A 71,573-nucleotide genomic window follows, 5' to 3' on the forward strand; every position below is an offset into this window, starting at 1 on the left:
CCACTAGGATGTGCCCAGATCATTGGGATTATTTATTTGAAAAGACACAAATATTAAGAAGTTTATTCCATACATTGAACAGGACATCACTTATTAAAAAATCTTGCCTTAACCACAGGGTACAGTGGGGACATATAGAAGTAGTAAAAATCTAGTCTACTGCCAAAGGATGCTTTGAACTCATTCCCAAAGCTACCTCAGGAGACTGTGCAAAAGAGCCACTTTGTCTGTCTTTCTACTGCTTCCACATCTCAAACCTGTTATTGAAAGAAAGAGAGTAAAGGGAAGAAAAGAAAAGCCCACACTATCTGACATTTTCACCACCACCACCCCACTTCCCGTGCCACCCACAGTTAAGGAAATGTTGGTCCAGCTACAAATTAAAATGAATAATCTGATCACACTTAGGGAACTGGGGTAAATAAAGGTTGTGTGCCCTGTAATTATACCAACTGAACCATCTCAGGAGGTATTTAAAATATTTGGGGGTTGCAGGTGGAGAAAGGTTTCTTGGCGGTAGTTGTTCATTGAAATCTCTTACAGGATTTTTTTGTTGTTGAAACCTAGTCTGTGATGCAAAACCTGCTGTGCTAAATTATGAACCAAAGGCTTTGGGGTGGGAACAATCAATCAAAATACCTGGAGTAGTGTGTAATGTGCATGCTCTTGTCAGCGTGAACAGGCTGCCCCTGAACACAGTCCCCCAGCAGGTTAAATAAATATGATACTATAGACAAACCGACAGGATCATAGGGCTGCATCAATCAGCTGCTGATAAAATACAATCTTCCTTTAATACACGCTGAGAAAGTTATTTAACACTTACAAAACCTATATCCACTTCTTGTCTTTTTTTTTTTTTTTAATCTTTTTTTAAAGTGCAACTCTTTTAAGGGCAAAAGGAAAAAGATGCACTATCCTGGAGGAAGGAAGAAGATTTAAGAAGAGAAACAGTGAGGCACGGCTATTTAACTTGGTGGGGTGGGGGTGAGAGGGAACGGGGGTGGTACAAGGAACAGCGGTTGAGGGTGGAGAACTGTTCAGAGGCTCGGTGAGAATGCAAAACCCCACCTGAAGCTTTTCGATGGATCTGGAAAACGCGGATGCCTTGTTGAAACTATTCCCGCAGTGAAACCCCTGGTGCAAAACCAACCCACGCTATGTCAATTCCGTTCTTATTTCAGTTCATTTCAGCTCTGCAGTTTGTTGCATCTGGAGCGCATGAGAAACTATCCTGGATTAACTGGGGCGGGGGGCGGGGGAATAACTGGAGAGGAAATCATTTAAAAGTGGGGAACGGGAGATAAAAGTGATCCCATAGGGCTGATGGTAAGGGGGGAGGTGATAGAAGACTCCACAGCGATGACACCTGGGGGTCAGTCGAAGGAAAATAGGAAGACAGTTGCCCGGAGTTCTTCGCAGCCAGGGGATCTCGCCTGTGTGCTTGGTGACTTGAGAACAAGCTCCCCGCCCTGATCAAGTCCTCCCCTCTCTCCAGTTGCAAACAGGCAAAAAAGACCGGGTCAGTGGTGGGGGGCGGGGGCGGTGAAGGTGCCAGGACCCAGGCTTGGCTGTCATTTAAGTCGATTTTGACTTGAACCTTCTTGGGGCGTCTCGCCCTGCCCCCGTTTAGCCCCGGGGCGTCCCCTTATCCCGCGTGGACCCTCCACCCCCGGCGCCTGTGTCGGGCCAGGCGGGTAGTGTCGGGGTGCCTGGGGGGTAAGGATGAGGGGTCGCCAGAGAGAGGGAAAGGCCCGGGCCGAAGCTGACAAGCTATCTCTTAACAAGATTAATGTCCCATCTACAACTAAGCTCTCCGAAGTGCTGTCGGTACACCCTAAATACGGAGAGTGAGGAAAGGCGTCGCCTGCCACTCAAAGTGCCGACCTCTCTCAGCCTGTTGAAATCACTCGCCGGGGCAGCCCGAGGTGTTGACGGCCACGTTTGTCAGCGCGTCGCGCCTCCCGGGACCCTTCTCGGTGGCGACGGCCGCTCGGAAATGATCCAACCTGGGCGCCGGCGGCCGCCGCGATCGCGCAGCTGCTCCGGCGTCCACGCGCTCCCTCTCCTCCGGTTTGCCCAAGACCCACGCCCGAACCCGGGGGCAGTACTGGCGACCCAGCTCCTGGAGTCCGAGCGCCCTTAGATCAGTACTGACCGCCCCCTGAGCCCCCCGCCCCACCACGTCGCTGGATAGCCCTGGCGGCCTTTGCCACTCGAGCGCACGTGGGGACACGTCGAGACTCCGGGAACGCACGGGACCTGAACGCGCGGCCTGGACTGGCTTCCTCAAGTCCCTTCCCAGACGCCCTACCGAGCCGCGGTTCCCTTGCTGAGCCGGGTCCTCTGGGCGGGAGGTGGGGAGAGAATGGGGATGAGGACGGAAGGTACGGATCCGGCCAACCTTGACCCTGATTTCCATCCCCCCAAATTTGCGTGGGGTTCCCTCCATCTCCGGGCGGGGGCCCGTCCTGAACTGGATGCACCCGGGGCTGCCCCTGCTGGAGGAGGCGCTGGAATCCTGTAATCTTTTGGGGGTGGGGGGGACGTGGCGCTTTCCAGAGCTCTTTACCTGAAACTGACACCCGCAAGCACTCTCCCGGGGCCTGTTGGGCAGACGGAGTGGTAGGGCCGGGCGGGGGTCTGTTGGCGAGACACGGGGACATTTGTCAAGGGTGACCCAGCACCTCGGCTTCTGAGGCCGCGCCGGCGCGGGAAGCCCCGCGCTAATGTCATAAAAGGAGCGCGACAAGACGAAAGGCCCCTCTCGCCCCGGGGCCGCCACATGCTCGCTGGGTTTTACTGCCAGGGCTGGTCGAGGCTGTGGCTTCATTTCATATTCCATTAATATTTACAGCAGCTATTGAATTTCCCATTACAAAGTTCACCATACACACTGCTAATATGAAATTTTAATAGTAGTGTGCCCATTATGAAAAGGCCCACCATTAAGAAGGGAGGTGGGAGGGTCCTAAGGAGAAGTTACTCTAGGAAGTTACCGCCCGCAGAAGCCTGGAAACGCCCCCCCGAGTCGTTAAATGTATTCATTTGCAGCTATTCCCAGAAAGACGTGAACGGGCGGGCATTTTATCAATATCGAAGTCAACAGTGAGGGAGGGAATGGAGTGGGTAAAAAGCTCGCTGGTTAAATCGAATCTGTAAAGGTGTGTGTGTGTGTGTGTGTGTGTGTGTGTGTGTGTTGGTGCTCTGCCCTCGCTCGCAGTTGCCTCTTTCCTTCTTGGGGAGCAGGAGAGGGAGGAATCAGCAGGAGTCTCCGGGTGATGGCTTTGGGTTCTGGCTGCAGCCAGTCCTAGGAGAAGGGAGGGTGCAGGGTTGGCCCGGGTGTCTGGGGGGCTCTCTGCTACCAGCTTGCCGTCCCCACCAGCCCAAAGCCCCAGACGTTCCCAAAGCTGCAGCTGTGGGGGTGCGGTGGCCCCAGGGAACTAAAAGTCCCCGCAAAGAGCTGTGAGAGTCGCCTGTCTGAAACTTCTCAGGACTGCCACCCTTAAGGTCAGTGGTTTTACCACTGGCTTGGGAACCGAGGTTCCTTTTCCTCATGTTTGTGTGTGACCAGGCTGGGGAGGATAAATGCTAATTTGGACTGAAGAGAGGAATAGAGAAAAGCAGATGGAGAGGGAGAATTTGGCCTGGGCCGTTGCGTGTGCTGTTGCACAAACCGGACCCCGGGTCCAGCCGCCTGCAGTGGTCCAGAGAAGCGCCAACCCGAGGCCCGCGGCGGCCGCACTGCCTCCCGGGCCGGTTCCGTCCCCGCCTCTGCAGGGCCGCGCGGTGGAGCGGCGGGGGCAGGTGGGCGACCGCAGCCGCTCCTTCCAGCACCTGCGCGCCTCGCGACCTTGACCCCGCGGGCCAGCATCTTCTCCCGCATCCGGGCCCAGTCCCGCCTCTTGGGGCGCCTGGGGCGGGGGTGTGGCGTGCGATGTATGCCCACCCTGCCTTGGCCGATTAACCGCAGGTGCCCCAGTGACACCCGCTGCAATTCCCCTTTTATACAACTGCAAAGACAGTCAACTTCCTGGAAGACCCAACTGGTCTCCAAACTTCTGGCCTTTTGCACATAACACTTGTCCTAGGGTGGATGGTAAAAATGGAAGGGATAGCATGCCTACTTTATTAGTTGTCAGGAGGGCGTGCGATGCAGTTTCTCCAGTCTGCACCGGGCTTTCACACCCCCGGCCCACCCCCTCACATACACACACCATCCTCTGCCCACACCCCTGGGGTGTAAATTAAGACACTACTTTGAGAGCCAGGGTGGTGCTTAATAAGCTTCATTTCTGCAAAGAGAAGACAATTTCTGAATCTTTAGGTTACTTTTCAGCTAAAGGAAAATGATAGTGTCAGGAGGTAAAGATGGGTGACATTTCTGCAGGAAGATCTGATGTTGGTTTTCCTCCCTGGTTTTAAAAATCATGGCTATTATGATTATTCCCCCCCATTTTGTCTCTCTCTGTGTTTTTTTTACAGCCCCTAAATGTGTCATGCTTTGTCACATCCTCTGTGTGTGTTTTTAGAGAACATTTGAATAAAAGGCTCGATGCCAGGTATTGGTGACACAGGGGGTGGAATTTTCAGCCGCTCCACAAAGCGTTGGCCGCCTCTATTTGCATAAGGTCAGAGTAGTGCTTCTGATAGAACTTTAGCAGCATCCCTGTCTCTTAGCAACACCCTTGCACTCTTGGTCCCTGCATTAAATTGACTGGTCCCTTCCTTTTCTTCCTTTCATTGGGAGGCTTACAATAAAATGTCACCCTTCCAACCTGTGCCTGTCACCCAGTAGGTCATCTGTATCTTCCCCTCCCCCTCCCCTTCCCCTCCCCCCTGCTCCCCTCCTCCTCCCCTTTTCTCTCCAGCTCCAATTAGAGGATGAGGTGATTCGTTTGGTGGATTCTCAAAACTGTTTCATTTTATTGTGTTAATTAATATTAATACCATCTCTCCCTTTGTTATTAATAAAAAGCCCTCATAAACAGAGGCGAGATAAGGAGCAAATTGCCAGCACCTGCCGAACAATGGGCCTGGAGAGGGGTAATAAGGCGAGTTGGAGATAGAGAGAGCAAGGTTTGGGTCAGTCTCCCCATCCATTTAGTTGATGCGGGGTTGAGCACACCCTGCAAGCGCTTGAAGCGCTAGGAATATGCCAGGCAGCCCTCTTGGCTCTGGGATGGGACACAGTGACAGGATCCAGATGCTGATAGGTGGTGTTAATGGAGGGTCACGTTTGGACAATAGTATCCATCACTTGCCTCCTGGCTCTTCTGTCACGTAGAGTCATTTCTGACTACTCCATCACTCAGATTTGGGATAGATTCAATTATTGCCTTCACCCTGGCAACAGGATACACAAATCTATGCCCAAAGCACTAAGCAATCATTATTATTATTATTATTTTGACTCCAACTCTTCTCTTGTTCATTTTAAAAGAAGAAGACACCCCTAAGTGTTCAAAAATTCCTTCCTGTTTTAGCCTAACAACAGCTGGCGAGTTACTCAAGCCCCCCAGAATAATGGTTGCCTAATTAGTACGGAGAAACTTTTGTTTGAACGCCTGAACGATTATTCCTGATTTTTATAATATCAGTTGCCTAAATTAAATAGTCTCTGGATGTTTTCTAAAGTTTTGAAAGAGTTCAATTTAGGGTCTTTGAGCTACTTTAAAAGCATATAGAACAATGTTGCTTCCCTTTTGAGAAGTGTTTGCAACAGAGCAAAAACAGGAGTTGTATCCAAAAAAGGAGGGGGAGGAGGAAGAGGATTCAGAGAAGAGCTGGTTATATGATTACTGTTCATAAAGTGAAGACTTCATTTAAATCAGGTTAAAGGTAACAAAAATTAAAGTCCTGGGAAGCTCGCCAGAAGGAACTGAGAATCAGAGGGCTATCAGGAGGGGCGATCCTGGATTCTTTAAATGTTGTCTCTTTCAGGTTCAGAGAAATTGTCTTTTTTCTTGGACTAGGAGTGGTTTGTTTCCTGTAACATAGTACTCATCCCTTAAAGTGACATAAATAGGAAGGTAAAGCATTCTGCTTTTCCCTGATATTTGCACAAGATCCCAGCTTTGTTTTCTCCTCTCTTCCCCCCGCCTGGCACGCCCTGTAATTCTGGCAGTATATTGCTAGATAAACTTTCAGGTAATGGGGTCTGAGAAAGGTAATCAGGGTTAAAAGTCAACTGGCTCCTCTTTAATAATTCACATGTCATATTTCTTCCACTATGTCAGGTTTACTAAAGAAGATGGACAGGAGCTGAGGGGCGGCACTTGAGTTTATTATTCCAGCCTCAGAAGTGAGGAAAACTGTAAAAAGAGATGCCCCTGCACATCTCACAAAGGGGCTGAAGCCGTGCCAGCCTCCCTCTGAGTTCCTCATCTCACCTTGCTCCCCTCGCTTTCCAGATCTTCTCCAAGCTGCTAGAGTGATTTGTGAAGACAGGTACAAAAAAATATCCCTAGGTAACCTCTTCTTACAAATTTGTCCTCTGTCCCCCATCGCCAGTAACTTCATTCTTATTCACTCCCAAGGGGCGATTCCTTTCTTTTTTTCTCCCGGCCCCTGGCCACAATACAGAACACCTCTGCAGGGCAGTTTCACTTACAGGTAACGGCTCTGGCTTTAACTTACTTACCAATGACCTTTCTTATTTTTATAATTTTTTTTCTGGGGTGTTGCTGGAGACATCTTAATGTTCCTTCTACTTGAATCTCTCTATCCTCTTTCTTTTCAGCAGGGTGTACGGGGAAGTTTGAGATGTGCAGTTTTTCTTTATAGTCTCAACAATTCGCTGTTTTCAGAAAGGGGGTAGGGGACAGAGCATACAGAAAAGATGAGAATGTGTAAAAATCCATGAAGTTTTAAGCATATCTGAGTTTGATTCTGAAAGATGAATTGGTATATAACCCCATTCCAGAAAGCAAGACAGAAGAAAAAAAGAAACAAGGAGTGATCCTTATCTGTTAAAACTTTGCCAAATGCAAGAATGGGTATTGAGCTCAGTTTGCATTTTTCCTCTCCCTCCAGCATTTTTGTAAGGATTCCCAAATTACATGGACCAAGCCAAAGGGGTGATTTCGTTTACAATTTCTCTTTCCCAATCTTTTTAAAACCAAAACACTAGAGGAAGGTTTTCCACTGTGAGGGCTAAAATTTTTTGATATGTTAATATTTTACCAAAAGAGTCCTACAATTCCGTAAAACGTGTAGCTGATGAGTTGCCAATGGACAGTTATTTGAAGAACAAGAATTCTATTTGTTTTTTTAGTTCTGAAGAAGTTTAAAACAAAAATAACACAAATGAATAGATCTCCGGGGAAATATGGTTTTATCTTCAAGGTACTATTATGGCTCATGATGACAGAAAAGTGACTAGCATCTCTCATTCTATTCATCTTGTGACTTCATGTCACACAAATTTTCTCTTTTCCAGGGGCCTTTCCCACTCATTTTCAACTTTGTAAAGAGCCTTCTGCAGCAGTTCCTCTGCACATGATGAGCACCCAGGACTTTTTCTGCAGGCTCAGCTGTTTTCATATGAACTTTCTCCAACTTCTGTCACAAATTTGAGGTAGAGGTCTGTCTGTGCATCCGAAACAAGTTGTTGGGGAGTGGGGAGGCTTTACTGAGAGTTCCAGGGGAGAGTCAAGAAGCAAAGTCTCTAAAAATCAGGCACACTGACATGAGGAAGAAAAATAGTTCTGCAAGAAACTTCCAGTAAAAGATTGGATCGAGGTGAGAAAAACGAAGTTGGGTTTGCACAGGTCTGTGGCACGGGGTGGGTGCTGTGGGGGGAGGAGGCATGTATGTTTAAGACCATCACCCCAAGAAACTGCCTCTCTACAATTTTAAGAGGTTGTTACATTTATCTGATTGGACCATCAGGCAAGCACTTGAGCTACTTTTCATTCACTTGAGGGGACCCAGCCTTCCATCAGGGGATGGGAAATGGTGAGGGATACCAGCTACATATTTGGTATGTATTTGTGGTTTATCTGCTCCCTCACCTCCTCAATAACAGAGGTTCAGAGGGTCCTCCATTTCTTATTTCCTTAGTTTTTTTTTTTTTTTTTTTTTAAGCAGGAGGGGGAAAGGGGAAGAAAAAGATCTGTAAGTTTGTTCATTTTAAATATCTGCCATAGTGTGCTACGTATTTCTGCCAGAAAGTTTGTTTCTGGCTTTGAGTTCAAATCCTGAAAATTACCGCACTTTGTAGGGAGGCTTGCTTCTGAAACTACTAACCACGTCTTCTTTAGATTTGAGTGCTAGAGATGGAATTTAGATAAACTTCTCTCCCTTCTGGGAATACGTTGCCCCCTCCTCCCCACTCTTGCCCTCCTGCAATTCTCTAGATAACTGCCCCTCCTGGAGATCAGCCGCCACCCTCAGACCGACCCACATCTGGCAAGCGCCGCTTCCATTCGGGGCGCTAGTTTTCTGTTCTGATGGAGGTCCTCCATTCCACCACGAGTTCAGAGCTGGACAAGGCTCTGCAGGTCTGAGCACTCACGAAGACAGAATTATTTTCCAAGGGCGATGACTGATGAAAAGCATCTGAAAGGCGGCCGGGGAGAAGGGGGTTGTGTTCCCCATTCTGCAGAATCAGCTCGGGTCAGCGGGACCCTGAGCAGCTGTTAGGACTGCGGGGCTGACTTAACCAGAAACCCCAAAAGGCGCATCTCCCACCTGGCAGAAAAAATTAGAACACTCCGTTTGAGGTCCTTTATTTCTGTTTTAACTAGATGGGAAGAGGTAAACTCCGAGAAAAACCGAAAGTGGAAGTGTATGGAGCACCACACAGGTTCTCAGAGGAACATCCCTGTTCTCCCAGAGGTTCAGAGAAACAGAACCCGAGGAGGAGGGGGAAAGTGTAGATATCCCTGCATGGATTCGGAAAACGCAAAGTAGCCAAGTTGGGCGGAGGGGCTGGCGGGAACCTTCTGGGAAGGTCGGTCGCAGCAGTGGCAGGACTCCGCGAGGAGGCGGAGGGGAGGTCGCAGGGGTCTCGGGCGGCGCGGGAGGCGGGGACCCCGACCTCCCCTTCCCCGCGCCGCTCCTCCCGCCCGGCCGGCCCCTCAGATTCCATCTCCAGCGCTGCTAACACCTATCATTTGAAGCCATCTCCGCTCTGTCTCCCAAACATCTCGAGCATCTTTGATTCCGCTCGCCGCTCCTTCTTATTGAGTTCTGCGTGTCTCTCGGCAACTTGTCATAACCTGTAATAAAATGCCCTTTCTGGCGGGAGTTAAAGTCCAGAGGGCAGCCGTTCTATTTCCAACTGAGAGCCGAGAGAAGGAACCGCGGCCGCCTCCCTTTTGTCTGCCTCCGGGTTTAACTCCTGCGAGACCGGCCCCGGGACATGGGGCCCCGCGTGGATGCGCTCCGAGGACCCGGGTCCGGGGGTACCCGCCTTCCCAGCTCCCGGGCTCGGCCCCCCGCGCCTCTGCCAGAAAGTTCTGGGTCTGGGGGCTGCGCGCTCATGCTGCGAAGGCGTGTTCCTCAAAATGAGAAGAGCCCTGTTGCACTTTGGGGTTCATTTTTTCATGGGAAGGGGGATTTGCCGGGAGGAACAGAACAGGATGGGAACAGATAGAATGGTACCCAGGTCACTTCCGTCAGCCTCCCATGAGCTTTTCGCGAGCCTGGTTATGTAACTGGTTGAAATCATGTCTTTAATTAGTCAGTCTCATAACTGTTTTCAGAAGCCTGAAATCAAAATGGAAAGATTTATTCGAGATTCCCTCTCCAGCCGGTGAACGTGAGGAGTTCACACGCATTGCCATTTCATCTCAGCAGAAATTAGGAGCTCCCCTAGGACCCAGTTTTGCACCACCCACCACCAGCCGCCGCCACCTGCAAAGGGCAAGGAGTTGGCGTGTCCTGTGTCCCGCAGGCCACCAGGTCCGTGGAGTTCCAAGCGAGGATGAGCGCCCCTGAAGGAGACCTTTGGCTTCCCATCCTTTTCAAATCTCTGGAACACCCCTCTTTGCCACCATTGTGTGTTTAGAAAGAGCTGCCGGTTTCTTACCTGCCTACCCCCGGAAAAGTCACCTTGGAATACCCTCATGTGCTGAGCCAGGGTGTCTTCAGCCATTTTTCAGTTCGTCCTAGGAGAATCAATGGCTGTGATGGCACCCAGGAGGAAAGCCAGTGTGGGGAGGGGGCAGGTACCTGGGAAAGGGGACCAAACCAGAAACCGACCAGCTGTCTTCCTGGTGCTTTATTTTGTCCTGAAAGTGTTAGTCACTCTGTCGCGTCCAACTCTTTGTGACCCCATGGACCGTAGGCTCCTCTGTCTGTGGGATTCTCCAGGCAAGAATACTGGAGAGGATTGTTCCAGGAGATCTTCCCAACCCAGGGATTGAACCTGGGTCTCCTGCATTGCAGGCAGATTCTTCACCAGCTGAGCCACCAGGGAAGCCATTTTGTCCCGAGTTTGTTTAACAAGGAAGTAAGGAGTTTCCTCATAAAGATGGTGTCTTCATGGACATGGTCTCCCCTGTGACCTCTGGGCCCTATGTCCAACCCCAAAACTCTTCTTCAAAGACCCACACTGGAGAGGTGCTGTGAGATTATTCTCATCCAGTTGTAAAGCAGAAACAGCCTATACTTGACTTACTCCAGGTGTGGTACCCTACCTCCTCAGAGCATCCCCAAGAGACTGATACCCTGATTCTGTCGTATGACCGAGGTTCCGGACTTCCTGTGTCCATCTCTCTCCAATTCACACCCTCTCTGCTAATTTTTTTCTGTACTGAGAAGCTAGTAAAACCTTAGAAACAATATCTTAAAACCCAAACCACATTCTGTTCCCTAAAAGAAACCTGCGGAAATTGACCAGCTGAACTCTGCAAGTGATCTCCCCTTTTTTTCTCCGAGGGGTGGAGGTAATGGTGGAGAGTGTGTGTCATAAACTGTGATAAGAGAGGGAAAGTAGAAAGATTTGATTTGAGAGTCTATGTTATTTGATATTCCTCCACACAGAACATTCTGTTCAGTTAAGAAAAAAAAAATGCATTCCTGTCTTCTGCATCAGAACTTCTGGTGGGACACAGTGGGGAGAAGTTTAACACATGTAGGAAAATTTATGCAGTGGCAGCCCTTTATTCCCCAAAGAATAAAAATTAAGAAAAAATTAGCAAAAATATAGACAAATGCAATTGTTTAGCAGTCATTTTAGGAATACTCCAGTGCACTGCTTACTGCAGTCTCCCATTTCTCTTTGTTTATTTCTCGAGGTTGATCTCTGGGTCTCTCGTATAACCTTTGACACAAACATGTTCAAGTGGTAGTTTGCCCTCAGCCAGGCAGGAGCTGCTGCCTTTATGAAGGTGATGATTAGTGTCCCTTTTCATCTCTGGACAGGGCCAGACTCCTTTTCCTTGTGTGTCCTACTTTTAGAGAGACTATGAGGCTGTAGATCCTGGAAACAGTATGGGTTTAAAACCCTGTTCTGAAATCCTCGACATATTTGAAGATCCTGACAATTATAGTCCCATTCTCCCCAGTTAGCTCGTGGACTCTATTCAGAAGGAAGCTATTTGAGGGCATGTAAAAGCCAGTAAATTTCCCGATGCACAAAAGAAAATGGTGCTTTCTGCCTACTGCCTCTTTCCACTCGAAAGTGAATAATGCCCCAGTTACTACCAGGCCTGACTTGATTTATCTTGGTTAATAGGATTAACGTGTCAGGCCCTCTCAAGAATTTCCAAATGCAGATCTGGAGTGTCACTGACTCGCTGGTGTCTTTTTTCCTCTCTGATGGGCATAATGACGCACCTACAAGCAGAGGGCCTTTGTCCAGTGGGAGCAGACAGATTATCTGTCTCCAGTGAAATAAGGCGTGTTGTGGCCACCTTTGCCGAGACTCAAAGCCAGAACCCAGTCACTATAAAATAATTGTGTCACTACCTCACCAGTGCGCTGTTCGTGTTTCATTTATCTTTTGACTGTAATTGAATGGTTGAAAAGCAAAAATGTAGACAAATTCCAGCTGTATTGAGATCTATTTCTTCCTCCAGTACCTCGGCCCATCATTAGATACTTTCCCTCTCTGCACAGGAGGTCAGAGTGTATAAATATAAATTGCATTTTGCATTACTTCTAGATGAGTGAAGCTGTCAAAGCAATAATATGAGCTTTCAGTCCCACATTCTACCACTTCTTTCCCATTTTTTGGCCAGGAGGTCATGTGCAAATTGAACGTGACAACCCAGAAGACATGTCCAACAGACTCGTATTGTTACCCGGCTCAGCCGCCTGGCTCATAACAACATTAAACCCACATTAGTCTCCAGCCTCCGCCAGGGAGGAGCTCGTAAACTCGGGACCCAGGCTTCTCCAAAAGTTCACTTCAGTAGTGACATTTCATCAGAAAGTCGTAGGCAGCACTAACCTAAAATATTCTGCATCCAGGAGTCATGAAGGTGTTGTCCTTAGAGACACCAAGCCAGTGTCTTAACAGGACAAAGGACAAAGAACAAGATAAAGGGCTGAGAGCCCTCCAACACACAAATACACACACACACACACAGAGGAAAATGCCCACGCTTGTATTTGAAATTATGCAAAATTTCCAGAGTCCAATAGCCATGCAGTTAAAAATCACTTTTGTTGTTGTTTGAACAATGAAGATGCCGTCATTCAGGCAGTTACCTTAAAATATGGATTGGCCTTGTACCCCTATTTGCAGGTTCTGCTTAGCAGTGTTTTAAAAAGCCTGTTGCTCAAGAGAAATTAAGGTTTTAGCAGCTTAGTATCACAGTGATTATAAGAGAACCCTCTTGAAACTATATTGCAGTGAAGGAATCAGGAACTTTCATCAATCTGAAGGAAGCTGAATGGCTCAGAGGATTGGTAATTGGCTATCGACGTGACCCGTTCATGTCTTGCCCAGATTGCAGTTAGCAGAGAGCTGTTGTTCCCTGACAGGGTGTTTGATGGTTTCTAGGAAATGAGTGGCTGTTTTCATTCCTGTTCCAAATGGACAGGTGTCTACATCAGAATTGGCAACCTGGTTGGCACGCTCAAAGAGTGGCCAAAGAGCGAATTGTTTATGGAGAATAAACTTCCCTCCCGCCTGTGATGCCTGCACATGCATGGGTGGGGAGGGGGCAAAATGGAGATGCTGGAGGCGGAAAGGTTGATTCAAGTCTGTGAGCGTAAGCTGGCTGAAGCCCTTTGGTTCCTAGTGGCGCCATATGCAACTGCATCTCTTCAGCTTTATCTTGTGCTTTACCACGTTGTGCTGTAAATGCACAAATAAAAATCCATGAAAGATGCTTAGGACGCTCTTATCAGTCTCAACAAGTAAAATGAGCCAAGAATTGTGTTTTTTCACACTTTGTTAAGTAAGCATTACTTTCGTATATCTTTCTTTTCTTGACAAAATGGATCTTTTTTTTGTTCACCCCCTCCTCTGTAGGTCAGATAACTTGCATGTGTTTGGTACTGAATGTGAGGTAATAGAACCTGGTTCAAAGAAGGAAGTATTGCTCTTGTCCTAAGTGGATAATATTATATTTTATTGTATTATACCTAAGTGAAGACTCTCAAACCTATAAAAGTATTTATCTCTCCTTTCACTTCCACACATAATGCCTATTGTTCATGAAAATAATTTCTACTTCCTGAGTGTTATTATAAAATAGTGTATGAGTCATATTCTTGAAGAAAAAAATCATTATAATACTTCAAACTCTGATGTTTTTTATTGTTTAACCTTTAATTTCACAAATATGAAAGTTAAAGTTTGGTATAAGATTTTTAAAAAAGAAAACAAAAGCTAAAAGACCTCAGACTATGAGACTAAAGCCACTGTTGTTGATACTGGAGATTTACATTTAATTTGGGGTAATTTTTATCAGTAAGAATGTTCAATTGTTCCAAACTTTAAAATTTAGGTTTCCAGTTGCAAGATTCTTTAATCCTTTTCCTTGTTCTAACTTTTCCCTTCTCTTCTTAATGAACTATTTCTGCAAATCTGACATTAATTTTTAGTTCATTTTGACCCATTGCTTTGGGCTCAGAAATTGTACCAACTGGACTTGAGCTCAAGTCTACCTCTTCTGATGAAGAAAGTGGATGAAATAAAACTCAGGGAAGTTGCCTCACTGATCCAAAATGAGTCTCAAAATCTGAAGGAGATTGTAGAATTGGAACGTATTGTTTCCTTATGGTTATATTAATCCACTTCTAGAAATAGAATCAAACCTTTCTTGAGCTTGCATGTAAGGATGGACCCAGGTGCCATTTAAAGATTCATCTTGAAAGAACCCAAAGGAACTCTGAAGCCAGCAGCCTCTAGCAGCTGCAGAAAGAGTCAGGCAGTTCTCAGAAAACTGCCTGGGAAGGAGTCATCAATGCTGGTTTTCTGGGAATATCACGTTGAATCAATGTGCGTGTGTGTGCTCAACCGCTCAGTCGCTCAGTCGTGTCTGACTCAGTGACGCATGGACTGCAGCCCGCCAGGCTCCTCTGGCCATGGGATTTTCCAGGCAAGAATACTGCAGTGGGTTGTCATTTCCTCCTTCAGGGGATCTTCCCAACACAGGGATCAAACCCGCGTCTGCTGTGTCTCCTGCATTGGCAGGCAGATTCTTTACCACTGAGCCACCTGGGAAGCCCATTGAGTCAATAATTCAATTCTATTAGGGTTTTGGGGGACCCATATATTGAAATAAAATTTCATGTTGAAAATAATATTCCATAGCTTGCAAGATTCCCTTACACCTCAGAGTTCATTGGTATAATCTTCTAGAAAGATGGGGAGTGGTAAGAACTGGAAATTTCCAATCGTAAATCATTTACATGTAATACAACTAAATAAAATCCTTGTCCTAGCTGATTCTATATATAAAACCAAACATTCCTTAAATGATTATATAGAAAACCAGTTTGTTCAGATAGCCCCTATACTTGAATCCTTATATGAGATTTGGTGTGTGTGTGTGTGTGTTTTTCTACTGTATCAACTGCCCAGTGATATTTAAAACTCTGATGTCTTTAGTTCAGCAAGGAGCCAAATGGAGTTGGGTTGATTCCATTCCCTCCAACATAACTGCCTCCTTCTGGAAAGCAAATGAGAAAATTTGATGAATAATGAAAATTAAAATGTAGGCAGAGGGAAGTGAGTTCTCTACCCAGAGTCACCACTGAACACCCACACAAGCAAGAGTTTGGCATTTGCCTGTCATCTGCTTTTCTGACCATAGGGAGCAGCTCAAGTGACAGGCACACAGATGGACGCCTTGTATGATTAATGGCATCAACCAGGCCTGGTGGTGAGGATGCTGGAGATGGCGACAGACATGAGCTTGTCCCCTTTTTGGTTTAATGGTCCTTCCAAGGTTTGAAGTTGAGAGGGATTAGGAAAAATTCCAGCCCCATTCTTTTTTACTAGAAAAATCTGAAGGCACCCCTCCTTTCTCCAGCATCACTTGCCAAGACCAGACCTTTAGTAGGAAGCTATACCAGCCTTCAGAATGGCCCACCAAAATTACATTCTCCTTCCACTTCCTTCCTTCCTTTGCTCCTTCCTCTCTCTCTTTCTTTGTTCTTTTCTCCTCCCATCCCACTTTGTTGTTTTTTTGTTTTGTTTTGTTTTGTTTTGCCTCTTTCTCCCAAGCATTGTCTTATTTCAGCAAGCTCAGGATACAAACTAGCCCACCAGAATGGGCTCTCCAAAATCTCTGATGAACGTGCAGATTTGAGCAGGGCCCGAGTGGGCAGCGTGAAGCCCTATCATCACTCCCAACCTAACGTCTTCTGACTCTACCCCAGCCACCAAGCAGGTGGTAAACTGAGCATGGCTCCTCTGTTGCATCAAGAATACAGGAGACCAAGACTCCACCATTCAAAATAGGCCATAGCCTCAGGATCATACCTAAAGTTGAGAATTCTTTCCTTAGTCACTCAAATGTGTCCAGTTCTTTGTGACCCCATGGACTGTAGCCTGCTAGGCTCCTCTGTCCATGGGATTCTAGAGACCCAGTAGTGGAGTGGATAATGTCCCTTCTCCACGGATCTTCCCAACCCAGGAATCAAACCCAAGTCTCCAGCATTACAAGTAGGTTCTTTACTGTCTGAGCCACCAGGGAAGCCCCTATTCTTTCCTTTACTGGCTTTTAAATTTTAATTTACCTTGAATAGACATGTAAAAGGTAGGAAAGGGCAACAACACTTCCACCTATCTCCCAGTCCCTCCCATCCAAGTTCACCAAAATCCTTTCTTTAAATTAATACATTTTTGGAGGAATTTTAGATTTATAGAAAATTTGAGTGAACTATATAAAGAGTTTCTGTATATCCCTTCATATCGCTTCCCAACCTTGCCCTGCTATTACCATCTTGCTTTGGTATGGTACATATGTTACAATTGATGCTCCAATACTGATACATTATTATTAGTTGAAGATCATAGTTTACATTAGGCTTCACTCAGTGTTGTATGTTCTGTGAGTTTTGGCCAATGTATAAAGACATGTATCCACCATTAGGCATCATAGGAAATAGTTTCACTGCCCTAAATATCCCCTGTGTTTGGACCTTGATGTTCAGTGCAGCACTGTTTACCATAGCTAGGACATGGAAGCAGCCTAAATGTCCCTCCACAGATGAATGGATAAAGATGCCATGATACATATACACAATGGAATATTACTCAGCCATAAAAAGGAACACATTTGAGTCAGTTCTAGTGAGGTGGGTGAACCTAGAGCCTATTATACAGAGTGAAGTAAGAAAGACAAATATAGCATATTAATACATATATATGGAATCTATGGAGAAGGCAATGGCACCCCACTCCAGTACTCTTGCCTGGAAAATCCCATGGACGGAGGAGCCTGGTAGGCTGCAGTCCATGGGATCACTGAGGGTCGGACACGACTGAACGACTTCACTTTCACTTTTCCCTTTCATGCAGTGGAGAAGGAAATGGCAACCCGCTCCAGTGTTCTTGCCTGGAGAATCCCAGGGATGGGGGAGCCCGGTGGGCTGCCGTCTATGGGGTCGCACAGAGTCGGACATGACTGAAGTGACTCAGCAGCAACAGCAGCAGCAGCATGGAATCCAGAAAGATGGTGCTGATGAACCTATTTGCAGGGCTGCATTGGAGACGCAGACACCGAGAACAGACTTATGGACATGGGAGGAGGGAAGGAAGGAGAGGGTGGAAGGAATGGAGAGATTACCATGGAAACATATACATTACCACGTGTAAAATAGATGTCTAGTGAGAATTTGCTGTATGACTCAGGGAACTCAAACCTAGGCTCTGCAACAACCTAGAGGGATGGGAAGGGTGGGAAGTGAGAGGGAGGTCAAGAGGGAGGGGACATATGTCTACCTAAGACTGACTTATGTTGATGTATGGCAGAAATATTGTAATGCAATATTGAAAAGCAATGATCCTTCAGTTAAAAATGAGTAATTTAAAAGTGAGAAAAAAAAAAAAACAAAACTGTGTTCTACCTATTCATCCTTCTCTCTCCATGAAGCCTCTAGCAACATCTGGGGGTTTTACTGCTCTATAGTTTTGCCTTTTCCAGAATGTCATATAGTTGGAATTATGTACAGTACATGTAAGTTTCCTCCATGTCTGTCTACGAGCTCATTTCTTTTTATTGTCGCCTGACATTCCACTGTCTGGTCGTGCCATGGTGTGTTTATCCAGTCACTTACTGAAGAACAACTTGAAAAGGACTAAGTCTTGCCAATTATGAATAAAGCTGCTATATACGCTCATATGCAAAGTTTGGTGTGGACATAAGTCTTCAACTCATGTGAATAAATATCATTGCTAGATAATATGGGAAGAGTGTGTTTAGTTTTATAAGAAATGGCCAAACTGTCTTTCAACCCAATGCATCTCTTGTAGTTTTAAATGACATATTAGTTAGGTCCTATTACATAATAGGTCCTTAAGCAAACATGGGGACCTAGGCACTGCCAACAGCTCCTGGTGGACCCCAAGGCAAGAGTTGGGACCATTTGGAGGAACAAAGAGTCTCTCTTAAGACCATGAACTTGATCGAGCTACAGGGCTTCATGTCTTGCCTTTGTGACTTACTTGCTCTGTGACTTCAGGTAAGTTACTTAACCTTTCCATGCTTCTGTTACCTCAACTGAAATTAACTTGGTAATAGTGTTCTTGCCTGGAGAATCCCAGGGATGGGGGAGCCTGGTGGGCTGCCGTCTACGGGGTCAGACAGAGTCAGACACGACTGAAGCAACTTAGCAGCAGCAGCAGCAGCAGTACCCAAATGCTAGGGTTCAGAGAATTACCTGAGCTATCTCATGCATGTCTTAGTATCACTTAGTAAAAGTGCTCAAGAAATGTTCGTTATTCCTATATCTTATTAGGAAAACCAGTGTCTCTTCCATCACTACCACCATCACCCAATGTATAGCCAGTATATTCTTTAGTGACGATTTGTGTAACACTTCAGCCAGGCCCACCAAAGACAGAACAGTTGATATATTGTGAAATATGGTGAGCGAAAAAAAAAAAATGTGCAGCAGCTAAAATACAAGGAAATCAAAACTAGAAAGGAAATGTCTTTAAGTGCAGAGGTTTTGGTCCACAGAATAAATCCACTCGTTCTTCCTTAGCCCTTGACTCCCAACACTGTCTTGTTGGCTCAGAACCCTCTCGGGTAAGTTCTTGATTATGAAATGCCCTCTCTCTGGTGGCCTGCCAAAGCCTGCTCCGCAGACTCCCAGGCTAACCTGGCACTGCTGCTGGTGAGAAGCCTTGTAACCCCGAGGGCCTGACTAATGCGTGTGTATTTTCCTTTCTCAGACAATTCTGCAGGCAGGCAGGAGGAGAGCCGTTCAGCAATCCACGTGGTAATTTCTTTTTTCTATTTCTTTGGGCAGTTCTTCCAGGATGACATAATGATATGTGCTAACAATGAAAAATAAAGGCACCGTAGCTGTATCTCTTTATACTTGGGTTTACTTTGGAAATCAACAAACAAAAAAGAAATTCTCTCCTGTGCTTTCTTGATGAATAATCCATGGCTCCCACAATGCCCTCCCACCAGTGGGAATGGAAACATCTGAGGGCTTCTACAAGCTGATTTGCCTTCATGATATCAGATAACTAGTTTTCCTGTTTTAACTGCATGAGCAGGGTTTAGGTGTCACGAGGTCAGAGCGCATGGAATTTTTTTTTAAACTTAGGGTAAACAGTGAAACCCAATAACTTATTCAGGGCATATGGCTCAAGAACAAGCAGTCACTAATATGAGTCATATCGCATTAATAAAGCATGACACTAAGGGCATATTTGGATCAAAATATTTCAGAGTAACTGTAAAACTGAAATATGACAACAGAGCTCAGACTCCTACTTAGGAATTACAAAGAGGTAGGTTTGAAAAGTTGAACCGTAGGACATGTGGGTCTGCTGGAGTCTTCCACAGGGATGCTGACAGCCAAGCATTAAGTCTGTTTAGCCCATCAGTCCTGTGGGAAGAACAGGAAGAGGGCAGAAGATCAGAACGAGCAGTCTTTCTCAATCGGCCCTCCCACACCCACTCAAGTGTCTTGCAGCGCCTGGTAGAGCTTAATAGAGTCATGAGGAAAAGGAAGAACAAAGGAAAGAAGGAAAGAATTGGCCACAAGGAAAGGTCTCCCACTCTGAATTTGCTTTGGCTGTTCTGAGGTGCAGGGAAATCTTTCTAGATTTTCTAGAACCTTCTGTGCTTTAAGGTCTGGCCTGGTGAGTTTGGGAAATGATTAACAGCATGGTATCAAGAATCAGACCATAGAAAGCAACTTGAAGTTCTGACTCCACCCCGCACTAGTCCCATGACACTGAGCAGTTCCTCTCTAAGCCTGGGCTTTCTTGGTTGTGAAACAGAAATAATAATAGCAACGTACCTCCTCCAGCTGCTGTAAGGATCACAGAAAATCACAGTGGGTGGCCAGGTCTCTGATGCATAGTGAGTGCTCAATCTAGGTCGTTACCACACTATTGTTGTCATCATTGCTATTTTGAGTCAACTACCCCAGTTATGGACACCTTTCTATCTGGAACAGGAAACAGGCAGGAAAGAAGTTAGTAGTAGCAGGGTTCAGGCGTGGACTCACAAGCTGAGCATTTCAGCATCCTTAGATGCCACCAGCTGTGCTGCTCCATTATTTAATTCAGTTCCGCAAGTGTGTTTTGAGTTCCTTCTCTATAGAAGATACAGGAAAAAGTTCTAGGAGTGTTCTGGGATCCAAGGGACATAGTAATGTTCCTGCCTCACAAAGGGGTATTTAACAAATGTGCCTGTCCAGTTAGTGATGAAATTGGACATAGTCTTTCAAAATATCAGATTAGCCTCTTTGAATCTGAATTAACACACACATAATCCTGACCCCTATTCTCCTTCTCCCCCAAATATAGGTAGATAGATAGATATAGATATAGTATGAAAAGTGAAAGTGTTAGTCGCTCAGTCTTGTCTGACTCTTTGCGACCCCATGGACTGAACACCCTCCCCTGCCCCCGCCCAGGCTCCTCTGTCCATGGAATTCTCCAGGCAAGAATACTGCGGTAGGTTGCTGTTCCCTTCTCCAGGGGATCTTCCCAATCCAGAGATCAAACCTGGATCTCCTGCACTGCAGGCAGATTCTTTACCATTTGAGTCACCAGGGAAGCCCATTAGTATAGTATTAGAATCATAAGTATAGTAGAGTATTATAGCTAGTATTAGTATAGTATAAAACAATTTCAGTTTTATTTATTTAAAATTTCAGTTTAAAATCCCTTGTAAGTTAAAATTTAAATATCAACTAACTGCATTAAATATGTCTAAGCAAAAGAGGTTTTTTTCCTAAATATCCTTTGAGGAAAACAGGGTTCCAAATGTTTAAACACTGTATTAACCTAAAACATGGTTGATCCCATTTAGGACCATGGTTGATCCTGGTCCCATTCTGCTTGTCTCTGTACCCAAAGTATTTGTCAGCTTCAGTGAGAACATGGATGAGTCATGCCTCTTTAATGATTTGGCATATAACTTCTGCATCAATGTTTAATATTTTTGGTATAAAAGCATATTAAGGTCAGAAACTGAATGGTGGTCTAGGACCCTACATTGACTCTCCAAACCAAATTTCAGAATATAGTCTTACATCAGCAGACTAGAACCTATATCTTAGATATCTCTCCTAACCACTTGCCTTCATTAGGCCAAACAAAAACAAAATCAGGGCATCGACTAAGGTAGATAAGCAGGTCGGTAAACCGAGATGTTGAGCTCATTCGTGAAGAGTATGTGGAAGAGGATGGGGGCTCAGATGGCCTTCCTGATGTCCAGCAAGTCACAGCTCCACATGGCAGAACTGTGCTGGGCTCCCAGGAGGCCCAGTCTAGCAAGGTGTCTTTTTCCTTGCAGCTGAATGGCCCTTGTCTCCTGTCAGTCGTGGAGACATGGATGGACGGATGGAGTTGCACAGGGCCTTTAATCTTCAGGTGCAGTCAGGGCAATTATTTTTTGCACCAGTAGGAGGATGGGCAGGGGGATCTTGACTCTGACCTTTATTTTTTAAACTTTATCTTTAATTGGAGGATGATTACAATACTGCCATGGCTTCTGCCCCATGTCAACATGAAGCAGCCATAGGTGTGTACATGTTCCCGCCCCTCTGGAGCCTCCCTCCCACCTCCCTCCCCACCCCATGCCTCTAGGTTTTCACGGAGCACAGGCTTTGGGCTCCCAGCAAACTCCCACTGGCTCTCTATTTTACATATGGTCATGCATACATTTCAGTGCTGCTCTCGCAAATCATCCCACCCTCCCCCTCCCCCACTGTGTCCAAAAATCTGTCCTTTATGTCTGCATCTCCATTGCTGCCTTGCAAGTTGGATCATCAGTGCCATTTTTCTAGATGTGTTTCATAGATATGTGTTAATATACAATATTGGTCTTTCTCTTTCTGACTTAACATCACCCTGTATGATAGGCTCTAGGCTTATCCGCCTCATTAGAGATGACTCAAATGTGCTCCTGACTCTGATCGTTAATTTCCACTCATCAACAGACTGATACTCCCCCTGCGTAGGAAAGCAAAAACATCAATTTTTATGACAGTTGTGGCTTTTACCAGCAAAAAAAAAAAAAAAGTTTGCAAGTTAGAATGAAAAGTACTACATACCTGGAAAGGTGTTTTCTGTGGTATCTCTCAGCTGTATGTGCCTGATGCTGAAAGGAGTGCTCTTAAAGAAAAAAAAAAAAAAATCTCTCTGCCCCAGGTGAGCCTCTGTTAGTTTCCAGAGAGAGTAAAGGCCATTACACCCAGCTAGTCTGCCAGGCTCCCCATATCCCATATTGTGGTCCCTTTCTAGGGAGGGGGATGCATGGATATAAATGTTTGGTATATTCTTGAATGTCTAATGTCCTCTTTTCTGAAGTTCCAAAGCTACTTCAAAGACTTTATTGTAATTATTTGAACTCAAACTAATCTTGATGAGATTTAGGGGAAAGAACACTTTCTTTTCCCCAAATAGCTTCCCAGGTACTGTTTTTAGTTTTGTTTCCAAAGCAGTAGCTGGCCCCCCTCCCCCGAGCCCTGGTGTCCTTCTTCACCAGTGAACTCTTCCCTGGAACCCTGCCCTGCAGCAACCCAGCCCTCCTGCCCACCCGGACTTCCCTCAGCTTGTCTGCCACGAGCTCCGTCTGTTTTACAGATGACCTTTTCTCTTCCTAACTCCATCTTCTTCAGGCTCGCTCCTGCGCATCCCTTGAGCATCAGTTTGAACACAGCTCCCCAGAGCAAGTCTTCACATCTCGGACAGTGGCTCTTTACCCATGCTCCCGATTCCTGGACGATGACCTCTCAGGCACTTCATGCAATTGCTTCTTGAGTGCAGTTTTCCTGCTCTGAGTTCAGACACTATTTCTGTTTTACTATTGTATCCCAGAACCCAGGACCATGAGTACATGTGGTAGGTGCTCAATAATCTTTGATGGAAATAAAAGAGAGAGACGATAGGAAAAGAGAGAGAGAGACAAAGAGAGGGAAGGAAGGAAGGAGGGAGGGAAGAATGTGAGAGAAGGGGCAAAACAGCACCACTGCAGGGGCATTCCTGGTTTGTCATATCTCCTGCTAACAGCCTCCCCCCTTGTCTTTTTCCTCTTCCTCCTCTGTCATATTCTCATCATGGAAACACCATTAAGTAAAGCAAAAGTAAAATCATCCTTGCCTCAGTATGTACTCCAATTTGATGTGGGGTTTTTTTGGTCCTTCTGGGTCCTGCCTCCATGATCTAAACATACAATTTCAAAGCCAATTTATTCAACAAGCACAAAGCATCTTGTCTCTCTCATATACACCTCAGTAAATAAATGACAAAACATATTTTGTTAAGATACAGTTTTTTCACTTAAGGTTTGAAAGTCTTACACAAGTTTTCTTGTCATCAGATAAGTCCAATTTGATAGTGGCATTACAAAACTAAGACACTAGAAATAATATTATTTGGGGGTGCAGGTGAAGATGAGGTGTATCCTGGCAAAAATCTAGAGAAAAATGTGGAGTTTGAATAGTTAGATATTGTATTATCATTTGATTTCACGAGTGACTAATACTTGAAATCTCCATTTATTTAAAGAAATAGATGCCTAGTGTTTTAAATAAAAAGAAGGCTTGACCTCCCCCCCTCCCGCCGCCATGGGATGTAGAAATTAGAACAAAGATGTGTCGAAGCCCCTTTAGATCATTCTTTATAGGATAAAAAAAAATCCCAGGGTGTATAACGCTATAAAAGAGAATATTGCACTGTATGTGGATATGAACTAGATAAAAATTTTTCAAAGCAACTTTTTGTTGTCTTCCATGAATTTCCCTTTTTTTGTGTGCAGAGAAGATAGATATGAAAGAGCACAGTACCACAGCATTATGGAGGAGAGTCATACATGTTCATCTGCGTCACTGTCTCTATTTCTCACTTTCTCACCTGCAAGTATGTAGTTTAGGGATGGCAGTGCTCCAGAGCAGGGCAAGAAATTGAGTGCAGGGTAGATTCACCCATGACGAGAGATTTCAAAAGTTACAATTACAGAGTCAGGGCTAGAAAATAAGAGAGATTTACTTAGGCATTAAAGATAGGTACTGGGCAGTAAAACTGATAGATCCTTATTACATTGTCCCATAAGAGACTGGGCCACTCGGAGAAGTTTATGCTAAGGAAATTTAAAGCAAGTTAGAGGAAATACTTCTTCACCTAGTAGAATTCATTCTGAGGAATTTGCTGCCAGCGGCAGTCATAAAATCAATCACTGGGTTGCATTTTTCCAAAGGGTAGAATAATATATGACCCACTCTTCTGACTAGTTGGGGAAGATAAAAGCAATCAATTCGCCTGCTTCTGGAAGATCACAGTTGATTACAAGTGGGGTCAGCAAAAAGATGTCCCCCACACTTGATCAGGATAATTAAAAACTGTTTGCCCATGCTCACATGTCCTAGAAGAAATGTCGAAATAGGATGCAAAGCTCAAATGACCTGATCTAATATGACAAATGTTTGTTGACAGGGACCAAAAATTAAACAATGAAAAAGAAAAAAACTATTCCAGGAAATAATTATAGATATTCCTAAAATATTTTTCATAAAAACATTTTTGTGATACTATAAATACGACATGATGCTTTTGTTTTTGAATCTGATTTGCTTGACTAGTACTCTCAGAGTAAATCTGCTAAGTTTGAAAACAGTTAGCAAGCATGACTTTCTTTTTCCCAATAGAGCATAGAGTTTAGTCAGAAGTTATACATACACTAGAAATGTTAGCAAGGCAATGTTAATTCTGAGGTTGTCCTGTAGCAGATCAGTAACAAACCCCTGGATAAAGGCATCTCAGTTTAAAATTAGCTTCTTTTTTTATGGAATTTGCTCCACTTTTTAAACTTTTTTTTCTTGAAATTGTAATGTATTTTCTAGAATTTCACATTTTGCTACAACCCATGTATCAAAAGTCGTATTCACCCTAACATATGAACTTCTGAACAAGACACCCAAAAAACCATTGTTGGAAGTATGGCTGGAGCCTGCATTTTCATTTGGGGACAAAAGAGTGTAATACAATCTACAAAAAAAAAAAGAGAGAGAGAGAGAGTGAAATTGTGATAAAAATTGCAAAGTAAAATAAAATCCTGAATAAGTCATACTAAAAGCAGATCTTGAATTTCAACAAAATGTAGCCGTGCTGAAAAGGCAAAGAAGAGTCATTGTTGTCACCTCCTGGAAACCAGGAAATGTTACTGACTTTAACGGACAGTGACCTGTCTAGTTTCATTACTCATGTTAAAAAAAAAAAAAAAAGAAGTAAAGATAAAAGGTGTCTGGAAGTTCTTTCATGATAAACCTCCGTAACTTGCAATGGTAGTTATAAGTTGAGCTTAAGAACATCATTATTTTCATAACCATGTCTTATTAAAACATTATCCTGCCCCAAAGTTTCAACAATGAAAGAGTAAATGCCATATATGAATTTCAGGAGAGTTTTCTATAGTTGCCATGGCACTGTTGGAAGCTCTAGAGGAATTCCTGAATCGGCTCACGGGACAGCTTCCTGCTACAAGCACTCCTTGTGGAGGGGACATTCCCTAGAGCCAGCCTCCCTCAGGTTCAGTCCCAAGGAAGCCATCCGCTGAGTGCCTTGGGCAGGTCATATCCCTCCCCTTGTCTCAATATCCTTCTCTATAACACGGGTACAACAGTAGTACCTATGCCACAGGATTGTTTAAATCGATGCAAAGTAACTAAAACTGTGCCTGGTATATCAGAGTGCCCAGTCATTGTAATTTTCTTTCAATCCCTTGAAAATCTGGGCTTTAAAGGGAATCATCTTTCCCCTGTTTCCCCTTTGGCTCAGCTGAGAAAAGAATCCTCCTGCCATGTGGGAGACCAGGGTTTGATCCCCGGGTTGGGAAGATCCCCTGGAGAAGGGAAAGGCTGCCCACTCCAGTATTCTGGCCTGGAGAATTCCATGGACTATGGTCCATGGGGTCGCAAAGAGTCGGACATGACTGAGCGACTTTGACTTCACTAATCTTTCCCCTGGGAGAGAATGGGACATCAGAGGTCATTTCTTCCTTTGTGGAGTTGGGTGTAGGAATGGGAGAAATTTCCAAGGTTACACTCTCTCCTCATTCTGGTCCCTACCCTTTTTTCTGCCTTCTCTCCTGCCAGTGTGAAAAGTGAAAGTATCAATCACTCAGTCATGTCTGACTCTTTGTGACACCATGGACCGTAGCTTGCCAAGCTCCTCTGTCTATGGAATTCTCCAGGCAAGAATACTGGAATGGGTTGCCATCCCCTTCTCCGGAGGATCTTCCTGACACTGGGATTGAACCTGGGTCTCCTGCATTGCAGGCAGATGCTTTACCCTCTGAGCCACCATGGAAGCCGGCTTGCTCCTTAAATTCTGAGCTCCTTAATCCTGCTAAATTTGCTCACTCCTCACAGTCCTTGCATCTCCTCTGAGCCCAGAATAGTTGCCTCTTTTCTCCCCCACCAAATCCTGATGTGGCTGATTCACACTCATCCTCCAGCCCTCTCCTTGGATGTCATCATCCTGGAGAATCGCCCCCATGCCAAGTCTATGCTCGGTGCTCCTGTCCACATGCTCATAGCCCCCCTCTTTTAGTCACCACTTCTTATTTTCTGCTGACTCTCTGCCTCCACCATTACACTAGAAACTCACCTTGGCAGATAGTTGGATCCGCCATGGAGCAGTGCTCCTCGTCGCTGAGCTCCAGTTCTGACACACTGAGGCCACAGAAAGCATCAAGACCAACAGGAAAGCCTGCCCCTTTTCAGGAACATGCTTCCTATTTCCCTTTGCATTTACTCTACAAAATCACTCACTGATGAGGCTCTGCTCAAAAAAAATGGATGTTTTGGCTATCATATTCAAAGCCAGTGTTACAGAAGAACCATGCTGGGGCTTCATGGAAATAATTGGCCTACCTTTTATAAAACAAACACTGGGAAAATCTATAATGCAGCCTGAATTGGGAAAAGTTCACAACAAAGTAACAGGGGAGAAATAACTTTCTTTGAGGTTTGTTTAGTCTGAAAAACAGGACTCCAATGGGTGGTAGTGTTGTTTACGTTAGTCTAAACTGTTTAATCATATTGCAGAATTTATACTTATCTCCTAGAATATGCAGGATAGTATTAACCTTATAATCTATTGAGTACAAATAACAAACACTTGGCTTTATAGTGGATGATCAGAAATGCAAAAAAGATAGATCAAGCAATTAGATGCAAGCATGGTGAGGTAAAAGACTGATTCAGGCAATTTGCTCTCACGTTTTACCCATACCTAAAAGATGTAGTTAATAGAGACATAAGCGTGGAGCAATCCACATGAATGATTCAAATCTTTATTTCTCTTTGTGAATGAAGGTTAAGTAAGTGCTTAGAGATATATGATGAGAACAATACCTAGACTATTGAAGCATGAATTTACATACAGAGCCTTTGCTAAGCACTGTCCATGTATTATTCTATCACAAGAATCCTATGAGGTATGCAATGGTTAAAACAATACAGTTGAATAATTTGAGGCTAAATGATAAAGAAACTTGCCCAAAGTCATACAACTAACAATCAGCGGTCAGTCTTAAAACCCTTGTTCATTTGACTCCTGAGTTTTTTCTTGAACCTTCCAGTGAACACTACAGCCTTCACCCAAATTCAGATGCAAGATGTAGTGAGAAAAACCTGAGGTCTGGACTCCAAAAACTCACAGTAGTCATCAGTTTGAGCAGATCACTGAGTCTCTGTTTCATTAGTTTTGACAGGAGAGAAGTAATACTCTTATCTGTCCTTCCTGCCTTCCAGAGCTCTCATGATGATCAAGTGAGATGGTTTATGTGCAAGAACTTGGGAAGCGGGGGTGTGCTATACAAGCATCAGTTGATAGTTTATTTACAAGCATAGCCTGTTGATGGATTTGTATTGATTTAGTTGGTATTTAGGGAATATTTTATGTATGAGGGTTGCAAATGAGTTCCACCAAAACCAGATATGACAAGCAGATGAAAAGGATGGTCTTAGCCCACAGAGATAAGTGGACATGATTTGTAGAAGGAACTGGTTGTCCCATGACTGCACTCCAGGCTTGAGGCACCAGTAATTGGCATTTTTTGAAAGTTAGAACATCAAAGATAAGGTTCCTCTTCTGAAGGCAGTTGTACTTGGGATCAGAGCTGCTTACAAATTAAGCAAAGGTAAATCCAATTGAATAACAGGGATCCTGGGGATTGAAACGTGATCTTATCTAAAGAATAGACTAGCATCTCCATGTTTATTTACCTGGAGAAGACTGATCATTTACAAACTTTAAAAATTTTGTTTTATAGCTTATAGACCCCCCCAATATATTTTTCTATTAAAAAATTGTGAAAATTATTATCAACTTCTATTACATGTGTAAAGCTCTGGGAAACTGTAGTGTTAAAGAGAAGAAGGTAACTTGAGATCTGACTTCATCTGTCAGATTTTTCCACCTGTCCTTAGCATCCTAGCTCTCTTTGCTTTCAACATAAAATAACACCCATGGTGGTAATCATCTATTTTTCTCTCCTACATTTGTTGAGTACTTGAGAATATAGTTGAGAACTGCAATAGATATCTGTAATTTTTCTCTGCCCAGCATCCATTCTTTCTTTATGTAATAGAAGGTGGATTTTCTGTTAAGATACCACCTCTTTTCTGTATCTCAGTGCTTAAGGTTTAAATAGAGCTGACTCCACCCACTGGGTCCAGCAGTTGAATGATAACTGAGACCTGATCAATCAAAACGATGGTGACTTTTCCAAAGCTGGGCATGAGACCCAATCAAACCTATGGTTATTAACCCTGAAATGTTTGATGCAACAACTACCAAGAAAAAAAAAAAAGCTAAATTACAAAGCTATAATCTTTGAGGTACTAGTGGCCATCTTTGCTGCCACTTGAAAAGAACCTACTTGAGAATGACATCAATACAAAGCAGAACCAAAAGATAAAAAAATAATTTCCTAGGGGTATTATTTGCACACTTAGCTTTTCCCTCTTCTTTTCCATTACCAAAGGTAATATATTCTTTTTTTGATCAAGCCAGTTTCTACCCTGGTTCTATTAGCTGCAACTGGAAGCAAGCATTATTATTTCTATTAGTTGCAACCATTAGCCCAAGGTTCTATTAATTGCGACCATTAGCCCAAGGAGATGTATCAGTTGTACAAAGTTTCTACGTATGACATATACTGTCTATCAGTACTCTGATAGCTTCTAAGGAATAGAAAGTAGATATAGAAAGAGAAATTGTAGAGCTGAGTTTACTCCGTTTGTTTCATATTCCTCTTTGCTCTTGATTATCACAGAATATTGAGTAATAAGTAACAGCAAACATGCGTATAGTATATGGAATTTGAGAGGCATACTTTTAATCCCATGTCTTAGTTATATTATTATTCCCAACTAAGGAAAACATAACGAGCAAAAAAAAAATTTTTGTATTTCAGAAGAGTATTGGAGACATAAGTTGAGCCTCAATGTAACACCCTCCACATGTCAAAGTGTGTTATATTTTTCTCAACATAAGAATCTAGCAAAAGCATCCAAGGTTAAGAGTCAAATTATGCTCCTCCCCCTACCACGGAAAAGCTGCTGAAGCTTGGAGAAAGTAACCTAACTATTTATTTTACACCACAATGCTAGGAAAAAGAATGGAAGCAAACCAGCTTGTGCTTCAGTACCAGTTTTGAAAATCACAGCTTTGAATTTTAGTCCCAGGGTCACCACTAACTGGCTGTGTGAGCTTGTATGCATATTCTCATCGCCTTGGGTACCTGTAAAATTAAGTCAGTGACATGCAACCTCCTTATTTCTCATACATTATGTGTAAAGCACTTGAGAAAAGATACCTGAAAATGACTTCAGAAGTTTCTGTCTAAGTACATACAGAATATTGTTACTACTTGAGTGTAAAAAAAAAAAAAAGTAGCTTTTGCTTAAGTAAGAAAAAGAAAACTCTCTACTAGTGAGATATGGCCTGGAACTCCTCTAAGCCACAAGAAGAAAATAAACTTTGCCTGGCATATGATTGAAAAGGATAATTTAAAGATCACAGCAAGGTCATCATTCTTCATTCACACCTGATGATTTATTCTGCATATGCTATGTGCTGTCACTTCAGTCATGTCCAAATCTTTGCTACCCCATGAACTGTCATCCACCAGGCTCCTCTGTCCATGGAATTCCCCTCCTCCAGGGGATCTTCCTGACCCAGGGATCGAACCCGCGTCTCCTACGTTGGCAGGCAGGTTCTTTACCACTACTGCCACCTATCCGTGTGCCATCATTTCCCAGAGAGGAAGGGGTTAACTGCTGCAAAAATAACCGCAGAAATAATAGCTGGTACCCAAAGACCTGAGTTCTAGTACTGACTCTGTCACTGGCTTATTTTGTGGCCTAGCACACAGCCCCTTCTAGCCCTTGGTTTTCCTGAAGGGATTAAATTTGTAATGTGGGAGACAACACGGGCACTCACCAGTATCTGGCTTTCCGCTGCTTTCCAACCACACAAAAGACTGTACTTTCTAGACTCCTGGCAGTTATGCTTAGCCAGATGACTAGTTCTGGCCAACAGGGTATGAGAAGAAAGACCAATGCTGCTTCTGGTCATGAAGCCTTTGAGTACTTTCTTCCCCTGCTGCAGCCACAGAGGATGCCATTAATTCAAGTGAAAGCATTAGTCGCTCAGTGGTGTCCGATTCTTTACGATCCCATGGACCATAACCCACCAGACTCCTGTCTGTGGAATTCTCCAGGCAAGAACACTGGAGTGGGTAGCCATTCCCCTCTCCAGGGATTAATTCAGGGTGGTCCAGTAACAGATAGTAGGGCCGCCCTCATCTTGGGCTCTGTGCAGGTACATGGAACAGAATCCCCTTGCCAACCTGCCACTGATATGTAGAAAAAAAAAAAAACCTTCATTCTGTTAAATCACTAATACTTTACTGCTAATTTGTTACAGCAGCATAATCTAGTTTATCCTTACAAATAAAATAATTTCCATGTTTTCTCTAAACTCTTATTGATACAATTGCCATGCAATATGTTTTCTATGCTGAGATAATGGATTTAGAGCAAAAAGAAGCAATGAATCCCACAGATCTACTAGGATATTTTTCTTTATAAGTTGCAAGGAGAGATAGAGATATAAAGATAAGGAAAAGCTCCATGGAGTTTCTCTGCCCCTAGGAGGGGGCATTCTACAGAATTTTCTCGATTATGCTTTCCAATTCCTCCCACCAGGACTTTTAAAAAGTTAAAAGGTGTGTTTTATCTTACTAAATATCAAAAACAAATGGGAGTCAAACTTGGAAGACACGTTAATACAAAAGTGAACAGAACAAAAAAACAAACAAAAAATAGTGAACAGAACAGAAATGTAGCTTTAATATCATTAGATGTTACATTTAATTTGTTTGTCATATTTATTTGCAGATGGGTCCCAATATTCTAGTGGGATCTACCTATGAACTCACTTGCTGGGCAAACTCCAAAGTGCCTCTACAATGAAATCACACAACGTGAGTAAGAAGAAAAGCAAGGGAGGAACCAGCATAGCTCCAGGCCCATTCTGGGTTTTCTTCTCTCCTCCAGGAGTAGGAGGAGAGAGAAGGAGAGGAGAGAAGGGGGAAATTGAGGCAGATTATAGGGACGGGTGAGACCAGAAGAAGGAAGTGGCCAAGTGACAAAACTTAACAAGATAAAGAGAAAAGGAGAAGAGAATACGCACGCAAACGCAGACAATATCAAGCATGGCCAAGACGAGGTGACGCAGCCAGCGGTGAGTGAACCACTTCTTCACTTGTCTCTCAGTAAACAGCCTTGAAATCTTCTGGCTGAACTATTTCTGCAATGGCCCAGGTAGCTCAAACCTCAGAGTTAGCCCTTAGAGATATGCAAGACCAACCATCAAGGTCACACTGATGGTACAGGAGGAGCCTCCAAATGCATCTGGTCTCTTCAAGAAGCCAGTCAAAAGCTAGAACCTAAGAAGAAAGAACACCTAAGCAGAAAGCCATATGGAGCAGAAAGCACAGTAGCATGAGTGTTCAGCATCTTCCACAGTGTCCATCCTCAAAGACTGTAGACGTGTCCATGCTCCCTTTATCTCATCTTACCAGGCTCCTCCTAGAACAGCAGATGAATCCAACCATGTCCCAATTATACTCCGTGACTCCGTATTTTCAGATGATCTCAACATGTCACACATGGTAAAGAACCTCATAGGGAGGTTCATGTGTGCAGTCAAGTGGCTAACCGCGTAGGAGACACGACAATTCGTCGTAAGGAAAGGAAATAACAATTTTTAAAGGATTTACTACATTCCAGGAAGTGGACTAAACCTTTCACCAGTTTCATCTGTTTTAAAATCGTGCATCATACTCTTTGCTTGCTTAATGTGTGGATGAGATTTCAAAGGATTAAATGAGTTCCTTAAGTTCTCACAACTGGTAAATGGAATAGGTGGGGTTCTGAGGCAGATGATCTGACCCAAAAGGCAGCTGCTCAGGGCACACATCACACCCCAGAAAGGATGAGAGGCCACGTTCCCCCTCACTGTCCACACTCACTGTTGAACGTCTCACACTATTTATATCCCTCGATTCAGTGATGGTCTCATTCTCACCTATGAATACCTTGAGTTTGTCAGTGTAGAGAGAAATTTTGTCCTTCTCCTAATCCTTCACTTTTCTTGGTGACTTGTGTCTCCCCAACCCCAAACCTAGTTTTCAACTGCTTTAAACAGAGAGAGCTTCCATAACTACTTCTTTTTAAAAGCTTGGCAGATGCTCCAGTGGGCTCACAATATTCCACAGTGGAAGAGTTGTTCATTGACAAACAGCCATGAATATTTGTTGAATGACTCAACTTTTAATAATTGAAGAGACCCTTTCCTAGAAACACTCTGAAGCTAGTTAAAAGGTTGTTAAATAATAGGGACTGCTAGGGAAGGATCTAAATTCAACTTTTCATTTATTCATTTTAATTCATGCACTCCACAAATATTTTTTAGCCTCCTAGACAGCACCAGACACTGTGCAAGTTACTTCTGAGTGACGTACAAGCTATCTATTGTTGTACAAAATTAGCCCCAAACTTGGCAAGCTGCACAAACACTTGTGATCTCACACAGTTTCTGAGACTCAGGAATCTGAGAACAGCTTAGTGAAGTGGTTTTGCTTCTGGATCTCTTGTGAGGATGCAGTCTAGCTATTGGCTGGAGCTCAGGTCATCTTAAGACTGACTGGAGCTGCAGACTCTGGCTCCAAGTTCACTCTCCTACTTGTTGGCAGGCTCAGTGCTTCACTGGCTCTTGGCAGAGACTTCAGTTCCTACTCCTGTGGACCTTTTTGTTAGGCTTCCCAGAGCCAGAGATCCAAAAGAGAGAGAGCCTGCACCCAAATCAGAAGCCACCATTACTTTTTATTACCTAATTTCCAAAGCAGTTCTTTGTCACTTCTGGGAAATAGGTTCCATCCTTCAAAGACAAGCATCAGAGAATTCATGTATACAATTTGAAAACCATGGAGGGGAGTTGATTAGAAAGGAAATTGCTAAAAAAAAATTTTTTCATAGCTTTTTCATTTTTTTTACTAATTACAATTAACATGTGACATTTTGTAACTTAATTTGCTGCTAATAAACTAGATATAGCCATGTAATTTCTTTTAATTTTATTTTATTTTTAAACTTTACAATATTGTATTAGTTTTGCCAAATATCGAAATGAGTCCGCCACAGGTATACGTGTGTTCCCCCCATCCTGAACCCTCCTCCCTCCTCCCTCCCCATACGCTCCCTCTGGGTCGTCCCAGTGCACCAGCCCCAAGCATCCAGTATCGTGCATCGAACCTGGACTGGCAACTCGTTTCATACATGATATTATACAGGTTTCAGTGCCATTCTCCCAAATCTTCCCACCCTCTCCCTCTCCCACAGAGTCCATAAGACTGTTCTATACAACAGTGTCTCTTTTGCTGTCTCGTACACAGGGTTATTGTTACCATCTTTCTAAATTCCATATATATGCATTACTATACTGTATTGGTGTTTTTCTTTCTGGCTTACTTCACTCTGTATAATAGGCTCCAGTTTCATCCACCTCATTAGAACTGAATCAAATGTATTCTTTTTAATGGCTGAGTAATACTCCATTGTGTATATGTACCACAGCTTTCTTATCCATTCATCTGCTGATGGACATCTAGGTTGCTTCCATGTCCTGGCTATAATAAACAGTGCTGCGATGAACATTGGGGTACACATGTCTCTTTCCCTTCTGGTTTCCTCAGTATGTATGCCCAGCAGCGGGATTGCTGGATCATAAAGCCATGTAGTTTCAACCTTTTCATAGCAGACCCATAAAGCATCAATCCCTCAAGATATCTGTATCTTTAGATGAAGAATATCATTTTCCATTCACATGTCAGGAGTTACACAGACCCAAAGTTCTAGTTCCTGGAGAAGGGCATGAGAACCCACTCCAGGATTCTTACCAGGAAAATCCCACGAACAGAGGAGCCTGGTGGGCCACAGTCTAAGGGGTCACAAAGTATCAAACATGTCTGGAGCTACTTAGCACACATGCATGCATCCAAAGTTCTAGTTAGGCACCTTAATAGCTCAAAGTGAATGAGGAAAACAAGATGACATAGAAAAATCTATCAGAAAGATCATCAGGGAACCTAGAAGCTGCCATCTAAATGTATTTCCAAGTGCAATTCATTTAACTTTTCAATGGTCTGACTGTGTTTTGACCCTCTGCACTCTTTCAAAGATTTAAATTTTCACCATTATCTTCCATGTCAAATAATGAATTCTGAAGCAGAATTTCCATCTGTCAGTTTACAGAATGCTGCATCTCATTTCATCTCTGCATTGAAATCAAGTTCCCCTCACCTTTCAACAGCCAAAGCACCACTTCATCGTCAGCAGTGGGGAAAGCCACAAATCAATTAAACTCACCGTGGATTTGAGAGTACCCATGAATTGCACTTACAGTGGTCGTACAAAAAAGATGGCAGCACAGGGTTCTCAACAAAAGCACGCAAGTCAGGCAATGGCACATTTGGGGTCAGTGACACTTTCCCTCTTTGTCCTGTCTGTCACTTGAGCAGGGTTCTTCATTTTGTTTTCCTATGGCCCACTGCCACATCAGCATTTGCAATAGTCCACATCGCTTTATTTAAATCGAAGAAGCAAACCACACGCAGGTTTCTGAAGAGCCGCGTGTGGCTAAGAAAGCCTGGGGTTGGAAGGCAGCGCCCGTAATCCCCTCCCAGAGCTAAAGAGGAAGCTACTCCAGAGAGGGTTCCAAACACAACAAATACCCCTTCGAGCTCAATTTTGCATTTCGTTTTCTGCTTTAAAATCTCTATTGGCTGCACATCTGAGAAGGCTTAAGAACATAATTTATTCCATATAAAGTTCCCAGTAATTTATGCTCACCAAGTTGGCAGCATGGGAAGAAATTTTTCATTGGCTACCATGGAAGATTATTATAGACCTTCTCATGTAAGTAAAGATAGCACCGGCAGCCATACTTTATTATTTTTCTTCATGTATTTTTTTATTGAAGTTTAGTCGATTTACAATGCTGTGTTAATTTCTGCCAGACAGCAGAGTGACTCAGTTTTGCACATACATGCATTCTTTTTTGTTATTTCCCATTATGATTTATCTTGGGATACTGAAGACAGTTCCCGGGCTATACAGTGAGTTCTCAGTCGTTTCAGTTGTGTTGGACTCTTTGTGACCCTGTGGACTCTAGCCCACCAGAATCTTCTGCCCGTGGGATTCTCCAGGCAAGAATACCAGAGTGGGTTGCCATACCCTCCTCCAGGGGATCTTCCTGATGCAGAGATCGAACCCAAGCCTCCTGTGCCTTTTGCACTGCAGGCCGATTCTTTACCACTGAGCCACCCGGGAAGCTTGTGCTATACAGTACGGCCATTCTGTACGTAATAATTTGCACCTTCTGACCTCAAACTCTCAGCTCTTCTCAGCCCCCTCTTAATAAATGTGCATTAATTTTTTAAAACACCATCCTTGTAGAGAAGGGGGACAAAAAGGAGCAAATGTAGACAAATATGGGAAACCTATTGAAAATGTGCTCATTTCCCCAGTACCCCCCATCCTGCCCCCATCTGGCAACTCCCCCGATCCTGCAGCACAGAATGAGTGCAGCTCACTTTTTCATCAAAATTCCACTTTAACTCAAAAAGCAATATGGCTGGAAGTCTCCTGATCCCTACATGGGAGTGTAGTTTTTATAGATATTAAACAAAAATCTCTAAATTAAATTTGCCTTTATATATCCTTTTAAAATATAGAAGCCCCTGGCCCCAGGCAGCTGCCTTGGCAATCACAAGTCTGCTCTCTATGTCTGTGAGACATAGGTTCATTTGAGGCAGCCACAATTTAAACAAAAGGAAATGTACTAGCATCTCCAGTTTTAAATTCAAATGATTTTTATCTTTTTAATCTATAAATTTATAATTTCCTTTCTTGTTATTTCTTAGGAATGCACACATCAAGAATAATAAATTGATATGTTAGTTGTAATAATTACTTAGATTCCTCTCTGTAGGCATATGGATATGAACACAGTTTTCTAAGATGGAAGAGGTTACTGTAACATATTGGTTTCCTATCAGAATCTCAAAAGTGAAGTCTCTACTTTCTATAATCTTCACAGAGCCACCAGAATGCCAAGGGCTGGCAACTGACCTAAAATTGGATTCCCCATCCTTTGCATTTGTATCATATAATCCCATCTGAATCTCTTATCATGGGTTTTCTGGAATCATATTTTGATACTGCTAATAGGAAAGTTTGACACTCTCCTTGCCCTGAGAGGTCCACAGCCCTCAAAATTTTGCCTTTTTATGAGCAATGTAATCAAGATTGGATGATACTTGTATTGTACCTCAGCTGTACCCAGTCAGCTGTACCCAGTATCACTGAGATGATTATCAAGGATAGAACAGCCTCCTCAACTCAAAGCAAAAAAAAAAACAAACCATAAACTTCCTTCCTGAAATATTCTACTGCCCCATTGAGCTAGGAACAACAATGAACATAGTGCTCAAAAATGCATTCTATTTCACCTACGAATTTCTTTGCAATTTGAATCCTAAAAAAAGAATTCACAAGACAGAAGATGGTGGGGAGGAAATTTTTTTTTTTTTTTTAAAGGAAGAGTGTATTTAGAAAAGAATGAGAAGATGTCTTGCCACTAAGCCAGTGGGAATTTGAAATTACTCCAAGCCAAGGAGCCAATAGACGGGCTAAAACATAAGGTAGAATTCAGAGGGAGCTGATCATGTTTTGATCTCATTTTATGCTTTTCTTCATGCTTGTTTCCAAGACCTAATTGGTGCCTATGTTGGAAAATGTTAACACAGAGCAGCAAAGCAAAAGAAGGGCATCAAAACATCTTAGATTAATCCTTCTTCCAACCTAGATTTTGCCCTCTCCCTGAGTAAATGGCCATAAGATATTGACTTTTAAGAACCCAGATGATTGCCATTCCTTGGGTCATCTAAAAGTTATACAGAAGCCTTGGGAAGAAGAAGGTATCTTAACCTTTCTTTAGTCCAGCTATGAAAGGATCTTGGCCAATATACAAGTCATACATGAAATGACGAAAACAACAACAGCAAAACGTATGCCAAAAGTGAGTTTTGGTTGTATGAAAGTCCACCACGACTCTGAATGGTAGGAAGACCAGCTCAGAGAGAACAGTTAAGTCAAAGCATCATGCTGAGAATAAGGAGAGCAACAAATTGGACAACGCTGATGTGAAGCCTCTAGTACAGTGGTTTTTCAATTTGTGGCTCTTGAGTGTCTTGTAAGTGAGCGTCCAAGGTCAAGGCAGGGGGTACAGTTTCATAACTATTGTGCTCAAATCTTTCACTTCAACAGGCTAGTTCTACCACAAATAAAAACAAGTTATTATCAGAACTAGTTGTTCCAGTGATTACTGTGTGCGATCACAATTAAAAACCCAAAATGATAAACCTAAAAAGATATTCAGAGTCTCCATCATGAACACAAACTAAAAGCCAACATCCTTACACTTGCAGCGTTCATTCATTCAGAATGGACTGAGCTCTTTTTATGTGCCTGGAGCTGTGCCAGGAGCTGGGAAGTAAGTGAAACAGTTCAACTCCCAGCCTCCGAGGGGCTTCCAGCCCCAAGGGAGAGAGAGACACAGAGAACTAACCAAAACAGCATGTTTCATCTGTTCTGAGAGAAGTGGAAGCTCTGAAGTGGAAGCCGACGGTACCCATACTTCTGGCACTCGCGCAAAGTTAGGAATTCATTCTGGAAGGATTTTTTTTTTGGGGGGGTCACTATCCGCCTTATACTAATGTCCTCTGATATTTCCACAACCCTATCCATGTCTGTGTGTCCTTCTCTCTATCTTAAACCTTCAGGTAAATGCCCAAGGGACAAGGAGTTCCACTTATTCACTCCAGAAGGGAATCTAAATGTGGCTCATCAGTTAGACTAAAAAGAAAACCATCTCAGATCCACTCCTCCCCCCATGAAAATGACAGGGAGGCAGAAGACACACTCTACATAAGAACTACGGGAGAAACCTCCAGCTTCTTTATACAAGCCCCAATAATCAAGGAACAGTGAACCTGAGTGTCCCTCAGAGAAATAAGAACCCTGGTCTGACCTTCCCTACCTTTACTCTGTGCCTCTTTCCAGCTGAAGTTCCCATTTCTCTCTCCTTCCTCTCCTTGCTCTGTCCTACCTCCCATACTTGTTGAATACCAAATGAAATCACCTATCTTGGACATCTGTCCCAAGCAGTTCTCTTTCAAACTTCCAAAGCCCCTTGTTCACATTGTCAGAGAGTATTATGCCCTGTTTGCTTGCCTCGCTCGTGCTGCAAACTTAAAAACTCCTCCAGGCCAGGGCCCATGAGTTACTAATCTTTGTGTCCACAAGTGCCTCATACCATGCTGGGAACATCCTACCTGCTTAATAAGTGGGCGTTAAGTAAATGCAAAAGTGAGAAAGTCTCCATGGTGAGCAGGAAGATAATCACTCTTCCTCCTCCTGGATTCCTGTATTTTCCATGCTACACTCATAGCCCACCCATGCTTCCACCTCCTCCCAACACTGACGATCCACTTCTCAAGCCAGGAAGCTCTAAATGCAGGAAACTGTAAATCCAGAAAGCCTGCAGTGTCAACAGGTAGGCACAGCTGATCTTGACTTAACAATATTCCCCTAGGACTGGCTGACCCAAGCTGACCATCTCCTTCCAAATAAGTAACACATACGCGGGAGGTTCCTTCCTACAAGCTGAAGATGTGAATACTATCTGTCATTTTTCTGTTTTGAATTTTTTTAAAAATGACTACCTCGGTACACTGATTTTTTTCCTACATCGACATTAAAAATATTGGATGCTTAGACTCATGGGGATGTAACTTGTATGTGTATATGGAAAGAGAGAGAGAGAGATTAAGCTGAGTATTTTCTTAAATTCACTTCATCCTCATGAGAAAACTGAGAAACAAACAAACAGAAAAATCTGAAAAAGAAAAGCAGAAAAGGTGAAGTCAAATACTACCCACACCAATTTGGCAGGAAAGTTTATAGTTTTTGTTGTGGTTATGCTTAAGGCATAGTATGTTTTTCTAGATGAAAAAAATAATCAATTCTAAAGTCTGATTCCTCATGAAATCCACAAAAAGAGCGTGGAGATAGACTAAAAGGAAAAATGGGTGAGATGCTTTCCTTAGTAACTTGCAGTTGTTCAGTCACTAAATGGTGCGGACTCTGTGACCCCGTGGAATGCAGCGCTCCAGGCTTCCTTGTTCTTCACCGTCTCCCAGAGTTTGCCCAAACTCATGTTCATCGAGTCTTAGACAACTCTCTGCTATACCTTGAGGACATTTTCCTGGGATCCCATGAGGAAATGGGACTTCTTAGCAAGAGGGAAGTTCTCGTGACTGTGTTCACATCACTGTCTTTCCCCATCAGAACAGGGAGCGTATCAGAATGTTTGAAATGAAACTATTTATTCCGATGTTGCAAATCCTACTCTTGGCCTCCATCAATCTGTGCTCCAGCTCCCAAGATGAATATGCCCAAGTATCTTAGGTGCTTTTTTTCCTTTTCCCCCTCCCATCTTTCCCTGACAAATCCAAGTGCTCTTTTAACAAGCTCTTTAAAAGGGATAAGGTCCCAAGCTTCTTTTGTGGGCACACGTAACACAGCAAGCACCCCCTGATTCACCTTTGAAATCAGAAAGCACAGAGGCATATTGTCTCCCGTCCCTGGAAGCAGCAGGCTGTGCCTTGAAGGGGAATCGCTGGCCCACTAGCTTGCTACCTGTCAGCTGAAGGGTCCACGGGCTAGAGCCTGCTAGAAAACCCTTTCCTGACCCCCTTGGCAAGGACAGATGACCGGGGAAGCACCACTTTTTCCCCGGGAGAAGCTCCATTTACCCTCCAAGTGAGCAGCTTTCTCTCCTAAATCCAGTGTGGAATGGAAGCTGACTTCCAACAAGTTGGCCCGGTTCCATCCAGGCCTGGTCTTTTGCTAGTGGGCTTAACGTAAGGTTCTTAACTTCCCTGAAGCTCAGTTTCTTTAGCAGCAAAGAGGAGACAATGGCAGTTCCTAAGTCCGTGGGGAGGTGGGGTGGGGCGGCTTGTGGGAATGTTAAGGTGCGGTGCTTAGCCGCGAGCAGGGCTCAGGGCTCGCTTCAGTCTTATTTCTTCTTTTTTTTTGTAGGTCCATGCCTTTTCCTAAAGAATCTTTCTAGCTGTTGGCAATCAACTTTATTGCGCAAAGGTCAATATCCGGGGAAAATCACTCCTGAGCAGTCTAGAGATGGGAGGGTCAAACCTGCAAAGTAGATATTTCAACTGGGCGGCGAGAGTAGATAGAGCCGAACAATGCAGCGGGAACTCAATCGCTCACAAACCGAGCCTTGACTGCGCTCCCAGGTGAAGGGGAGTCTCGTACCAGCCACCCCCCTCCCCCGACCTTGCTACCGACCCTGGGTGAGCTGAACGAGCGCCCTTGACGCGCACCCTCTTAGTGCCCCCGCTTCGCCTCGAACCGGAAGGAGGCAGGGGCGCACCTCTTCCGTCTCCAAGATGCCGAAGCGCAAACCTAAAAGCCCGTAGTTTTCGGCAGAGAACACTGGGTACCGGTTACAGATACAGGAAGAACCTGCTCTTTTCTCCTGCCCTCAACTGAAGCTTGAGTCCCTTTACTCCCAACACTCCCGAGGCCTCCCCATCAAGTCACTTTACCGAGTTCGTGTAGATTTTTATCCCCTCCCCAACTCCATCCCAAACTGATCTCAGCTTCAGGAGGCCTTGGAGGACCAGGAGGCATGGCATTCCCCCACCCCCACCCCATCTCCTGGCCACGCAGGAGAGCCAAAGAACTTGGTTCTGCCGAAAAGTAGACTTAGGCGGCTAAGGGTTGTGTGTGGCTGGGGCAGGGTCAGGCGAATGCACTCCCACCTTGCAGGACCCCAGAGCACATCCCAGGGCTGGATGCCTCCAGGAGCACTAGATTTTTGGTTCCGGAGGAAACGTTGAGTCTACCAAGGTGGGGGGACTTAAGGGGGGCGCTGAAGATTTCCCAGGAAAAGAGAAGGTTAACTGAAGCCACAGTGATGAGTGAGATAGATGCCAACCACCCTTCCCCCACCGCGGCTCCTTCTTACCACCACCACCTCAAACATACACACACACACACACACACACACACACACACACACACACACACGCCCCTGTTCGGTGAATCCCAAACTAAGGCCATAAGACTTTCCCCACTCAGTGGCTCAGCGCCAGACCCCACAGCACTGTTTCTCCCTCCATCCCCAGGAGCAGTTTCTCTTTCTACACTGTTCTGCCCGCTGGTTTCAGTCCCAATTCCTCCTGGACAGTTCGTTCAGCCTGATTCCTACCGCGCACAGCACTGGGTGGTTGGGGGAGCCTAGCGTGGCCACTAGCATCTCAGTTTCTCTGGCTGACCTGGGTAGATGAGGCTCAGACCCCTGGGTTAGCAGCCCAGTGCGCTAGTCCCTCCCAGCCACACTGGGCTCACCTCCCCAGGCCTGCTGAAACACAGCCCAGCCTCTAGTTCTCACATTTCTCTTTTCGTAGTTTCTTTAAGCTAGCCATAAAGGTCTTACATGGTGGGTAAGGGTGGGGAGATCCCCTTGCACTCCTTCTACACACACACATTTTCGCACACTTCTGTCAACCTGCTACTGCCCAGGCCACTGAGCCAAAGGCTGTCCTGGAGCAGAAAGGGGTGGGGAGGAGGAGAGAGGGAAAAACCAATTAATCAAGTTTGCTCTCTCCACCTGGAAAGTTGTGTCCTGCTCGAGAGAGGAGTCAGCCTGGAGGGAAGGGTACCAGGGGAAAGAGTTGGCTGGCCCTGAGGTCTCAGCGAGGCCACTGCTGCAGGGTAGGAGAAACAGGAGAAGAGTTGGAGGAATACACTTTGAAAGAGGAAGGAGGCCAGGGCTGTTACCAAGAGACTAGAGGGAGGTGATGAATCCTGGGGCCTCCCAGGCTTTGCTGCAGCCCCACATGGCCAAAATCAGAGGCTGGGGAGGTCCTTGGAGTAGGGGTGGGGGGAACACACGATGGGGCATCTCAGCACGGGTCCCCAAACTCGGGTGCCTAGCCCTGGGCAGGAAACTTTCCTCTTTCTCAGGGCAGCAGGTACCCAGAGACGCCAGACCAAGGCTGGGGGAAGGGCACAGGCCAAGGGAGTGCTGTCTGAACCACCCTTGGCTGCAGGCAGCGCGAGAGAATCCGAATCCAGTGGAAGAGTGAAGGCAGAGGCCTTGGTGACGCTCGGATTACTCTGGATTGCATGTTGCTTTTCCCAGTTTCTACAGTTCCAGGTCCTGTCCTGATCTTTTATTCAGACGAGGCTTCGGGTTCTGGCTCTCGCCGGGTCCCCAGCAACCCCAGAGTATTCGCTGGACTGGGGAGGTGCCCCGCCTGGGCTGGATTCACTAGGGCCCGGGTCCCTCCTGTTCCACCTACGAGGCATCTCCCATGTCCCCAGTCCCCGAGGGGCAGCTCTGCCCGGCGGGCGGCCGGTGGTAGCAAGAGTAGGAAAGGCAGCCGCAGGCAGGCCGCGCGCAACTTTTTTTTTGAAACGCATTGCCGTCCCCCTGAAAGGTGTTATAACAGCAATTCAATTACCGTAAATGGCGCGCAGCGTCCTCGCAGCTGGGAAGTCGGTAACGAACTGTGGCCGAGGCGTGTAAAGGAATGGGGCTAAACGTACGCTATTTATCTCCCTCTCCTCTTTCTAATATCCTCTCTTTCCGCCTTTTCTTCGCTGTGTACTCATCATAGCTGGACCACAGGTTAATTAACTCCAAAGAGCTTAGTCTATCTGGACAGAAACACACTGAGAAATTGGCAGGAGATCCTGAAAACTGGAGGTGGGATCAAAAAGACCACCTGAAATTCCCTGCGTTTCCCTACAGGTCTGCAGCCTTGCCTTCAAGGAACAGAGTTCCAGGCGCATGTGGCGAACCGCCGGGAGTGTGGTCACCTGTGCGTGTGTGGAGTAAAAATATTCATGTCTGGTTTTAGATCGAGGAGCCGTGCCCACGAAATCCCACATGGCATGGTCTGCAGGCACCCAAGGAGACGTGGGGTCTGTTGCTGGTGTGTCGCCACTTACAGGCCACTGGAGACAACCCACACACTCGCCATTTGTGCCCTGGCACCGTGTATTTCCGGCTAAACTTTAAGGAGCGGTCCATGAAATTAACAATATCAACAAAAATGAGGCAAAGTGTTGGGGGAGGCAGGAGGCGAGCGGGAAGAGCTGCCTGCTTTCCGGAGTGGCGCTAAATCATTACAGTACTCCATATGTTAAAATCTAGAGGGAGGGCCGGAGGAGGGGGAGAACCCCTCACAAGGCAGCCTGGCAACCATTTAAATAAAGGTAAAATTAACATTTGCTCCTTTGAAGTTAGAGTACAGACAGCTTAAAAGCGGATTTTATTTAGTGGATGTCATATCAAAAGAGGCAGAAAGGCGTTGCCTCGCCTGGAGTTTTTAGTTTCATATATATATTTTTAAATCATTTTTAGAAAAGGCCAAGACGGCAACATGGGAATTCGAGTGCTTTCTCCCCGTCCCGCGGGGCCAGCCTCTCCCAGCCACCACGGGAGGTTTCCAACAGTGGAAACGCCGAGTTTTCCAAGCTCGTGGTAACACAGCCAGAAGATGCCTCTGGTTGCTCCCCTTTTCCCTACCCAGCTCTCGGGAAGGTTTGCGAGTTTCACTCCTGGAGAATGCCAAGAGCGTGCGGCCTGGCAGAGGGGTCGCAATGGGGCCCCGCCGTGCGCGCCAGCCTCCAGCGCCGCTGGGCTCCCTCTCTGAGCCCCGAGCCCTCCCTGCCCTGGTCAGCGCCCCCCACGGCCACCCTGTTCGGAAGGGTCCAGCAGCTGCGAACAGGGGTGCACTCTCAGGGTCTCCTCACTCGAGGCGGGACAGGCCGAGGAGCGCGGGGGGCCCAGCCCAGGGTTTGCCTGGGGATGATCCCAGAGCAGGGTGCTCGGCGCACGCGCTACCCTGAACGTCTCGAGATCTGGCTCAGGGGCTACCAGGGGCTCTGGGGTGGTTTTCGGCTTTGTTTACTTTAAAACCTAGAGGCGCGGGTTCCTTTCCCTCTCCCTGAAGCCTCTGACCTGCACTTTGCAGTTCTCCGCTCTGCCGCCCCTTTTTTTCCCCCAAGGCGAGACCAGGACGGGTTTCCCCTGTCCATAGCTCCCAGGGCTGGAGACCTTAGAACGTGGGGACCTGGAAGTCACCCGCAGCCTGTGGTTTGGAGCGACCCCCTCTTCTCCATCCCTTAAGTCCCTGTCTAATAGGCTGCTGAAGGGGCACTCCGCGCGGGTCCTTGGCGGGGCCCGCACTCGGGAGTTTCAGCTCCCTTCCAGGCGCTCTGTGGTGGGCAAAGCGGGAAGTCCTCAAAACCGCGTCCTCGTGGTGTTTCTTGATGGAGCCTCCTGCCAGCTCTGCAGGCTGCAGGGAAGACCCCCGACGTCCCAGTCAAGGCGCCCCTAGCCTTCTCCGGCCCAGGTGCAGCGGGGATGGCGGTCACTCGGCGCGCCCGCCGTGGGCTTGATCCCCGCCTAACCCTCGCCCCGCCGGGCCCCGGGCGCGGCTCCGGCTCGGAGGCGGCGCCGTTTCCTTTCGGCCGAGGGTCCTCTCCAGCCTCCCTGGCTTTCTGTCCGTTAGCCCGCCGGCCCTTTTTCCAGCGCTTCTCCTGGAAGCCAGGACAAGGCCCCGACGTATTCAAGGCACAAAACCCCCGCTTTTAAAGCCCGGCTGGGAGCCTCAGTCCCTCGTAGGAGACAGAGAAAGGGCAGATTGAGAGCCCAGGGGGTGGCCCTCTTGCAATGAAAAGGGTCCCCTTCGTTTGCATCTCTGGTCAAGTGTTTAGAAGTTATACTCAGGGCTGCTGTCTATTCCTTTCCTGTGGGTCTGGGAAAAGATTCAGACATATATATATATAGGACATGCCGATCTAGAAGAGCCGCTGCCCTGTAGATATAAGGCCACTGGCTCGCAAATCTCCGGGGCGGGAGGTGCCGAGTGTCTGCCAAGGGTCTGGATGTGAGATTTGAGGGGCACTCTACTTTTCCCCCGCCTTTCTTCCGGAATCCCAAATCCAGGGGGTCCGCAGCCGAGTGCCACCCCCCCCCCCACCGCCCCCCGCCTCGGCCTGGTACAGGAGAGACAGTGGCCACAGCTGAAGCCTGGTTCCCTCCCCAGCTGCCACCCCGGTTCAGCCCCTGCTCCCCAACTAGAAGGGGCTGGCAGCCGCTGCTCGGGTGGACAGAAGCTAGAGCAGTCAAGGATTTGAACTTGTAAAACCAGTTAGAGCAACTCTTAACACTTTTCCCTTTCTGCCCACCTGTTAAAGAACACGTGTTCTTAAACCGTTTGACTTGGTAATTCAGAGAACAGGAGACATTCTTTACTTTGGCCTCTTCCTCCTCTGTGAGGTCACTGCTCTTAACGCATACACTTAAGAGAAGTTCTTAGGCATCTAACTTCTGCTCATCTTGGTCTCAGACTTAATGAAACCCAACCATGATTTAAATTATTTCCCAAAAGTACCTTGTTGTTTGTCTACGTTAGCTAAGTAAATAGGAAAACTGGCAAATTGATGATGAATCAGCCATTCTTTTTTGATCTTCCTAAAGTTGGCCAAACTAATAGAAATTCATTTTACATGACTCCCATTTTAGCATAACTGGCATTACTTCTGCTTGTTCACAGTCTTCTACAGCTGGGACTGTCGAACCAGCTTCTTCTACTCAGCCTGGTCCCATTTCAGACTTCCTTAGAACTGTTCTCATAGGATCCACCGTCCCTGTTCCTTTATTTTCTCCCTTCACCAGCCATGGATCAATCAGAGAGACAATTGATTTTCCTGAACCAGAAAATGCTGACATCTTGAGGGGTTGGATTAAATCTGAGTGAGCACGAAATCCCACAAAATATGAAGCAGCCAGGCCAATCTCCAGGTTTAACAAAGTTCTGTGTGAATATACATGTATATGTGTAAGTGTGTACTTATGTTTATCCACCCCAACTTGCATAAGGTTGACAGTGGGAAGAAATTTTACTGTAATGTAGGGACACAAGCTGAATGAGAAATCATCTTAATAATCTGGATAAATGAAGAGAAGACCCAGACCTACATGTCTAGGAGTAAATCGCTAATTATGAAATCCAAAACTCTTGAGCTAGGGTCCTATGCTTGCCAGAAAATGGTCATTTTTCCTCTCTTTTATTGGAAATAGGATCCTAAATGCCTTTTGACGGAAAAGAAGTTACGAGACAAGATGCAATTTTCTCTTTCTTTTCTGACAACTCTGTCATCCAAAGGATCACAGCTATGTCAGGGTGTCTGTCTTGGGAAGAAAAAAGGGAGGGGGGGTGGAGAGAAAGAGTGAGCTAGTGAGAGTAACCCTGCAGCCCGTGGCCATCTTTGCATCAAATTTTTCCAGACCTCTATTTTTGATTGTGATCCCACTGATCTGAGTTTGAAATGCAAGCACAGTGAAGCCCCTAAGCCTTCAATCGTGTGAAATTTTCAAAAGATCTCTAGAAGCAATCTCAGGCTGCCTGACCCCTGACAGGCGCCGATCTCTTTATTCCTCTCTCTGTCGGCACTTCATTTGTTGGAATATCTTTCAGATTTGCACCTCCAGATGACAAACCTGAGTGTTTATTATGTGTACATGAATCGGAAATCTTCAAGCCCGCAGAAAAGCACCATCTTAAACATAATATTTAATTTCCCGGCCTAAGTGTCTGCTTCTTTATTTGCTTTTCATTAGCTTAAATATTTTTTCCAGATCTCCCCATGTGTCACTTTGATATTTAGATGATTCTATCTTTTAATCATCATTTCCCCCTTGGAAAAAAAAAATCCCCTGTCGCCTGCGTCTGCGGAACTCACACTGCCACGTCACTGTGCGGCGGGCAGCGAGGCCGCGAAGCTGGACGCAGAGCCGATCGGAGTCTGGGGGGCACCTCTCCGGGACGGGTGGGGGGCGGCGGTGTCACAGAGAAACGTTTGCCTTGTAGCCGGCAGCCAGGGCTGGGCTGGGCCCGCTGACCATCTCGTGTCTCATTCCACCTCTCCTCCTTCAAGCCTGTTTAGATGATTCTTCTTCTCCTTTCTCAAAACAAAGCCTCAGGTGGCATGGAAAGGTGCTTTCACCGCTGGGAGTCGGGCCCGAGCTGCGTCTTGAGCCTGGGGCCAAGTTTAGACAGCTCACCCCAGTCATGCGGGCACTCCTTCCGGCCCCGCACCCCCTCCCACCAGGCTCTCTGTGGGCCCCAGATCTTGGGGGTCCGACGGTGCTAGAGGCAGAGGGAGTGTGGGGGAGGGCTTCCTGGGAGACGATTGCTTTGTTAAACTTCCCTCTGTCGAATAATTCCGCGGATAAGATTTTGGGATGGGGACGTTGCCCACCCTTCCCCCAATCTCAGCCCCAGAGTGAGCTTTAGAGCCCAGCCATGCACTCAGGTGGACTGAGACTCACCCTACCCTGCGTAAGCGGGAGGTTGAATCGCCACCCACAAGCCCAGTCCCAGGTCGCGGAGGTGGTGGGCTGAAGCCTGAACGCCCCTCCCTCTGTTTGGATAGGCCCTGTTGCTATGATTAACTTATTAAACCCCCTCGTAATTATTTTAATTCGACTCGAAAAAATACTTTGGGCGGCAGTTACGATGTGTTTGTATTTATTCATCCCCCCCATAAAACCTGTGTTAAAACAAATGTTACTTTTCTCTCTCTGTACATAGACCCTCCCTATTTGAAATAGACCGCAGGGACTGCCATTAGATCGAATGGCAAGTCTTTATGGAAAGTGTTTTGCATAATTACATACCAAAGCCAGAACAGTCACCTCCACATTTTATGGGTCACAAACCATCAACAATTGCCACATTATTGTCCACGAAACCTTAGTCCCTTCATTGATGGAGCGGACTCCATTGCTAATCTAGAACGGGAAAGGATGGAAATTTCTTCTAATAAGAACCCGAGAAGATTATGTCCCCACTGACAACGTGTTTACATATAGTTATAAAGTTCAGAGGACCGACAGGGGAGAGGAAAGGAAATCGGGGGAAGCCTGATTAAGAGCCACGCATCGGTCTAATATAGATAGCGCATCAAAAGGAGTGTCTGAATGTCCTCCCCTTTCCAGATCCGACCCCTTCCTACCTTTGTCATGCAGTAATTAAGATATTCTTATTTAGACAGACAGCGTCTCTAGTAACTGAATAATATTAGCTCCTTTGATGTCAAACTTTTGACAGTTATCACACCAGCACTGGGCAATTTAGCACAAATGCCCTCCTTAAAAAAAAAAAAAACCACAGAAAACCCCCATTGGCTTTGAAGAAATCTAATAAGTGTGATCCTTATCACCAAATGATCTAAATCGCTGCCGACAGGCCGCCCAGCTATAAATTACATTTGGTGTTACATAATGAAGCCGAATTTGGGTTTTAGCTCATTGAGGCAGTGTTGGTGGGAACTGGGACGCACCCCCCCCCTCTGCAATTCCTGTGTCCCCATTCCCGACTCCCAGAGCCTCTGTCTACTGTAAGAGCAAAACCTCACGAAATCGAGGGGTCAAGGCAGAGATGGGGGATCCAGCCGAGGCGCGGGCGCGGAGCTCAGTGCCCTCGCTTCGGCTTCAGAGCGCAGGGCAGGTTCAGCCAGCCACCTACTCCCGGATGCCACTTCGCCGTGGCTTTCAGAGCTCGGGCGCCAAATTTGGGATTTGCCAGATGGCAGGATTATCTTCGCGTCTGTTATGTGTGTGTGTGTGCGCGCGCGTGTGCGTGTGGAGTGTCTCGGGTGGGGGCGAAGATGAGGATGGAAAGCAGAGCCGGATCCGCCTTTGCCCGAGCTGCCTCTAGCAGCCTGGCCCCGTTCCGGGGCTCGGGGCAATCTCCCGGCCGCCCCGCCGCAGGCAGCAGGCGGAGTTCCGCCACCCCCCGCCCGTACAGACCGAGGCCCCAAGGCCCAGACGCGCGGAGCTAGGGGAGGGGTGAGGAGAGCGCTTCCCTCCGAGGAGAAACGGGGGCGGGGGGGGGGCGGGGCAGGCGAGTTGGAAGTGAAGGGGGCAGAGAGGGCTGGGGGGGAGGGCTGAGACGGCGACGGTGACACCTGGAAGGCATTGTCCTTGCGAGCGACACCTGTCAATCTCCGCTCTGGGGTCCCGGGGCCGGGGGCGGGGAGGCTGATGTCATCGTAGAGTCCCTTCCAGGCCGAGGGCGGGGAGGACTGGGGGAGGCGGGGGCGAGCGGAGCCAGGAGGCCTGGGAGACGGGTGGGGGAGGAAAGAGGGAAAATAAACAGCAGTTGCTCTCTCTCGCCGCGTGCTCTGCTCTGAATTTACACGGCCGTCAATATTCCAACTTTAGTTATTATTTCTCATCTCGAAGGGCCTGCCTAGCCTTGTCACTGGGGAAGGGGAACTAGTCCAGGGTCACACTGCATCCTCTATCCCTGGGAGCACCCCCTCATCCCAAAAGCCTGGAGGCGGACTGACCCTCCTTCCAGACCCAGCTCCCTCTTTGCCCGGCGGCTGTTCCCCGCCAGAGGCTGCGGGCTTAAGGAGGAAACACTTGGGATGAGTTGTGAAAAGTCTTGTGAGATTGCAGGGGGTGAGGGGAGAGTTAATTAACGTGGGGCTGGCTCAGCCAGTGGGAGAGCGGGCGGCGGCGTGGGTGGGCGGGCCGGGTCGAACGCGGGGATGCGCTCGGTGCGGGGTGCTTGTGATCTGGGGGCCCAGCTTGGAGGCCTGGGCTCGGGGGCGGGGGGGCGGAGGGGGTTGGCGGGGGCCGGGAGGAGCAATGTGAGGGGTCCTCAGCGGGGGCTGCTGGCGTGCTCCGCGGAGCCTTCGATTGGTCCCGGGGAAATTCTGGTCTCCCACCTACCGGGCTGGCACCCGCACCCCCCTTAGCGCTCCTGGACTCTCCCTCTGCCTATTCTTTTCGGCCCGAGCTAATTAGCAGCCTGCCAGCGGCCTGATTTATGGAAACGCTCGGGCGGGCGGAGACGCGCGGCGAGCAGCGGCCCGGTGCCTCGGGGCGGAGAGGAGGAGGAGTCTCAGCGGCCCCCTCCGCCCGGCCGGAAACTGGGAGTTGCTCTCCCCGCTACCCACCCTCCCACCCCGGCGAGGCCGGGCGCCCCCGCGGCCCCCGAAGCCCTAGCCTGGGAGGCCGGGAACCCTGGCGCCAGCGGGGCGGGCAAGGGGCGGTGGCCGGCGGGGTCCCTGCCGCCGGGTTCCAGCTCGGCTGACCCGGAGGGCGGGCCAAGCGCGAGGATAGCCCGAGATTTGTGCGCCCGGGTTGGGGCACCTCCTTCCCCACGATGTGGTCTGCAGAGAAGGAAAAGCGACGGGAAGGGGGAGAGGACGCTGCACGGGGTCGACAGCAGGCCCCTGGCGGCGGAGGGCGGGGGCGTCTCAGGCTCGGGTGGGCAGCGTGGAGCCACCAGCCCAGCGTGGCCCCCACGTCGCTAGTGACTGTCCCCGGGAAGGGCGTGGTCCCTTTCCTCTCCCTTCCCCTGGGTCTCATCCTCAAAGTCGTGTGAGTCGGAGCCTCCAGACTAGAGTCGGAGCCTCCGGACTAGAGTTGGAATTTGGAGCTGGGTGTAGGCTGGGGAGCGGGGAACCACAAGACAGGTCTAAGAGCCGCCCCTCCCCGCACTTGCCCGCAAACTCCGGCGCTGTCTCCTCACTGGCCTTGAGTTGCCCCCGATGACCCCGAGAGAGAAGGAGAGGCGCTCCCAGGCTTCCCAGTGGACCCCAGAAGTTGAGGATGGAGAGAGCAAGGGGAGGCGAGTTCGGGGGACAAAGTGCAGGGACCTGTTGCTGGCACTCCCTCAGAGTGGCGCCTCTCCCGGGGGGACAGGGGCAAAGGAAACGGGGGAAACCTCTGGGCCCTCCTCGCCCGGGAGAATTGTTGGAGGAAAGAGATCCTGGCAGACCCAGAGAGCTGGAAGCCCCTGGCATGCTCCTTCAGACTTTAAGCGGGCGGGGATAGGGACTGGGGGTTGAAATCATTGGGAAGGGAACCAATCCTCCCAAGCCTGGGCCCAAAGTTCTAACTGTAGGGAACTTGAGATGTCCAAGAAAATGTGTCAACTTTCTTTTAAAACACCCTACCAGTTCACCTTCCTTAGAACCGCCTCTCCGACTCTCTAACTGGGGGAGGTGAAGAATTAAGACCTTTCTCCCCATCGCAAGACCACTGGATGCCTGTCCCGGGGGGCTCTGTCTTTTCCAGGTTCCCTCGTAGATAAGGCCATTTGATGTCAGTGAGAACCGGAAGCGCTCCCAGCGCCACCCACCCAGGGCCCCTGGGAAATTTAGTTTTCTGCTCTTCTTCACCTTCCAACTTCTGCTACCAGTTCCAAAGGGTTAGTAATATCGGGGGTCAGGCAGGCCCTGGTCTTTCTGAACCGCGGCTGGAACCCTCAGCTGGGTGGGGAGCTGGGCTGAGCACACATCTCTCTCACGCATAGCGTTTAGTCCCCTGGGTGGTGGCCCCTCTGAATTTCTAACCGTGCTGAGGGCTGAAGTCACCTGCCCAGACAAACTGCGGTGGCCGAAATCTGCCCAAGTCTAAGCGGAAAGAGAAACCCATCCCCGTCAAAGTGTTGCCTTTAGGCAGCGCGGGTGCCAGGACTGCTGGGTCACCCAAGGGCCAAGCTTCAGTCTCAGGGCCTCACCAGGCCACGGCTCACAGGGCAATCACAGGCCGATTTCAGAATCTGCAGCCTGCCCAGCAAACGCTGGCGGTTAGGCGCCCAAGTAATATTATTCATTCGTCATTTTCAAAGTTGATTTATCGCAATCGACAGGTTAAAGCCTCATCTGACTTCATTACTTTTAAAAGCTGTCTATTTCACAACTGTCACTTTTCATCGCTTAACTCAAATAAATACTTGAAGAAATGAATTGGAAGAGACTTTTAGATCATGTTTATAATTCTTGGTCGCCACGTTAACATTCTAATGACCTGACCCTCTGAATTTCTGTAGATTCCTAAATCGGACCGAAATTTCCTGCATTTATATCAGAAAATGTCAGGGAGGGTGAGGGAGCCGGAAATACGGACTAAAGGAAGTGCAGCTGGCGACAAGTCGGCGACCGCGTGCAGCTTCAACAGTCTCCCCAATGGGGGCGAGGGCCTAGGCCAGGTACCCAAAGCCCCTAGGTAAGGGGGCAACGCTCGGGGCAGGGCTCCGGGGAATCAAAATGCTGAAAAGAGGGCCCAGCCTGATGTTTGCGCGTGGAGCCCGGGTCCCAGAGAGCCGGGGGCAAACCGCAGAGGAAGTTCACGCAGGATAGAATTTCTGTTCACCGTGACTATTTATGACTATTATTATTTCTGACATTGTTTCCAAACTGGTTCTAATGGGCCCCACAACCGCAGGTTGAGCGTGACAGGGTGAAAGGCATTTCCTGCCCGTCGTCTTTGACTTAGAGCTGTGAGATACCCACGGAAGGCAAGTGTGGAAACGAAATCGTGTGGATGGAAATAGTTAAATAATTTGAAATAGTTTCTTCTTCCATTTTGCTGTCATTTGCCCAATGCTGGGTCTTCTGGAGCTAGTGTTAATCTCTCTCTCACCCACCAATTCACAAGGAACCAGCTCTCAGAAGTATTAATAGGTTGGGGGTGGGGGAAGAAGGGAACACAGAAAGGAGGGGGGAACACCACAGAGGGGAAAAGTTTTTTTAAAAAGAGAGAGAGAAAAGGAAAAGAAAGGAAAAAGAAAAACCTATCAAACTGGAAAACTGCCTAGTTTGGGGACAAACCAATAAGGAGTGCATTACATTTTCTTTCCTGTATTTTTTTTTTCTTAAAATATATGTATGTGTGTAAATGAAGAAGAAGAAAAAGAAAAAGAGAAGGAAGGCTCCCGAGCCCGGGGAGGAGCTGCCTAACCCTCCGCAGTGTCCGGGCCAGAGTTGACCCCGCGCGCGCTCACCGGGCCAGCGGACCCTGCGCCGCCGCGCCGGCCCCGCCCGGGTCCCGCTGCGAATACGAACTTCGCAGCCCCCGGGACCACGGCGCTCTAAACGCGCCCCGGCGGGGCCCCGCCGCGCTCCCCGACCCCGCCAGCTTCGCGGTCGCTGCCGTGGGCCTCCGCTCACCCCGAGAACCCGCAGGCCGAGCGGGTCTGATCGCTCCCCGCCTTTTGGCGCCGAGGCGAAAGGGAGGCGGCGGGAGTGACGCTCGCAGGCCGCGGTCTCTGCGGGAGCGAGGCCGCGGCTCTCGGCGCGGACGGCCGGGCGCTCTGCCGCGCCCTGGAGCGCCACCTCGCTGCGGAAACGGGAATTTCTCGGCCGCCCCGCGCAGCCTCCCGCCTCATTGGACCGTCAAGAGTTTTCCTTGCATCATCTAAACTTGAAGACAAGCCGAAACGCACAGGCCTTCTTCCCACCGATCTGTGACCAATATACCCCGCAATGTCTGCACTGGGCGAAAGGGCAAATCATAGGAGAAAGAGGAGCAAATATACAGCTACAGCAATACCGAATCTAAGTGGTGATGCTGCTTTCATAGGAAACATAAATGAGCGGTGTCTTCTTGGAGGCCACGGATTTGGGCCGTCGTGTGTTCCAGGGCCACTCAGCTGTGGCGGCTGCGAATATCTCCCAGGAGGCGGGTGCTTATGAAGTCAGACCTTCCCAATTACGATTTCCACCCATATCCACTCATTCTCATCAGATGAACATAAAGAGGGGCTGTGCCATGCCTGTCGCCAGCCTACTGGGACCTTGTCCCCTCCCCCCCCAACCTTCAGTTCTGCCGACAAAATAACCACAAAATGCCGCCCCTAACTTGTACACCTGTAGGCCAGTGAAAACAGGAAAGGCAAGAAGTACAAATCACACAGCAATTCTCTTCAAGGTGCAAGTTTGACCTTATTTTATCCGGTTGGTAACTTAACTGTTTTGTCCTACTCTTAAGCTCACACGACTAAAAATACACAGAAAATTTAACTCACTTATATGTGTATTTGTTCAATTTGTTGTTTCAAAGCGCACTGCCCCAGACACAAGGTGGTTAGTAAAATATTTCACAAAACAAGATTTTTTCCTGTTAAAAGTAGAGTATCTACTTTAGGGGTGATTAGTAAGATATTTCACAAAACAAGATTTTTTTTCCTGTTAAAAGTAGAGTATCTACTTTAGGGGTGATTAGTAAGATATTTCACAAAACAAGATTTTTTTTCCTGTTAAAAGAGAGTATCTACTTTAGGGTCCTGTGAAGATTTGTGTGGTTTCTTTGTTTTGAGGCAGGTACAGAACCTTTCTCTAATTTAGTTCTGACTGCAAGTTTGTTTTTGTTTAAAGGAACTCGGTGGCTCCCACATAGAACAATGGTTGGACTGGGGACTACAGGGTTGGGGGAGACTGTGCTCATGGTGGTGGGTGAGCCCTGGCATTTCCCTGCCTGAGCAAAAGCAACATGGAGAGCCTTTCCCGGAAACTCTGCCCTCTCTGAGTTGGCAGGGTGAGTTCTCTAAGGGCTGGCAGGCAAGGAGGGAATGCTCCTTCTCCCTGTAACCAGCACTCCTCAGTGAAGATTAGGGGGCTCTCTGAGGGCCCTTGCTCGAAAATTATAGGGCTGCATCAGGAAAATAGCCACGTTGGCTTGCTGGGTGGTTGTTCCTTCTCCATCAAACCAGGAAAGATTCCTGAGAGACCCGATGGGAAAGAGGCCCCAATTTCCTAGCAGGACTTGAATGAGAATTCCTCACCCCAGCCAGCTGAGAAAGGGTGGCGCAGCCCCTGGGAGTTCTGGGGCTTCCTCACCAGAAGGGATGCTATGTTGGGGTAGAAGGGAGTAGCTGAGAGACCCTGGGAACTAGGAGATAATTCCTATCAGGGTTCAGGGGTCCACCGAGGGACAAGGATGAAAACAGAGGAGAAGAAAGCAGAGAAAATGATAGGCTTGAATCTATGTACCTCTAATTCTGAGAAGTCTCTAAATTGGAAAGCTTTTTCTTCTTTCTCCTTCCCTCCTTATCTTCCCTCTCTTCATTTCTCTCTCCTCCCCCTCAGCTTCTCACATTCAGATTTTCTGTCCCCCCCCCCACGTCGAATAATGCCTGGAGATGAAAAATGATTTTTATTGCTATTACACTTCCTACCGCAAGATGCAGTGCAAGGCGGCAGAGTTTGTATTACAACTATGTCACGGTGTTTCACTGATGCAAAACATGTAGCCAGAGGGTGTTGCTAATGACTCCTGGATTAGAGAGAGATTGAGACTGGAGAAGGAGAAAGAGAGAAAAAGAGAGGAAGGCAGGAGAGGAATTTCATTAGAGGAAAGGGGAGGGAGTGTCACCATATAATCAGGTCTAATAATCTCATCAGGATATTTTCGGATTTCGAGATTTTAAGAGTGTGAACTAGAGAGAGCAATATCCTTTTAAACACCATAAAGGTGGTTGTTGTTGTTGTTTTTGCATGTTAAATAACTATTATGTTTACAGTCAGTTAAGTGAAGAACTCTCCTCTGGAAAGAATCAAACTTCGGAAAACCCTTAATATCAGATTAAAGGCTTTTCCAGGAGCCGCCCCGCTTGAGGGAGGTGGGGACCCGGTAATCAACCCGCAGTGTGTGGACCGCTACGGGGCCTGCGGAGGCTCACCGCCCTCGCCCGCGGTCGTGCACACACTTGCACACTTGCCCGGGACGGCCCGTCCGGGCCCGGGGCTCAGCCTCTGCTCGGTCTTGGCCAAACAGTCTCTCCGGGCTCGGAACTCCCCGGCGCCCTCCCCCGAGACCGGCTCTACTTAGGGAAGCGGGAGGTTTCGAGGTTCCTACCGTGGCCCGGGCCGGTCCCACCGCCCTGCGGTCCGCTTCTGCCCCCCGGGGCACAGCGAGGAGGGCATCCCCTCGGGGCCGCGGCCCTTTGAACTCGTGAGCCCCGGACTCCCGGCCGGCGGCGCGGAGCTCGCTCGGGGCCCGGCTGCGGAGCGGAGTGTGGGTGGCGGGCGGGGTGGAAGGGGAGTGGGGGAGGCGGAGGGGCGGGGGGCGGGGGCGGGAGCCGGGCGCTAAGCCTGGAAGCTTGGCTGTTTACCCAAACGATTTTCCTTTCAGGCCCGAGACACCAATGAGACAAGATCAAGCTCCCCTCTTCGGGGTGTGTGTGTGTGTGTCTGTGTGTGTGTGTGTGTGTGTGTGTGTGTGTGTGTGTCTGTGTGTCTGTGTGTGTGTGTGTGTGTGTGTGTGTGTGTGTCGCCTCCTCCAAGCGCGGCTTTGTGAATGGGGGCTCCGGGGACGCCGACGAGGAGGGACCAGAGGCCGACCCGGGCGCCAGCGCCTCCTCCCGGGGGCTGGGAGAAGCCGGGAGGAGGGCGAGGGGTCTGAGCGCATCGCAGGCGCCCCTGACGCTCAGTGTGGTCCCGATGGAGGGAAGCGAGCGACAGGGACACAGGCCGCGGAGAACCAAGGGCCGCATTCGCGAAGGCCGAGCCGGGAGGCGCCTGGTCGTGTGTGTGTGTGTGTGTGTTGGGGGGAGCGGTGAATAATGTGAATCACATCCTACTTCCAGTCCCTAATTTCCGATCCCTCCAAAGCCCCAATCTAACTCCTTAGGCCACTGATTTCTTCCCGACTCCCTTGCTTGAGATCTATTAGCTGTAAATTAGGCCAAGGTTTTGGCGTTTACGGTACAACGCAGGCCATGTAATCCGCGCCGCTAGGCTTGAGTCTGGGTCCATCCTTGCTCCGAAAAAAAAAAAAAGATTAGAAAGCAGGAGGGGAGGGATGGTCTGTACTGACAAGGCATTTGTCATTTTTAAAGGGCTCCACATCCAAGGATATCCATCAGCCTAGGGGGAGTGGGGAAGAGGCAAGGGACGCGGATGGGGCAAAGTCCCGGGCTCCGCGCAGCAGGTGAGCGCCCTCCTGGGCGTGGCTCCCGCTGCAGTTCCAAGGGGACATCCGCCGCCGAAACGTCGTTTGCAAAATAATAACAAGAATATTAGAGGTATTATTGATAATAAGAATCAGGAAGGCGGGGTGATATTTAATTGAGGTCTTAAGATGAAATCCAGCCTGAAGGTGTCTTATGTATATTTAGTGGCAGGTCTCCGACAGCTCAGCCCAGGCCGATGAAAGGCTTACCCAAGAATGTGTTTCTGGAAGAAAAGGGTGTCCTTCCGCTGCTTCTGACTCAGCTATTATTGCTCCTCCTGTCTCGGCCTGCCCCTGCTCCCCCCCAAACCCCACACTGAAGGTCGTCATTTTTTCTTGTTTGCTTTAAAAATCGCACCCCCCCCCCCCACCTTTCCCAGCAAGTTTTTATTTAATAGAAGTTCCCATCTCCTGGCGCTGACCCGGGCAGAGCTCAGAAGAAACCGGGTAACACTTGGTTCGGGCCTCAGTGTCTTGGGTTCACGGTGGTTCAGACCTGGACAAACACACTCGGAGAGGGAGGAAGGGCGGAGGTCCCCGGGTGTTCTTCCCGTGTGTTAGGGGTGGAGGGCTGTGGCTCTGGGCTCAGAGGGGCCGGAAGCAGCTGTTGGGGATCTAGGTACGAGTTGGGGGCTGGGGGACCGCGGCTGTACTGTGGTTGATTCAGAATAAACGTGTATGAGAGAGGTGATGCTCACGGAGGAACCGGAAGTGCCTGATAATGCTAAGAGCCACAGCTAACATTTACTGAGTGCTTACTATGTACCAGACACTGTGTCCTTCCCCTGGGACACCTCGCAGTGGTCAGGGGTAGGCCGCAGACGAGGGGGGCCCGGAGGGAGGGAGCAGGTAGGTAGCCAGAGAGGTGGGAGCCCGTGGCGAAGGATAAGAGGTTCCTGCCTCGCAAGGCGTCTTCTGCCCGAGAGGAGGGGTCGCGCGGGGCAGCGAGGCCCGGGGCCCAGCCGGCCTCCCGCCCTGCTTGTGGTCCTCCACATCCGACCGGCCCCGCGCGGCCACGCACTGTGCGGGGCCCCCAACCTCCGGCCGGAGAGAAGGAGGGCTAGGAGTTCCACTGATGTGCCCACTTCTTCCTGCTGGAATTCAGGAGGCAAGGCGACTGGGTCGTGAGGAGGGCGAAGACCTCGCGAGGCCCGGGGCGAGCGCGGGTCGCGCCGAGACTAGGCCCGCAACCAGGCCCGAGGCCTCCTCCCGCCGCCCAGGCCCCGGGCGCGGCGGCGCTCCGAGCGAGGTGCGCCTCCCTCGCGGGGCCGCGGGCGCTGCACCGGCTCCGAGGCCTCCGCCTTCCTTGCGGCCCCAGGCGCGCCCAGGGGTCGGAGCGGGGCGCAGGCCCGGCCGCTCTCCACGCCCCACCCCGCCGGGGCGCCCCGGCCTCCGCTCCCAGGCGGCTCCGGGAAAGAGGGCTCTGGCTTCCCCCTGCACGGCCTCCCCTTCTCACCCCACCAAACCAGGGGCTGAGACTCGCCGGTGACCCCGTGCCGTGCCCCGCAAGGGTGGTAGAAAACAGACGCTGCGCTCTGCAGACAAAAGGCTTCCGCGTGCAGGCTCGGCTGGAGCACGTTTCGCACCCGCCTCCACCTAGGCGGAGCAGGTGGTCGGGGTGGTCGGGGTAGAGAGCCCCGACTGATCCCAGAAACGGAACACCTCCGAGGCCCAGGGCATCGGCACGACCCGGGTACCTGCTCCCAAAATACCCAGTCTGCCCCCGCCCGCCCCGATTGCCCCCACCCAGCCACCCTCCTATAAAAGGGCGCCCTGTTCTCTCTTTTTTTTTCTCTTTTGGCTTCTGGACTCATTGCGAATCACCTGGCAGCAGGGAAACACCGGCTCCTGATATCGACCAGCAGAGGTTACTTCTTTCTCTAAAAAACGACTCTAGCTTCTTCTACTAGACCCGAGGGAAAATTCACATTAAGAAACAAAACAAAACAAACTTTAAACCCTCTCTGGGTGCGAGACGTGGTGGGGCGCGCTGAGCTTCCGATCTCTCCACGCTGACTCACCGCCGCACCTGGAAAGCTAGTCCTGAGAAGAAGAAATAGTCTTATCCTGCAGTCTATCATTTTGGTATTACAAGTAACAACCGTGGAGCGAGAAATACCCCCGGCCTAAGAATATTGATAGATGATAGTAGCGATATTCACAATCGATCCTTTAATAGGCAGACGTCATAAATCATGTTCAATTCCCTGACAGCACAGTACTTCACTTAATAATATAATTAAGATGAAAACTCTGGAGGTATTGGAGGCAGCGGGTATTGATAGCTTCAGAAATTGCATTCTGAATATGATGATGGAAGGGAAAAGGACTTTTGGAAAATACAAACCCCTTCCCAAAGGATGGGGTTTTCAGGGTGCTCTCTTCTGGGCAGCCCTTTTGACCTTTTCGACCCCCAACGCTCAGCATACACCTTTTCCCCCCAGCAGCAATCCCCATCTCTGATTGGGTAGACGGGGTAGACCAGGTCTTTCTGAGAAAAGATGTAGAGGAAAATAAGGAGAAATTGGGCTTGGCTTGGGTGAATGTCCTGTGTTTAGGAATCCTATAGAAACCCATTCCTTCAGCCTGAATCTGGAGGGGGAAAATGTTTAGGAGAACTAGGAAATGAAGCTGTTTGGTTGTCTCAATAAAATTAATTTCCTCAACAATGTTTTCAAAAGTACACATAAATCACTGGACATACGCAGGTTTAACTGCCTATGAGCATTTCCATCATTGCTCTCCAGTCAGAATCATGGACCTCAGGACGGAAACCAAAACTTCACTTAAAAAGTAAAAGCAGAGGGGCCAGGTCCTGTGAGTGTGATGATTTGCTCCCTGCTTCATGAGTAGAGCTGATTTTAAGTGCGGCTAAAATTATTCCAAAGGACAGAATATTAATCAAATCAATCAGAGCTGACAAATGAGAAATATTTGAAAGTCAGGGGTAATTTACAACTTTGTTATTAGTTAAGAATCGCCTGCCTTGTAACAGTAATTAATAACACTTAGGAATGATTTGGAAATCCCCCTCCCATGCTCTTTATTTTCCTCTGTCTCTTAAGGAAGGAAAGAGAAAAAGGAAGCAAATGAGTGATCACTAGAAACAGGAAAAACACTGAATCGTTTGTGGGGAGAACAAAACTGGATAATATAAAAGAAAAGGAAAAAAAAGATTATCCCCATGGGAGGCCATCAGGAAATAAAGAAAATACAGGAGGAGGGATAGTAAATCAGAAAATGAATTCTGTAACCATACCCCATGAGCAGGCTGGCTAAAGGTTGAATTTCAAATGGCCCAGAAACCCCATCAAAATGAACAGTGCTGCTAAAAAATCTTGAAAGTAGCTCAGCTCTGAATCAAGGCAGAGCTCAGGGCATTGTCTGTTTTGTTGTTGTTAACAATGTATTTCTTTATAGCCCAGGAGCAGACGTGTGCAGGCTCTTTCCCAAATTCTATCCCTGGAGACCGGACTGGCTTTCATGTTTCTGATGTTAACTCTCCTCTTGGTCATTGGCAATCCCCTCCCCCCATCTTAGGTTGATTATTAGATTGTCTCAACCCCACCTAAACAACACACCAAAATAATGACTTGTTGAAAAACTATAAATCATTTCAGTGTCTGAGCTTGGAAAACCACTTCAGTCAACAGGCTTGCTGCGAGAAGGTAAAGAAATCCCCAACCTTCTGCTGAGGAAAAGCTGCTACTTCCCTGAAGTTTTATTTGTTAGATGGGGGAATTTTTCAGGCTGGTTTTAAAAAAAAAAAAAATGGAGAGGGGGGAGGAAAAAAAATTTTTTTGGTAAACTTTATCTGGTCTTTATTATAAGCCCCAGTGTTGTCTCATTGAGCTCAGGCTGGGTCTACACAAGGTAGCTAGAGATTGAGATTTATTGGTCTCTAAATGAAAAGATTCATTTGATATAAGAGGTTAACTCAAAGTTCCTATACTCTGACTAGCTTCAGCAAATGTCTCTGTCGAGTCAGCACAAAAGCAGTTCAAAGAAATCTGAAAAACACACACAGATACAGACACACAAACACACTTGCCCACTTAAGCCGCAAATGCAATTCTCTTTTCTTTGTTGTTTCTCTGTCATTACAAACCTTCAGATTCTTTCTAGGTGGCTGGGATGGTTGGCTCCCCCCACGCACATGCAGCTGAACTTTGCCATTTTGTATCTTTTCCTTTTACTAGCCCTGAATGAAAGGATAAGGGGAGGGGGAGAAAGTAAAAGAGGAGAAGTGAACTAATTCAAATAAAGCAGAATCCGTTTGTAAATGAGGTGCATAGAGGAAGGGGGGGGGCAAAGAGAGGGGCGGGTGGAAGCTAGGGGCTCTAGGATGAAAATAGGCAAACTGTCTAAAAATGCATGAGATGGGTTTTCAGAGATTAAAGTCCAGGAACCCAATAGGAACCTGGCAGAACGTGAGGTTGTGAAGAGAGGTCCAGGAGAGAGAGCGAAGGTGCCAGAGGCTTTTAGAAGGGAACCGGGAGGTGACACACGGAGGGCCCGAGCTCCTGGGCTAGAAGCAAACTATGGACATGCTAATGAGGGAAAATTAACCTTTGGGTTGGGTCTGTGACATGGGCCCTCTGCTGAATGCCTGACCCAGGGGCTGCAAGGCGCTTCACTCTGCACCAGCGCAATGAGATAATCGCCCTGAAACCCACCAGCCTTGGTGCACACAGGCGCGGAAACACTGTTGTGGAGAGGGCAGAGTAGCTAGCAGCTCCTCCAAAGAAAAGGAAAACAGAGGAGAAGCCACCAGAACCACGGCCAGGCATGAAGGGCAGACCTGCAGACCGTAGGTGCATCTGCTAAGTCCCAAGCCCCTCCAGGCTGGCACATAAAAGAAAGGAGCAGGGCCTGCAAAGTAAGAAGTGTCTTCCTCTCTCTTGCTCCCTTCTGTCTCCAAAAACCCTGGATAACTGGGCCTCGGTGAAGCAACACAAGGGATAAATGGATTTTTATCTCCAGGAACGTGGCCGGTGGGCCAGAGGATTATTGCTGAGACCAAGGAAGTATATTGGGGAGGGAGGGGGCAGGGATGGAGAACAGAAAGAAGTTGCAGAGGACAGACTAAAACAGACCAACAGAAAAGAAATTCAAAGGGAAATTTTTAAAGTAGAGTGGCTGTGGTTACACGTCACAGACACTGAGACAGTAAAACACACACACACAGGGATTTTATTAAACAAACAAGCCAACAACCAAACGCACATCAAAAACACATTGGCTCCTGCTGTCACAGGGAGAGGGGATTTGAAATGATTGCGGGGTTCTGGTAGGGACCCTTATGGCCTTTATTGCAGTCTCTCTCTCTCTCTCTCTCTCTCAGGGTGTTCCAGAAACCCTGAAAGCCTCGATGGAGAAGCGGCCTCCCAGAGGCTACGCAGGGAGGACTCCCCGTTGGAGGCGGAGGGGTCGTGTTTCCAAGTAGAGACGTCAACAAACCGCAATCTTAGTGACACTGACAGCACAAAATTATGTTTAATGTTGTGAGGGGGAAAGGGGAAATATAAAATTAGCACAGAGAAAATGCTTCCCAGACCTTCCTCACAATTAGGGCCACGGCATGGGGGTGGGCACAAGGCAGGGTGGAAGCGGAGGCCCAGGCGCAGCCAGGCCACATTGCTGAGTCCAGGCAAAGGTCCCTCTCCACCCCGGGAGGAAGAGGAAGGCTTCTGGAGGGAGGCTAATGACATCCCGTCCCATCCCTTCCCTGGGTTCAGAGCCTTTCTTTTGGAGAAGCGGGGAGGTTCTGGATGCCCCATCCCGGTGGAAATGGCCGTTCACGGACTGACCTGCACAATCCCAAGAGCCACAGGGGTTTCAAATCAGTCATGAAGCTGGCCAAGAGCTGCCCAGCCTAGAAAGCAGAAGAGGAAGTGGGCGGCGGTGGGCTGGGCTGGGTGGACAGACACAAAACCTCAGACACCCCCCTCCTTTTCAGAACCTGGGGTGTCTGCAAAGAGAAGATGCTAAGGGGAAGTAAGAACTATCTAATAAATTAGCAAGCTCCCCTCTGGAACTTGCCAGCAGCCCTGCCTCGGCTGCCTGGTACAGGTGAACTGGACCTCCCACTTTCTAATGATGCTCCAGGTCTCCATAGGCACCCCCAACCCCTGCCAGGACCAAGGACAGGCAGACTGCCACCAGGCAGTCAAGGGGATTGGCCCAGAGAGAGCCAGGGAGGTGGAAAAGGTGTCATTTTCAAGAAGGAAGCAGTTTCTGTTCAATGCAGATTGTTTCCTAAACTGCTTATTGAAAGAAGCAGAAGTGTGAGTGAGAGAGAGGGAGTAAGAGAGAGATAGAGAAAGGAGGAGTCCCCTATTCTCATCATGTTGTGGTTATAAAGAATAGAATTTTGTCTTTGTCTGGAAACCACTGTATTACTGTGGTTATTAAACAAGCCGGCTTCCCTTCTTAGTGTCAAGGCAAGGAGAGAGGGATAAAGAGAAAGGGTGAGCAGACAATTCATTTTCAAATAATACAAATTAAAAGTAAATGTGTTTTAAAAAAATTAAACCTGACTGATAAAGGCAGATGTGAGATGGCAGTAAGAGAGAAATGGGAGGAAAAAACACAGAAAAGAGTCTGAATTTTTAAAAAAGATCAATCTGTGCAGAGTAATCAGGAAAAACAGCCTGGAATGGAAAAAAGTAACTGCCATTTCCTATGGGGTAGCTCCATGACCTTAGGAAAAATGGAGAAGCAGCTCTACCTTGGGGTGGTAGTTTTACACTTTGATTTTAGCAACAAGTATCAAAATATCTGAACTAATTGATTGTCGAGTTCCTTGGCCCTTCTCCAAACAGCAATATAGATTTAATTGTATGTTGTTTAAAACTCCATTTCTCGAACAGTGTGAAACATGTAATAAAAGTCATAAACCGTATCGGAGATTCCCCCCCACCTCCAGTAGCATAAATACCCGACTGACACTTGGAAATCTTAGCTAATACTTTTAATAGGCTAAAAAAAAAAAAAAAAAGGCATCTGAGAAGGGTAGCCACATAATAAAATCTAAACTGTTAATCCATTTTAACTCATTCAAAAAGAACCTGTGGTTTTTGCAGAGGAGGGGTCGGGGTGAGGAGACCCCACGTCAGAGATCTGATTTGTTCGAACTCGGTTCAGCTAAACCACACTCCCCTGAAGCAAAGCAAGTAGTGAGTGGCTTTCCAGAAGACTACAGAAGGATCTCTACCGGGGAAAACGGAGCTGAAAGTTGCCAGCGAACTGCCTGGCCCGAGCTCCCCTCTCGCTCACCGAGGCGGGGAAGCCGGTCGGCGGCCGTGGCTCTCCGCAGGCCTGGGCCCGGCTTCCCCGAGGCAGAGAGGGGGGCCGGTGGCGGGCAGGAACGCTCCAAAGTGGCGTGGCCAAGTCCCCCCGCGGCCCCTCCCCGGCGGCCTCCCCGCATTGTCCGCGGTCATCCCCGACCGCCCCACCCCCACCCCCAGCGGCTGCTCGGGTCCACAGGCAGCACCGGCGCCCCCCTTCCCGGCCCGGGGCATCTCGGAGGAGGAAAGGGAGAAGGGGAGAGCCCCGGCCACGCCTGCGATGTGCTCCAGGATCGGCCGCAGTCCCGGGTTCGCGGGCGCCATGAAGCCAGCGGCGGCGCGCGGGGCGGGCCGGGCCCTGGCGTGGCCACGCGGGCCGGCTGCTGGCGGAAATCTGCAAAAATCCACGTGAGCCGCCCCCTCCTCCAGCCGCCCGCGGCCCCTGACACGGCGGCATTGAAGCCGGCCCGGAGGTCCCCGAGGTCTCCGAGTGTGACAGTACTCAGCATAACGGGTAGATGGCACAATTTTCTAACATTTAGAGAGAGGAACCCACGCTGGGAGCAATAAGTCCATTTAAAAGCCCTTTATTTAAAAGGAACAAAGATAACTGACAAGCGAAGTACAGAGACATCTCAATGAAATTTCCAAAGAAGAAAGAGAAATCAGAGGCCAGAGCAAATGCGAACCGGGCTTGATGGAACAGGCCAGCACTTTTCCTCCCCTCTCCAGAAGAAAGATAAAAAGACAAAAAGAAAGAGGTGGTGGTCAGTGGGGGTTTGTGCACGTTAATGATCACAGTCCAAACCAAATTCTATAAAACCCACAGCCACAGAAACTTTAAAATGGCCGGGTGGGCTCTGCTAGGGCAGGTGGGAGAGAAGCTAGATCTGTTCAGGGGAAGACACTCTGAAGTTTTGCCCTCTGCCTTAGGGGCTCCATCCTAACCTCGGAAAATAGCCGCCTCTGCTTTGGCTTGGCTGGTCTGGGGAGCCTGGGGACGGCAGGCCCGCCGGGCACCCACTCTGGGCACACCGGGGCCCTCTGAGGACCTGGCAGCCCAGGCCTCTGTCCTGGAGCCGCCTCTCCTAGAATGGTGCCCAGGGCCCAGCGAGGATCCGAGGACCTAAGATGTGCTTGACAGCTGGGTACTCGAGAACCTAATCGCAGGAACAATTGCTCTCTCTTCAAAACTGAGGAGCGAAAGGCCGCTCATTGATGTCACCTGGCAAAACCAAGACAGCCCACAGTTCATCGTGTGCTCTAACACTGCCATCATCCACTCCCCATGCCCAAACCTGCAAGCCGGGTCCCCCACTCGTCCAAAAGGTGAGACAGAGACCCGAAGGCCCAGAGGAGAGGCAAAAGGCCAGGAGAGGGGCGGTGCCCCTCTGGTCCTCCGGTGGCGCTGGCCCCGGGCGACCCTAACCGCCCCCCTGCCATCCCCGCCCCAAGCAGGCTGCGGAAGAGGTGAGGTGGCTAATGCCCGCAGGGGGTCAAATGATTGTATTTGGGTGGGTGCTCACAGACGTATTTGCTGAGTAAACCTCCCTTGCTGAGTTGAAGGCGAATCCCCGTTGATAAATCCATCATTACCGTTCAGATTCAGGGAGGCAGCCGCGCCACTAAATTCATCTTACATTTGTAGCGCTTTAATAGACATTTATTAAATGCTTTTAGAGAGAGGCATGGGGCGCGTGATTACATCCTAGTTATAGACAGAACATAAAGACCCACGTTAACACCCATTTGCAGGAAGGAAGGAAGAGGTGGGGAGGGGGGAGAAAAAGCAGAGGGATGGGGCGAGGGGAGATGGGGCGGGCGGGGACACAGTGCCTGGGCGTTATTAGCCGGGGCTGCCTGGCGGGGAGCGAGGCAGGAGCCGCGGGAAGCCTCCGGCTGCGGAGCGGAGAAGCCCCCGTTCGCCTCGCAGTTCCCTGGGCTCCCGTTCGTCCCGCACCCCGACCCCGCTCCGCCTGGGGGGCTTGTGTTCTCAGTCTCAGCGCAAGGGATGCTCGCGCTGCCTCCGCTGACCCTCTGCGGTCCCCAGCCCCCAACTCCTCCTTGACTGTATCCTAGGCCTCTCCAACTGACACTCCTTGGAGCAAGCCAGGGAGAGGCGGCAGGGAAGCCCCGGCACTTGAGGATTCCGAGAGCGCCTTTAAAGCGTCCCCTCCGCCCCACCCACCCCCCAACCAGTTAGCCAGAGAGCTGAACCAGGCCTCCCTCGACACAAAGCAGACCGGCGCCTTGGCCACGGGGCGGGAGAGCCCCGCTCGCTCCAAGGTGTCCCTGGCCCGACCTGCTCGGCCTGTGGAGCCCTCCTCCGTCCGGCGCCAGGAGGGAGCCATGCCACCTTTGCACCTCTGACCATCATCCCGCCTGGGGACCTGCCCCAGGCTAGCCTCACGGCCCTCGACCTGGCCCTCGACCTCGATCTCAGGGAGCTGGGCCTGCGGGAATGCCTGGGCCTCCAAAGGGCCTAACCCTTCCTGAGCGCCCCAGGGCCTCACCTAAAGGCCCAGTCCCCGGCTCCCTCAGTTCTGCGCGCCTCCTCGCTCCCCGGGGACGCGGCCACCAGCCCAGGCTGAGGGCAGCCTCGGTCAGGGCTTATGGCCCTCCCGGCTCTTGGTGAGGAACACTTCCGCTACCTCAAAGTTACCATAAGAAAATAAATACAAGTGACACTGTGCTGGGCCAAAGCTCATTAGTTCGTTGTCCAGGCCTAATAAAGAAACAGAAGCGCAAATTACAGAGTTCAGCTTCCACACACGCTCTGTCACCCGATATCAGCGGACGGCGAGCCTGATTCCAATTGCTCCGAACTTGCTGCGCAGTTCGGCCCCCACCCCCTCCTCGCAAGCAGGAGGTAGGGTGGAAAAATATAGTTCCAGAGGGGGTAATGATCAAGCTTTTCCTCTCGGAAGCCTGCGCCACCTCATTTCCCATCAGTAATCCCAATAAAATTAACGTCGTGGCTGCAATTGAAAAGAGGAGGGCCCGCGACACTCCTGAAATAACACACTCTCCCCCAGCAAAAGGTAAAAAGCAAAACGGCCCTTTGTTCAGCTAATTAACGAAGGCCCAACTCCGAAAGCAGATGTGTTTGCTTAGCTAATCACAAGCATGTTTCTTTCAAGGAACGTCATTTCGAGGGGGCCGCTCAGGGGAATGGGAAAGGGGGACACAGCAACCCCCCCACCCACGTCCTCTCTGCCTCAGGGGTCTCTCACCCCCAGACTGAGATCCAGAGGCTAAACCAGGCAGCCCATCTCTCACACCTCTCTCCCTCTTGGTCCAAGCCCAGAGGCCCACTAGGCACCTCGGGGCTTGCCTGAATGCCAGGCCTGCAAGACGCAAAGGGGGAAAAAAATGAAAAAGTTTTAATGACACAGATGCCATATTAAATGAGGCAGTTTTACAGTTCACTTTGAATAAGACGCTAACTTATTACAAGTCTGTTATCAGAAGGACGATAAGATTTATAACTCCAAGAGTCAGCTTTTCCCCTTAATGACAATGGATGTTAAAGAGAGGAAATCTGTTCTCTATTAGAGGAGATGAGAGTCCCTTCCCTGTTTTCGGGCATTTACAGATGCGTCCAGGAGGGCAGATACCAAAGTCCCTTTGTGTCTCCTTGTGAAAAATTCGGCCTTTCCCCTTTGGCTATGAAACCGGGTCTCCTGGTTGGGTTAGCACCTCGCTCAGCCTTTCAGCTTGAGCTTGGCAGAAGGAAAAAGAGCGAGCGAGAAGGGCAGGGAGATAGATAGAAGTGGGGATGGAAATGGAGCGGGTGGGGGGCGGTCTCAGGCCTTCACGCAGGAAAACTATTTCCCCCTCTTTCTTTGCCATACAAAAGATAGCTTTCTCCTAAACCAACACAGTAAGCAAACTTTAAAAAACTGGGGTCCTATTACAAACCAACGCCCAGCACTAACTGCTTTAAAATTACTGCATAATTAGATTTAGTTGAATTTCACCATTAATTAGGCAGCCGCACTGCAGGGAGCCTTTGAAATCTGAGAAAATGGGAAAAAATCATCTGAAGCACGTTTTTTAAACCTAACTTCAATAAATCTTGACGAGGCCCGGAATTCAGAGAGTAACCTCACTCCCCTCCCAGGAGGCTGAGGGTAAGGGTCTCCAGGCCTGGGCCGGAGCTGCAGTGGGACGTTCAGGGCGATTTCCCCCGTCGGCGGAGAGCTCAGCCCGGGCCCAAGCCAGTCTCTTAAGAGGCCCTCAGGAGACCCTCTATGGGCGGCCGGATCTGTCCCACGGCCGACCTCCCCTGCTCTCAAACCTGTTCGATAAAAGAGATCCTCCCCCGCTACTGCAGAAGCGCTCCTGTCAGGGGCGCCGTCCACGCCGGCTCGTGCGCTTCTAGGGCCTGAGACCCCCGCCCCCGCAGCCCGCCCTCGACCCCTGAGCGCCCCCAGGCAGCCCTCCACCCGGAAAGCCCCCTTTCCTCCAAGTTTGCCACGGAAGCAGCAAGTTAGCTGTGCCCACGTCCTGCGGGGGGGATGGCCGGCCGGTCCCCACACTCCACCATCCCGCCCCCACCCCACCCCACCCCAACAACTCGGAGAGGCTCGCGGGACGACCCCCCAGCTGCAGCCCCTACATTAACGAGCGCGACGACTGACCGAGGTTTGTTCCTATGGCCTCGCCCCCTCCCCCTCCACCACTCATTGAAGACCAGCGGTCGTGGAGGCCGACTTTCTCTCACTCGGTTCTTGCTGAGGGGGCAGACCTGGAATAACCTCTCCTGGTCATGAGGGGCGGGGGGCGGACGGAGAAGGGGGCCACCGCGTCACCAGCGTGTCCCCTCGCAGTTCTGTCGCTCTAACTACAGGCACCACCGAGGCCCGCACTTACTCGCCGGGGAGAGTTTGAAAAGAGGGTTCTCTGCCTGCAGAAGCAGCGGCCTTTAGCCCCCACCCCCCCCCGCCCCCGCTTTTTTTTTCCCCCTTTCGGATACCCAATGTGTTTCCCATTAGCCGGCCCCGCCGCGCCTGGCAGCCCGGCGCTCGCGGCGCGCTGGGAGACGCCATGTTGGCTCCGCTCACAGGACCCAGTCAGGAGCGGGGCTTCGCGGCCGAGTTTCGCACGCGCGCGCGCCCCCCGCCGCCTCACGCGCGTCCCGGGAGGGCGGCCCGGCGCGCCCGGCACCCCGGGCCTTCCGGGGAGCGCTGACGGGGCCCCGCCGCGCGTCGGCGGGGGGCGGGGGCCGGGGGCACCTCTCCTGCGGCTGCTCCCGGCCCCCGGCCCGGCGGCCGGCCGGATGCTCGCCCCGGCATCCCGTCTCCGCGGGGCCGGCCCCGGGCGCAGCCTGCGAACTTTGAGCCCCGGCCCCTGGCGAGAACTCGCTGCTGAAGGGCCGAGGCCGGGCGACCGCGAGCCGAGCGCACGGGCTAGGATTCCGCAACCCACCCCCCTCCACCACCGTCACCACTCCCCTCCCCAGCTCGGTCTGCCCCCGGGTTTGTTTGAAAGTGGCGAGAAGCAGCGGTCGCCCCTTTCTCTCTCTCTCTCTCCTCGGACCATTGTTGCATTTCGCGTCTAACTGGGTTCTCTCACACACCCCCCACCCCCGAGCACCAACAGGAGGAGGGGCAGCGGGGTTGGGAAAAGAAATAAAGCGAGCTCAGATCAGATGGGGGGGGGGGGGGTGGTAAGGGGAAAAAAAGGCAAGGAAAAAGAGACACTTAAAGGGAAAGAGTCGCCATGTTTAGCAGCTTTTTAAAAAAGATCTCGTCAATTTCACACAGAACGCACTCGCTGGGTCCCAGCCCTCGTCTTTTGTCCAATTCAGTCGCAGCAAAGATCTTTTGTTCTAACTCAGCGTGAAAAGAAAAACTTTCTTTAAATGCTATAAACTTAAACCAAACTCAAGACTCTAAACAGATCCTCCTCCGGCCACTCTAAACATATACAAGGGGTTTTGTTTTAACCGTTTGAAAAATTTTGGGTCCTGTTTTTCTGCCTCGCAGATCCCAAGCTACATTGCTGAAACTTAGAGAGTGAGAGAGAGAGATTTCCAACGTCTAGAACACATGCTTAAAGCAGAATAAAACAGGGACTGTCTTTTGCTTTGAAAATCATAAATTATAATTTAATGCCAATAATAATTTACAACAAATGGCTGTTTACAATAAACTAACAAAACAAACAAGGCAAAGGGCCTGTGTTTTACTTATTAGAGAAAACTTCACACACTCACATGGATAGCACTTGCAGGAGAAGAAAATAAACAACAACCTACGAACCTCAATCTAGAGGTCAGCAATGTTCTGTCATAAGAACATACTTAGATTTATGTATGTATGTATCTACAGAAAGAAGCTGAGGGTCAGATGGAGAACTCCGCTCAGATGCACAAATCAGACAGATTTTTCTGGTCTACATGTATTGACTGGAACTGAGTATCAAAGTTTAATACACTTTACAAAATGATCCCTTTTCTTTCACATCCCCTTACCCACCACCCCCTTTTAAAATCAAACCACAACACAGTGATGTATGATGGTGGTGTGGGTACTGCAAAGCCTCAGTAAGAACAAAAATTGCAAGCTCCCACACACTGAGCTTCCTTCAAACCAGGACAAGAGAGAGGGAAAAGGAACAAACAAACAAACAAACAAACCTCCAAAACAAAATAGTTAATACTTCCAAATCCACACACCCTA

At 48.3% G+C, this 71,573-nt stretch overlaps 1 long non-coding RNA gene across 1 annotated transcript; it reads right to left on the reverse strand.

The window, feature by feature from the left end:
• Positions 1-18,949: 18,949 nt before the first annotated feature.
• LOC109575641 (uncharacterized) lies at positions 18,950-56,672 on the reverse strand. Its single transcript, XR_002183265.2, has 3 exons — positions 56,504-56,672; positions 19,897-20,046; positions 18,950-19,479 (listed from the first exon to the last, which is right to left on the reverse strand). It is a non-coding gene; the product is annotated as an uncharacterized lncRNA (long non-coding RNA).
• Positions 56,673-71,573: the final 14,901 nt, after the last annotated feature.

Source organism: Bos indicus, chromosome 21 (assembly GCF_029378745.1).
Source record: "Bos indicus isolate NIAB-ARS_2022 breed Sahiwal x Tharparkar chromosome 21, NIAB-ARS_B.indTharparkar_mat_pri_1.0, whole genome shotgun sequence".
NCBI lineage: Eukaryota > Metazoa > Chordata > Mammalia > Artiodactyla > Bovidae > Bos > Bos indicus.